This window comes from Rousettus aegyptiacus, unplaced genomic scaffold (genome assembly GCF_014176215.1).
Source record: "Rousettus aegyptiacus isolate mRouAeg1 unplaced genomic scaffold, mRouAeg1.p scaffold_m13_p_7, whole genome shotgun sequence".
Classification (NCBI taxonomy): Eukaryota; Metazoa; Chordata; class Mammalia; order Chiroptera; family Pteropodidae; genus Rousettus; species Rousettus aegyptiacus.
The window spans coordinates 38,380,148-38,441,095 of NW_023416310.1; the positions used below are offsets into that span (position 1 = coordinate 38,380,148).

Below are 60,948 nucleotides of genomic sequence, written 5' to 3' on the forward strand. Positions count from 1 at the left end.
AACAAGGGTAAGTGATGTGAGAGTTGGTGTGACACAGCAGAGACTAGAGTCAGCTCCTTACTACAAAATAAAGAGGGTCGCAGAACACAAACAGAAGTCCGTTCTGTAGTATCCCCATGGGTCACTACTCCGTGTCCACGCCCTAAAACATGGAAAGTAATTGCAGTCCTGGGGAACCAAGGACTTCATATGAAAACATCTCAGCCAACCATCCTCAGATTGTGTAGAACGCAATGTTAAGAAACCATCTTAGAGGAAAGTCATAAATTGGAAAGTCTATTTAGCTTTGAACTTTGATATAATAATAGAGAACATTTATTGAGCACTCACCAAATCCCAAGCACTACTTACACTTCGCATAAATTCTAAGAGGTTTTTGATTATCCTCACTTTCAGTAAAGAAGCCAAAGCTCCGAGAGACTAAGCAGGTAGCCTATGGTCACACAGCTAAGTCAGGAAGGGGCGGTGGGGAGGCAGAATTGGACCCAGGTCTGTTTGCATTCAGATCCAGTGTTCTTTCTTACCTATTTTGTCCTATTCCTTTCACTTCCCCATCTCTGCCACATGATGTGCTGAGAGTATTCTAAGTTAGAAACAGGGACAGATTTAAAGAAAATGGATGTCAGAAGAGGGCTGGTGAGTATCCAATGATTCACTAAATGAGGCTGCTCACCCCAGTCCTCATTACTCAAAGCTGTCACGGTGGATTCCTGGGCCTAGGGGGCAAGAATGCAATCCACTAACCATCACCACTCCCTGTCCTTGGGAAGGGAGAAGAAATATTTCTAAATGAACCATTGTCATTTGATGACAAAGACCTGTATTTCTTGGCACGTTATTATATACCTCCAAGATGCTTTTCCTCTTCTGTCTCCCTCTTAATGTCCACCTTTCATTCACTCCCCCATCCCACCCCTTCCTACACTCAGATATGCGCACACAGAGATACACATGTATACACATGCACACACATACATATATACATATATGCACATGCTAATGCGCACACACAAGCACACTTTTCAGGCCCATTTCAAGGCCATTTACTGAGGTCCTAGTATGGACATCTCTATAACACAGAGATGAATGAAACAGGGCCCCTTCCCATGGTTTCTTGAGGAAGCATATGGTCTCCTGGGGAGAAGAGACTGGTACACATAATCATGTACAATGTTCCAAGGCCATCATTTCTCCTTTGGCGTAATCCCAGACAACTCAATACCTTTTCGGTGTCCTCTTTGTAAAGGTGTCAGCCTCCTCGTATCACCCTCCTATGGTCTCAGAGCCACCTCTTATCTTTGCTACCCTTACTCCAGACCTTGCCTTTCCTTCCCTGTCATCTCACCAAAGAAACCTAGCCCATAACTCATGACTCATTTTCCCAAGGCCAACTATTATGACATACTTGTTCTGGATTTACACATAAATGAGAAAAACTTGTGTCTTTTCCTCTCCAACAGAGGTTGTAAGCATTTATCTTATGCTGTTCACATATCATGTCATTTGTACAGGAGGTTTCTTGATGGCAGAGTGGCAAATTCTTGTAGTACAGAGTAGGAAATATAAGTGAATGAAGTAAGGCATATGGGAACTGGTAAACTGCAGATGCGGGGCCCATCCAAAGGGAGCAGTACCACTCAGCAACAGTCCACTGTTACCAAGCAGGGATGCCAGTGTTGCTGGGGGGGAACCCAAGTGTTCAAGAAAAACACAAAATCCTGATTTTTGTACAAAATGTTCTAATCTTTTAAGATTGGCTCATTAAAAAGTAAATAAATGAGTGAATCCTGTGCAGGTTAAGCAAGACACACTTGCCGTTCAAATATAGCCCACAGCTGCCAGTTTGCAACCTCAGCCCCACGGTAACACAGCAGCATAGACAGACCCAGATAAGTGAAGGCCAACATATGAGGGGATTTCAGCACAAAGGCCACAACTCAGGGTGGAGGGATGCTCCCCTAGATGTTCACGGCCAGCACTCTGGACACTGAAATAAGCACATTGTGTCAGATGAGGCTGACGTGCCTCTTGCGGTGAACCAAAGACTCTCAGTGTTGCCGCTAATAACTTTTCCTGTAACCCACCCAAATTTCTCTAACTCGTGATTGAAAAAAAAAAAAAAAAAGCTCCTGGCTGTGCATATGCAATATCCAATCAGAAGTAGAAATTACTTGACCTACATCTTCTGACTCTGGTTTTGAGCACTACATTCTTGAAACAGTTGCTGTGGAGTTGAGGATTCTAACCTTCCTTACTTATTATTTACTTCTGTCCTGCCTTTGAGAGCTTCCTGTAATCACAAATCCAGTTGTTTTAACAGATAGAATGAAGTTTCATGCAGGTCCTGACATTTAAAAAGCTTCATAGGAAAGTAAGAGGCCATACTTTTCTTAGGGTAGGGAATCCCATAAATTTCCCGCTTTAAATTCTATTCTTTCCTGGTGAGTGGAAAACTTATTCTGCAAACTGGGGTAAAGAGATGGAACAGCAGTTTTAGACCCCAAAAGGAAAATCTCGACGAGTTTTCTGCATGTGAAAAGCCACTTGAAATTGAGTATGTGTCAACACAGATTTAATTAACTTCCAGCCAGGACATATTGGAAATAATCCCAGAAAGTTGGGACAAAGAAGAAGGTGTTAATTTCTCAGCAGGAGAGAAAGTGTCTTTTAACTGCATTGGATTACATCTCAGAAGTGGATGAATTTTTATATGATCCATTTCAGGTGGGCTGAACACAGGTGGCAATAAAAATCAACATATCTATGTCTTCAGTCTCCACTAGTAAGGCTGAAGACATAGGACAGGGTCCACTAATCGACATCACAAATGTCATTCAATTTTTTGATATACAGGTAGTCCCAAATTTCCTGATTCTGGAAGGGGTAACAGTAAGGTGTCCTCAAGAGCTTAAAATCATGTTTCTCAGCAAGAGTTAAACCAGTTTAAAATTTTTTCAAGTCCCACATATTGGATGTGATTACTATCAGTGGGAGAAAGCCAAGAGACTGAGAAATGTGAGGCTCTCAAACCCCAATTGATAGTAGCATCCCCTAAACCAGACCTTTTCTCGCATCCTCTGAAATCCACAGAGATCCACAGGAAAGCATTAATAATGCACGTAAGTCATGCCTTTGGTATAACTATGAAACTGAGAACATTAGAAATTTCAAATTACTAGATAGATAGATAGATAGATAGATAGATGGATAGATAGATGATAGGTAGGTAGGTCGGTCGATCAATTGATCAGCACCAGTTGAGATGATGAAGCAAAGCATAATTCTGGTGCTATGGACTAAATGTTTGTGCCTGCCACACACACACACCCATTCATACACTGAAGCCCTAACTCCCCAGTGTGATGATATTAGGAGGTGGGGCCTTTGGGAGGTAATTAGTTTTAGATGAGGTCCTGAGGATGTCTTTATAAGAAGAGAAAGAGACCCCAGAGCTCGCTCGCTCTCTCTCTCTCTCTCTCTCTCTCTCTCTCTCTCTCTCTCTCTCTGCATAATGCAAGAGTACAGCAAGAGGACGATCTCTAAGCAAGGAAGAGGGTTCTTACTAGGAACCAAAGTGGTGCCTTGATCCTAGATTCTCCAGCCTCCAGAACTAAGAGAAATACATTTCTGTTGTTTAAGCTCCCCCAGTCTGTGGTATTTTTTATAGCAACCTGAGCTGACTAAGACACTTGGGGATGCAGACTTGGGTGTGATTGTAATTAAAAAAAAAAAAAAAAAGACACGAAATCAATGATACTGCACCCTGTTAGACAAAAGCCTAGAACATAGAGAGGGAAGTCTGTGGAGTGAGAAACTGACCCTGTTTATTCATTGGTGTTCAAGTGGTAGAGGCACTAAGTCTAGGGAATGTGAACTTTCTCTTCCCTGAAGAAGTGGACTCTGTTGTGGGGCAGAGATGACTCATGAAGCCAGATGGTAGACAAGATTGAATACTTCTCAAAGATGTTCACTTCTCTATATCCTGATTCCAGGCTTACCAAACAACCTTCTCAATACAATTCTTGCCTCCTGGGCATACAGATAGCAGAAAGAGGGTAGACAGGAAACATGTTTTTAGTGATCAGAAAGCAGTTCCCCACTCCAAACTAAAAAACTGAAGTCTGGCTGCTATATATCAGTCTCCTGTGAGCTTGTTTGAAGTGAGTCTGCTTCCCCAAATCTAATCAGATCCTAATAATACCGTGTCAAAGAGCTAGACCCGAGGCATTTACCAACAAATTATCCTTTGTTGGATAGCAACTCTGACTACCTCGATGCCCCCTAAAATTCGTTCTGTATGCCCAACCCTGTTCAGGTGCTCAGAGGTTATAAATCAAGGTCCTTGCCTTCTAGAATCTGCCAATTTTAAAATCTGACATAAAAAAATTAGAGAACAATATACGATAGCAGGTGATTGAGAATCTGTGGGGCTTATCGGATGACATTAAAGCAAAAAGAGGAGCACAATCTTTGGGGATAAGGGCTGTGATACTAGTAATCACAATATGTTCAATTTTATGGCACTTCATCACCAATCAAGCAATTACACATATTTTATCTGATTTAATCCTCTGGCTAACTGGTTGAAACAAGTACTATCATCTTCTCATTACAAATAAAAAATCCAAAATTCAGAGTGCCTAAGTTACTTGTTCAAAATCTTATGTCTTGTTAGAAGTCGAGCCAGGCCTCAGGTCCAGGTCTTCTAATTCCAAGGCCTGTCCCCCTTCTACAACACCCAGCTGAGAATGGGAAAGGAAATTGGGTGAATCCTGAAGACCTTCAGTGGGAGGAAAAAATATAAAAGCTGGCTCCTGACCTTCAGGGAAAGCTTTCTGAAGGATATAAGATTTAGGGGGAGATGCTCCAGGGTGGCTGGGAGTAAGGCCAGGGAACAGGATGTCTTTAGGCTCAAGGTTACATCTCCCTCCCTGAGATGTCCTGATGTGTCTCTGAGTAAAAACAAAACCAGTAATCTGTGTCGTTGCTGAGTCCAGTTTTTGTGGAGTCTGAAGTTTGTAAAATTAAAGACAAAGAATTCAAATTATAAATGCAAAATCTTCTCAGGCTCCCTGGAATAGTTCTCTACAAATCTTTAGCATCACACAAACCCATCTCTGCTCGGTCGCTCTGGTATTCATAAGCCCCCAACTCTATTCAGGACCTATTTGCTAATCTGTCTCCAAAGTTATGAAAGGCTCCTGCTCTTCCTCAGGGCCTGATTTACAGAAAGGATCTGTATTAGTTAGGATTAGGTTCAGCTGACAGTGATGACAACAATAACAGCAACACCAAAACGGTGGCAAAAAAAAAAAAAAAAAAAAAAGGTTATTTCTCCCAACATAAATCTATACAGTTTGGAGTTTACATGACAACTTAATGATCATCAGAGACCCAAGTTCCTAGTATCTTATTGCTCCATCATTCTTAACACTTAGCTTCTACCTCATCGTCCAATATGGCTGCTTGAGTCCAGGAAACATCTGTATTCCAGCCAACATAAAGGAGCTGGCTGTGGCAGAAACAAGAGCTGAATCCAAGGAGTTGGTTTTGAATTCTCAAGCTCCCCCACCAGTGAAAAAATGACAAATATATCTTCTCAGTTATATTCTTCTTGGGTTTGGTGTGTGTGTGGTGGGGGGGGAGTCTCTCTAGGAGAGGCCATTCCTGATGATGTAAAGACATGTCCTGAGTGCTTCTGTGATTATACTTATCAGCAAAACGAGGAGAGAAGTTATTTTTGGTGTGTCTGGAAACAAATTGGAAAGTCCAGAAGAACTAAAATTAATCTTTTGAAAGTATCCACTGGCATGTGTATTTACAGACTCTTTGAGCGTGATAAAGGCAAAGTATGTATGTATGTTTTGCTGAAATTATATTTAATTCATGTAAATAATTCACCCTCGAGTGCCCCACCATCTCATTCTTACTTAAGAGCTAAAGCAGCAAAGATTCATTTAAAGTTATGAGTATGCCTCCCCAATTCTTTTCTTGTTGTTTCCTGTTCCCACATACAGGTCTCCTTGCCATCAGCAGTAGTGCAGGGTTTTGCCTCCTTAGGCTTGTTAATAGTCATGTCAGGTTTGAGGATCTTTCCCATATTCCTCTGTATGCAGATCTCTGATACCAGAGCCAAACCCATCTCTCCTCACATTCATGCATCCAAGAAGTGATGTCCCAGAAGCGATGGATCTAGAGGGAATCTTACATACCATCTAGGACCATCACTCCAACTTACTAATAAGGAGATTGTAGTCCAGAGAAGAGACAGGACTTAAACAAAATTGAAATGTCTTAAGTTTCAAAATTAAAACTTATTTTCAAATTAAATTAAAATTAAAATTTAATTTAGATATCAAGATTTTTGTGTATACATGAATGCATTCATTTTTCAACTGGCGTATTTGATGAATCTTTTTGCATATCTATGAGGTACCAAGCACTACATAAGTTTGATAGACAGACCCCTGCCCTCACAGAGCTTTTATTCTCTTAGGGGACATAGATAGTAAATGAACCACTTCCACATAGACTTACAGCCCAGAGCTCTTTTCTCTAAACCTCACAGTTGATATTTAGACAAAGAATCTGACTGTCCTTATCTATAGAATATGGTACATCTACTGTTGACATACACATCACAGTCATTCTGACAAGAATGATAAGAATAGCACCAAACCACTCGTTTTAATCCATCTGATCTGGGATGATAAAAACAAAAACAAAAATTCATACACCAAACACCATCCTTTCCTGGAAAGACTGTGTGCTTAAGGAAAGAGCACAGACTTGGGAATCAGAAAGACCTGGATTTGAAACTCTGGTCTACTGTAAACACTTATTGGCTGTGTAATGCTCTGTAAGTGAATTCACCTCTCTGGGCCTCAGTCATCTATAAAAGATCTCCTTGTGTATAAAAAGAAGGTAATAATACTGTTTCATAAGGTTAAACAGGATTAAATGAGGTAATGAATGCAATGCATTTCACAGTGCTCAAACACATCAGCACCTTTTCTTTACCATTTGCTCTTCTATAGATAGTGCTTGCAGTTCTGAGATTAGTACCTTTGAAGAAATCATGGCAATTGGGAAACTTAGTAAAATGTGGCATCAAGGGGAGGGTGACCTAATCACAAACAAAACCTTCAACTTCTTTTCCTTTTACTTTCTCAAATATTTTTCTTCTTGAAAGCTACTTTCTTCACAGACTTCTAAATAAATGTTTGAGTCTGCCCCTAGTGGTCATTGCACACAGTGCTAGTTTCCCTAATAAATCAGCTCCCAAACTTTCACCCATCTGTGTTCTATTAACCTTCAGTAGTATCTCTTGGCATAGTCACAACAGATTTTAATCTGAACAGAAAAATTAAACAGGAACAACTGTGACTAAAGTTAATAAGATTGATTCTTTAGCATAAAGGTTAATCTTAGCTGCACATTCAAATCACACACAAACACACACACGTACAATCAATGCCCAAGTCTCACCCCAAACCAGTTGAATGTGAACCTCTAGGGAGAGGGTTTGAGCATGGAGAATTTTTAAAGCTTCCCAGGTGATTCTGATGAACAAGCCAAGAAACGGAATTAGATTCCTCGAGACTCTATTAAAACTTGATGAATGACAGTAAAGACTACCCCCTTGAAGGCAGCCCTCCCAGATGCTGTCCATGTTCAAAATGCTTTCAGTTTCCTCTTGGGGAGTTGCTTTTAGATCACATGGCATATATTTTGGAACAATCTCAATACTGGCAAATTTTTATCCTTTGACATTGGATTTGAATTTGAATAAAAATCCTTAAGTGATTGTAAAATCAAGTCAGCTGAATATGCTGGGCCATTTTGCAGGATAAGCTGGATTTTGACCATTATTTGGTCAAAAACAACATATGGCCAAGGGGATGGATTTCTCTCATGTGCCTCATAATTGACACAAAAAACAATTCCAAAAGAGGGCCACGTTTTTATCAGTAACAGCTGTATAGGGCCAATGTGCCGCTCCCCAAAGTACCATCTTTAAAAGACAATGTTCATCCGGATGTGTGAGATCTGGTGGGACAATTAAAAATCTGCCTCATTACTTAAGGGTCAAACCCGCATTTAGAATTGAAAGGGGGAAAACTGTTGGGCAGGGGCAGAACCAACAGCCCCTGGGTTTTATGGACCACTGTTCACCATCCAGCACTGTCAGAATCCAATTTGCCATGTCTAAGCCGGTCCACGTTCCAGATTGGCAGAGTGGTGGCCAGCCAAGGGAGAGGCCGAGGGTCTCCATTCAGGAGCACCAGAACTTTGCTTCTGAGGAAACTCTGAGGCTAAGTGAAGTAACTAAATATTGAATTAATATTTTTGCTTGCCCTCTAAATCCTCATAATGAAATTATCTAACATTATATCAGATAAATCCTAGCTGGTGAGAACATAAGACACTGAGAAGCCCTAATAATCAATCGTATATCAACTGGACTTTATTTCCAACTCCAATATTTTGCAGTTATTTTCTTTCCCGGGTGAGATTTTATTCTTCTCTCAGACCTCCTCAATCTAATGTGAACATTAGCCATTGTGCCCTCCTGTCTGGAGTATCCTGTCCCTACTATGGTGTTTCCCAAAGCGTATTCCAAGGAATACTGGTTTGGTTTTGTGGTGTCCATTCATTTATTCAATAATAATTTGTTGAGCACCTTGTGTGTGTTCCATGTAGGGACAGATCCTGGCTTTGTGGGGCCTGAAGCGTATAATAATCATGAAGGTTCTCTTTAAAGGAGAGAACACAAATTGTGAAAGCAAAATTAGGTATAGGGCCTTGGAAGGGGGTCCTGACGCTTACGATATATTACTTCGTGGTGCCTTTGTGAACAGTTCCAGGCACAGGTCTGGGCTGTGGAGCTGTAATCATGAATAAAACAAAGACCTGCCTTTGTGAACCTGATATTCTAATGGGACAGAAATAGGAGCTTGAGATTAATGGAATTCGGGGAGGAGGAAAATCCATGGTTATATGTTCGGGAACTAAGGAGCTAAGCAAAATAAACAAGTTTCCTCATTTGAGCTCTTTTTAGAGCCATTAAAATGCTGTTGTGCCCCGCGACTCTCCAAGAGGGGAACTGTATTTGCATCACTCCCCAGCTTTATTTATCAGAGAATCCTTCTTTGGTGAGGCATCCCTGGGGACTAAATTCTGTGAAACCCACTTTGAAGAAATCCTGCTCTGTAACATATTGGAAGCTCAGCGTGTGACATCATCTGTCTGTCACCTGCCATGGAACTGGGTCCCCTTCATGTTTGGTTCCTGCACTAATGAAATAATTTAAATTATTTCTCATTATTGTAGTTTTCTAACTCCTCTTCTACTGCTTTAGGCATTTGGAACACTTATCTCATTTCCTCTGCTTCCAACTTTCAGACTATAAATCTCAAAATACATGTCTCAAAACCTTTCCAATCAGTCCTTGAATGTTACATAGCATGGGTTCTGCATAAAGTAACCAGAATTCACCTTATGAGAGATTCTCAAATTTAGAAATGCAAAATACCAGGACACCTCATGGCTTAAAAATCATCTGTTATTCTCAAGAATCACAGAAGAGTTAGCATTTGGGGTCATAAATCTGTCTTCGCACCTTCCTTCAACCCCTCCACCAGGGTGAGAAGGCTCTTGTGGGGGGCCTTGCTTTCCAGTGGTAAGAATTATATTTGTCTCGGGTGCTAGTTGCAGAGACATCTGTGATGGCAGCCCATCCAGCTCCATTCTCAGGGAGCTAACTTTAGAAGCAGATTCTGCATCTGCTGGCGGAGTTTGACACAGCATATGTTTTCCAGAGCAGCCCTTCCCAATAGCTGACTCTCTTCTCATGTGAGGACATTTAATATATCCTGAGAACTATTCGTCTCCCCCCTCTTCCCAAACGTTTAAGCTATTTTTAATTTCATCCAGTTTAACAAGCAGTCACGTCTGGGGCCCATCTTTTGATTTCAAAATAAATAAAAAAGAATTGCTATGACTCACAATGGATTTCACCTCCGGGCAGCCCAGCAAATTTATTCACACCTTTCTCAAAATAAAGTCCTCTAATATGCTTCCTGACACTCTTATTAACCCTTTAACCTCTTGGGTGGATTAAATACAAGTGAACCACCTCTGTAGTGGTTTTAACATATGTCCACAATTTCTTTGACACTTCTCTCTTCAAAAGGCAGAGCTTAACACTCCTCTCCTTGAGAGTGAGCTGAACTTAGTGATTCGATTCTAAGAAAGAGAATATAGCAAAGGGGTGGTCTGTGACTTCCAAGGCTGGGTTATAAAAGGCAGAGTGGCCTCTTCTTTGTTTTTTCCTGGATCACTCACTCTAGGGAAAACTAGCTGCCATGTCATAAAGACATTCAAGCAGATCTATGGAGAGATCCACACATTGGGGAACTGAGGCCTCGTAACAAGAGCCAGCCAGGAACCGAGGATTTCCCCCACAGCCTTATGAAGAAGGCACCTTGGGAGTATATCCTCCAGCCCCAGTCAAGCCTTACAAAAACTAGAGCCTCAGCCAATATCTTGAGAGCCTCTGAGACAGAATCACCCAGCTAAGCTGCTCCCAAATTTATGACCTACTATGGGATATAAAAGATATTTATTAATGTTTTAAGCCATTAAGGGGTGGGGTAATTTGTTACACAGCAATGGATAACTAATACAACCATCTTATAGGTTCTTGTATAATATCCCAACTGTACTCCCTGATGTATTTATCTCTTCTGTCTGAAACAGTTGGACTGGATTGGCCAGGAGTGTAATTACCTGAGTAATGAGAAGGATGTCCATGAACTTTCCTTTGTGAGTAAATCTAAGTCCTATTACTATAGTGGAACTAGCTTCTGTTAGCCCCAAGGCCTGCTGTCAGGGTTCCCAATCCCCTGTCTGCTTTCCACATGCCATACAGCTGTCAGCACTCATCTCCGAGGCCCATTTCATGCTTCCCTAGACCACTGCCCGAGCTGCCATCATTGTCCACTTCTTGGCTTCTGAGTCATTCTCTCTGACAAACTGTTACTGTCACTGCATGTTGGACTAACAGGTTTCCTCCCCTCTGTTAATATCTCTTAGAGGTGTCCCAAAGCACTGCTAGGCTTCTCAAACTTTATACATACAGCCTTCCTTCTTCAGGGAGGATGTCACTTCTAGGGTGCTACATGCAGGTAGCAACCAACACGCCAGAGAAGGATCACTGTTCCCTTTTGACCCCCAGAACCCTGCTGTTGAATTTGGCTGATCACATCTAATACTTTCGTTTTTTACAGTAGATTCTCCCCAAGATTCAGCAGACCCCTCCCTGAATCTTTTTCTAAGACTTTATTTTTGGTTTTTAGAGCAGTTTTAGGTTTATAGCAAAACTAACAGAAAGGTAGATTTCCCACATACCACTTGCCCCCACACATGCATAGCCTTCCCCGTAATTAACCAACACTTCAGAGGAGTATATTTGTTACAGTTGATGAACCTACATTGACACATCAAAATCACCCAAAGTCCATAGTTTATATTAGGGTTCGCTATTAGTGTTGTAAATACTATGGGTTTGGACAAATGTATAATGACATGTATCCATCATTATAGTATCACACAGAGTATTTTGACTGCCCTAAAAATCCTCTGTGACTCTTTTATTCACCCTTACCCCCAACTCCTGGCAATCACTGATTTTTTTACTGTCTACATAGCTTTGCCTTTTCCAGAATATCATATAGTTGGAATCCTATAGTATATAGCCTTTTCAGATTGGCTTTTTTCGCCTAGTAACATGCATTTAAGGTTCCTTTATATCTTTTCATGGCTTGATAGCTCATTTCATCTTAGTGCTGAATAATATTCCATTATCTGATACACCAGAGTTTACTCATCCATTGACCTACTGAAGGACAGTCCAGGTTTTGGCAATTATGAATAAAGCCGCTATAATCATCTATGTGCAGGTTTTTACATAGACATAAGTTTTCAGCTCCTTTAGGTAAATAACAAGGAGAGCAATTGCTAGGCTGTATGGTAAGAAACCACTAAACTGGTTTCCAAAGCGCTGTAACATTTTGCGTTCCCACCCACAGTAAATGAGAGTTTCTGTTGCCCCACGTCCCACCCAGCAATTGGTGTTGTCAGTGTTCCAGATTTGGGACATTCTAACAGGTGTGTAGTGATGTCTTGTTGTTTTAATTCTCATTTCCCTGATGACATGTGATGTGGAGCATTTTTTCATATCCTTACTTGTCATCTGTATATTTTGTCTGTCAGGGTCTTTGGCCCATTTTTTAAATTGAATTGTGTGTTTTCTTATTTTTAAGTTTTAAGAGTAGTTTGTATACTTTGGATACCAGTCATTTATACCATCCCTGAATTTTTAGTAACCACTACCATCAACAAACACAAATAAGTCCATCAAACATTCCTACACAAATATGAATCCTAATCATTTATCTTATTTATTTCCCTAAAAAGTTACTTGCCACAATAACAGTGAAATAACTCTTTCTATGCATGGGGATGCTCTCAATTTTTAATCTTAACAGCCTCATTGGAAAAAAAATTTTCTAAGACAAATCCATATGTGTACTTTGGGGGGTGGTGAAGGGAGTGTTGCTTCCTCTCAATGTTCTCTTTCTGGAAAAAAAAAATTGGCTATATTTATAAATCACCAAAGTTTTTCAAAATTCCTTCACATATATTGTGGAACACACTGGCTCTATAGGATGTTAGGGGTGGGGTGGGCTTTTGTGATCATCTTTGGGAAATGCCAGAGTTAAGGTGCTCCTCTGCTATTAGAGTCTCTCAAGCCTTTTACATACTAATGTTCAACATGAGACACTAAAATAAGGGTTTGGATTAGGTGTGCAATGTTTTCTAAACTCACTTAACCACAAAGCATCGTATGGAACTAATGTTATATGGAACACACTCTATAAAATGCTGCGGAAGACCTAGCCCCAGGGAAAGTGGAATGTGGAAAAATTAAACTGTTCTTTAATGAGCTACCCGTCCTAGATCATCCAGGTCACCCAAGCTTTGATCTGTTCTCAAGAAGTCTTAAGAGTGTTTGGAGGAAAGTGTTCCTTACAGACATAGATCTGAGATCCAAAGAATCTCAAATCCAAAATAAGCTTATTAGCCTATTTTCTCTCCAAGGATAGAAAGACTACAGGGTGCTCAATAGATATTTATTCATAAGTCAAATCAAAATTTGCCCTCAGTCATTAAATTAGGACCAAGACCTCCCATCTCAAGCCCCAGATTGAAAGCTGGAGATGTTTAGGCAGAGAATCATCGTAGCCAAGGACCATATCCCACCCTTCCCTTTTAAAACACCTCCATAAATAAGGTTGGAAATGGGGGAGGGAGAGAGAGAGAAAAAAAACTTTATTCTTTCGGCATTGACCCATTTTGTTCAGGTCTAACGACTCAAAAGCAGCAGAGTCATTGAAACATGGATTGTAAAACTATAACACTCCTCAATTACTTCTTGTTGGCCAGACAAGCAAACCTATTATTTGACAATGCATCATGCTCCAAGATAGTAAACTTTATCATACAGAGGTCATGAGAAAAAGACCACAGGTACAGTTTGCTAACCTCTACTAGATAATTTTTCACAGTTATCATCCAAGCACTGTAAAAGCACAAAAGATATGTTATCTTCGGGCTCAGTTTATTATAACGTGTGGGTGAAACTCCCTATAAAACCACTTACTAGGTAACTGTTGCACGTTCTCCTGCACAGAAAGTCAAATCAGTAAAACATCTTTTTGACAGTGTCTTTTTAAGTGTCAGAAATAAAAGGACGTGCTCTTAAAGGAGAGGTAGCACACTATTTATCATCCCCCCCTTACTTTCCCACACGTACACACACAGATCCCCATCGCCTCTCTGCATGCCAGAAACACTCAAAAGAATTCTTCTCAGTAGTCTTGTTTCTTTTACAGCTGAGTATTTCATGGCAGAATTGTTCCTGGATAAAGCTGCAAGTAACATTAACTCAAAATACTATAGGTGCCAACATTTCAAGTACTAGTCATGGTATTTTCCCCCCTAAATTTAGGGGAAAAGACTCAGGAAATACAAAATAAAAGAATGATGAATTCCTTCAGCAGATGCTCTCAAGAGTTTCAGATTTAATGTTAAAGCCTAAGAGAGGTCATCTAACTACATAGCTTAAAACTTGGATTTTTTAAAGAGCTTACCTCTGTCCAACAGTAACATCTTTGTGGCCCTTGGGGATACTTTAGGGGTGAGAAAGGGGCAAGGCTTGGATGATTAACCCCTAGGATGTATAATGACACCCCAGAAAACTCAGGGTTCACAATTTTATCCCCAAAAGGAAAGACAAGTTAAAGAGTATGAAATGGGGAGTTCTTCCCAGAATGTAATTCTTTTTAGACTTCACTTCTTCCAATAGTCCAAGTCTAAGAGTGTCATTATCCATTTAAGTGAAGGAAGATTTGTAGACTAATACCCACAAAACAATTTTTCAAAAGAAACCCACAGATATTTGGGGGGTTAGTTACATCTCTCCACAAAAATCTACTGAATAAATATTAAGGGGCTTATATGTTCCCAATACAAAATAGGAGCTGTGAGAGAATCAAAAGAGATAAAATATGTGCAGTCCCTGTGCTTGAAAATTTATTAGAGTTTTGTTGAAAAAGATTTTTACACGAAGAACAAATAATAACTAGCAGAATGCTAAATTGATTGTCTTCTGGTTAAAATGTTTCTTCATTATCAAAATATTCTTGGGGGCCAATGAAAGAGTGTGAATAGAGTTTCTTTACCCAGAGCCAAAAATCAACTCAAGGAACCTGATATACAGCCACAAACCTTTAATGGCTAAGCAAATCCTCATCTCCAAATCCTTTACCTATATCTAGCCACGATGAAAGGTTTTTGAGATCTTTCTAGTGAGTTCCTCATATATTCAACATTCAGTCATTCACCAAACATTTATGGAGCACTCCCTATGGACTGGATACATGGAATACAGGAGTTAAAGATCCAGTCCATGCCCTTCCATGGCTACAGGATAGACATGGGATATATTCTGAGCCTAGGGTAATAATCATACATTAGGATATCTAAGCCAGAGCGAGTGGATTACAGAAAATTTCTCAAAAGAAAATGATATCTGAGTTGAGCCATGAATTTTAGTAGGAGTTAGCCAGTTGAAAAAGGGAAAAGGAAAAACATGTAGCATACACAGGGGCCAAGAGGCTTGGGAAAGCTTGGTGTGGTCACAGAGCTGCAAGTCATTTGGTTTGATTGGAGAAGATGTAAGAAGAGTTCAGAGGAAAGCAATGATCATTTTTGGCTAAGGGATTTGGGGAGGCTTTTTGAAGGAAGTGAGATTTGGAGCTGAGCCTTAGAAAATGGGTAGAATTTCAGTTAGTTGAAATGAGAAGATTGGGAGGAGGACAGTGTTCTAGTATTCCCAAGTTTCCTACCCATTGTCTGGCATGAATAGGTGCTCAAGAAATATTATTAAATGTTGAAAAAGTAAACCAAGTTACAAGACAGGAAAGTGAATTCAAGATGTATTCAGAACAATGAATAGTCTGGTTTGTTGGAAGGACAGAATCCTTGTGGAGAAGGCGTAGGAGATAAGGCAGGAAAGGTAAATGGAAGCCATATTAAAGAAGTCTTATCTCTCAGTTAAGGAATGTGGGGGAAGGCTCTAAGCAATAGGGAACCATCAGTGAATTTTGGGCAAGATAATGGCAAGATCAAAATGCACTACAGAGATCATTTCGTAGGATGGAGGAAGGAAGGACCGACGTCCAGAGGCCAGTAAATATGTGAAGGATGTGATCCAGAGTAATATAATCAGGTGCCCAGCTAAGTGGGGACAGGAGGACAAGAAGAGACTGGTGACTAACTGGTTAGAGGTAAAAAGAGGGCACTGAGGAGGAGTTACAGCACTCCAAAGGTTGTAGACTCCATGTTCCAGGTACCTACCATTGTCTCAAAAACCACAGCAAACCTTAGTGGTTTAAAACAACAAGCATTTATTTTGCTTATAAAGATGAAATTTGGGCAGGGTTCAGTGCAGAAGTCTCTTCTGTGCTCCACACAACATCAGTTGGGGCAACTTAATGAGGGCTAGAGGACCCCCTCCCCAGATGGCTCGCTCACACGGCTGGCATCTTAGTTGTGGTGGTCACTGGGAGCTCAGCTGTGGCTGACGGGTGGTCCCTTCCATGTGTCTGGGCACCTTCACAACACGGCGGCTCATTCCAAGGGCGAGAGCTGCAAGACAGAGGCAGCAGAAGCCATATGTCTTTAATGATCTAGCCTCAGAAGTCTCACAGCATCATTTCTGCTGTTCTCTGTTCATTGAAGCGTCCACAAAGCTCCACCTATTTTAAGGGGTAGGGGCATAGATTTCACCTTTCAATGAGAGAGTGGTAAGGTTCTAGAAGCGCATATGGGATAGGAAATATTGTTGTACCCTGTATTGGGATAAATGGTATCCCTCCAAAATTTATGTTTACCCAGTATCTGAGAGTGTGACTTTATTTGGAAATAGGGTCGTTGCAGATGTAATTAAGATGAGGTCATACTGGATTAGGGTGGGCCCTAAATCCAATGATTGATGTCCTTATAAAAAGAGATGACACACAGACACAGAGGAGACAGACACACAGAGAAGAAGGGCATGTGAAGACGAGGCAGAGATTGGAGTTGTGCTGCCACGAGCCAAGGAATGCCGGGAGCCACCAGAAGCTGGAAGAGCCGAGAAAGAATCTCCCTCGAGAGCCTTTGAAGGGAGCCCCAGACCCCTTGATTTTGGACTTCTGGCCTCCAGAACTGTGAGAGAATACATTTCTGTAGTTTGAAGCCACCAAGTTTGTGGTACTTTGTTATGGCAGCCCTAGGAAAGTAATACATGGCCGTTTTTGGAGAATACTACTGCCAACCACATTTGGTGGCTCGAAGATTGGAGGTACAGTCTTGAAACATACATCGGGAGGAAGAACTATCCTTGGTGGAGTTTGTCAGGTGCAGCAAATGCCAGGATGGTGTTAGTTTGAAATGTGGGGCTGTTGCTTAGAATGGGTGTCCCCAACTCCTGGCCTCAAATCGGTACCAGTCCGTGGCCTGTTAGGAACCAGGCCACACTGAAGGTGAGCAGCAGGCGAGTGAGCGAAGCTTCATCTGTGTTTGCAGCTGCTCCCCAGCACTAAAATCACCGCCTCAGCTCCACTTGAGATCATCAGGCATTAGATTCTCCTAGGAGCTCTGGTTCCTGGTACTAAAAAGGTTGGGGATCGCTGGCCTAGAGGACTAGATTGGAACTAGAGATCCAGTTTTAAAATCCTGGCCATTGGCGAGAATCTCGGCACAGAGTCAGACATCCTCTAAATTGCCACTTTCTCTTGGGGCCGAATCAGGTGACCACACATGTTTCTACATTTTAATTATTTATAGTGCACAGTCTAGAGTGGTGTTCAACCAGCCTAATGACTCAGGGTGATTGAATCAAAGGGGAAGGAGATTCACGCTCTACATGGAGAGTTTCTAATAGACTTCTCTAGAGTTTACAGCTGAAGGGAAGAACTCTGCTTTCTAATAGACTAGCAAACCTCTCTAAATCTTCTTCTGAGACCCCAGAGGTACCCGCCGGTTGCTCTTTCATTTGAGAGCCAAAATGAGTACAATAAGTTTTGTGGCTGGCACAGATGAAATTAGGAATTTGTTAGTGAAATGTTCTTTACGCTGATTTTCCTGACAACCCTCTTATGGTCGTAGATAGCAGTCCCCGATCAACCAGATGCCAATTAAAAGAGAGCAGCCGTTCCACTCATTCAAATATTTCTACTTTGCTCAAAATGGATTCCAAACAGTCCCGGGGTTCTCAGGGATGCTTTAAATTCTTTTTCGTAGCTAGACAGCATTTAGGTTTTCTGTTTAAGACTCTCGCCTTTCATTGCAAAGCTCAAAAAAAAAAAAATTATATCTCAGTTTGGTTGGCCTCCCCTGCCCATTGGTAGGGCATTTATTAATTTAGATTTCCTGGGAACTCAGGTCCCTCCTGGCTGGGGCTGGTAACGAAATCCCATTAAAGATAATGAATTTTTTCCTAAACTTTTTGGGCTGATCGTTTTCCTGAAAGGTGTAGAGGGACAGAATTTTTTTCGTGTGAGGCACAAAGCTGAGACCATTGTGGATGAATCCTTGGAGGACGCTTTGGGAATGAGGAGAAGAAGATGGATAGAGGAACCAGAATGGGCTCCCTGGGGAAGAAACAGTGGGGAGGCAGGGAGCCAAGGAAGAGTAAGAAAAATGGTGAGTGGGAGAGAAAGACACAAAGATCTCTTGCTGCTGCAAGACCATTGAAGATTCTACAAGTCCTCCACAGGTTCTGAGATTAGGCAAGCCAGAAAGGTGCATGTAATCAGGGCACTTGGGTGACAGGGTGTCTCTGAATTCCAGAAAGGGAAGACACAAGCAGATCATGCATAGGTCAGCCTCAGGAAGACTGGCTGCAGAACCCAAAGAAGTTCTGTCCTCATCTTCCTCCTTCCAAGTGAAGCCAACATGCTTGTAAAAACTTGGGGTACAGGGGGAGAGGAGGTTTGACACCTTTCTACACTGGTTTCTAAATAAAGACTAATTTTTTTTTTTTTGGTGGGGGAAGTGGTTTGTTGGTTATACTTGCAATAGAAATTTAAGCCCAAAGATTTTCCAAGTTCTAGAGAATAATAAAATTAATAATACAGCTAACATTTAATATTTAATATCATCCACCAAGAATTATTAAGTAGTTTAGGAACATTGCTTATCTAAGTCTCACAAGTTTTCTATGAGGTCGATACTATTATTTGACAAGAAAACTAAGGCATACATAGGTTAAAAAATTTGCCCAAAGTCATTAAGAGCCAGGATTTAAACTAGGCAGTTCAACACCAAAGCCCACTTTTTAACACTTACTCTCTACCAGACTATTGTCTGGGCTTTTATAACAAACATTAGGGTGCCTAACATATTGAATAAACTTAGCTAAATATGAGATTCTTCACTGAGGACCTCTGCACATTGTAGAGCAGAGGTTACAGAATAATATTTAAAGCTGGAGGGACTTTAGCAATCATTAGTCTCTCTCGGGAAAACTGAGGCAATGAGGATGAATTGCTCAAGTTCATACTTTGTAGCAGAGCTGAGTTAGAATCAGAGCCTCCTAACCCCTTCCTGGCTTGCTGCAAGAATGCATCAACATCACTCATCTCCCAGAATTGAACAATGGTGCCATCAACCCAGAAGACAGTGTGCGGCATGCTGTCCTGGAGGAAGGAAGGAGCCGGTCACAGGGGCCCACAGAGGAGATATTGGAGAGAGACAGCGTCTGTGCTTTACCCTTGTCTCCTGTGAATGTGGACCCCAAACCCCAGGTCTGTCACTGGGAACACAGAGGGAGAGAAGGTGTTGATGAACCAACCTCTAGAGGCTGAAAAGTTTATCTGAACAAATAGTAAAGAAATCAGAGCTGCAGAGAGAGTTGAGCTGGAGAAGGGCTATTTGTGTTAACAAAACAATCAAACCTTTCCTTAGATCCCTTTATAGTAGATTAAGAAGGCTTTGGGGGATTCCAGTGTACCTGTCACCGAGCATTTGCATTTCACACTGCAAAAACCCTTTAGATTAACTACCTCCCTATCTGCAAGATATTCTTGTCTTAATAGTCGAGTTATGTGTAATACCAATCCCACCAAGATTAAAGAGGAAAGAATTTCTAGTACAAAATTTTGCTAATGACTAACTAAGACATAAAATCTTGCTGCAATAAATTAACACGTGTCTTCTAATATGGACCTACTGATTTACTCGAGGCAAAATTACTCTGGAACCACACACCTGGGCATCGTCGGGCGCCCCTTTAGAAATGGCGGGTTTTATATTTATGCTCAGCTGCAGTGAACCCTGAGGACATCCATCTGGCGCTGCAAGTACCAATAGCCCTGAAGTGGAGAGTGGCATTTCTGTAATGCTGCAATCAAACACCCTGCAGGCAGTGTGCAGTGAAGAGAGAAAAGGACACCTCCTTAAGCCCATCATTACTACCTGGGCACCCCACACTTCCCTTTACTACCCTCCATGCATTAGAAATTTTACCCAATTCGTGAAGACCACCTGCCTGAAAATAGCGCCAAACCCGTTTATACAACCCAAAATCCCTGGTTGTATAAAGCAGCACAGCACAGCAGGAGGCCAGAACAGCCTGGCCGTGCTTAGGGAAGCATGAGGACTCTGACCTTATGCTGACGTGGTTCAGATCCCAGGACTACCACCTATATTATTCATATAGCCTCAAACAATTGACCTCTCTATGCCTTAGCTTCCCCATCTGTAAGAAGAGATAATCATGCCTACTATATCCCTTAGAACCATTTCTGGCAGGGAGTAGGACATTAGAGGACCAATGTAGACTTGGGCCCCTTCTTCCTTCTAATTTTGAGCCCAGGCCTCCATGCAGAGAAGACAATTGACCCTCAATACCTACCTATAACGTAGCATTTTTCATGAGTAACTCTGAAGGCCATGAGCTATGCAAGCTGCCACTCTATAGAAGCATTTGTTTAAGTTTTGTGCACCGCAAGGAGGATGCTTCATATCACTGAGTGAGGCTAGCCACCTGCCCAGCCTTCGGGTATTCACAGCTCAGAGGCTGTACCTGCAGCAGCCTTCTCTCCTGCTGCACCATTTTGTAAGCTCCCTGATGCAGGTGATTCCTGCAGACTCTGGTGTTTCGGAGTTTTGTTGCTTTTTGGTTCCACTGAGACCTTTTTCTGATGTTTATGGCATTCAGTATTTGCAAATGAAAGTGTGTCCATTAACAAGTTTGTCCTTCGCAAACATGAGTTTAACCAGTTCAACCCATAGCGCATGACAGTGACTGCCAGGGACAGGAGTTTCAGAGGTTAGACCCTCAAATGTAATAAACTCACAGCCCAAGTCTCTGTATCTGGATTTATCTAATTGGTTCCTGTGATTATGAGGACTCCTGATCCACTCCCCATCCCTCACTCCTGCTCAAGTCTAGCTGAGCAGGGCATTTCTTTAGAACTGGAAGGGCCCTCACAACCCCCTATGTCCCCTCTCCCCTGATTTTGACCACTGAAGGAATGTTGAAGTTTGTGATGGTGAAGCACTTTGCAGCTTAAGATTTGAGAGCTAGAAAGTAGTAACATGGTGACTAGTACTCCTGAAGCTTCCACCATGGTACTTTTTCGGTCTCTCACAAGAACCTGAGGCAATGAGAAGAGAACAGGTCTGAGATAGAGCAGACTCTCATCAGTTGCTCTTATGCAACATCTTGAATGTCCATTAAAAGTGAGTGTGGAAATTAAAGATGGGCACCCCTATCCTGAATATCAAAGGTTAAATTGAAATTTCTCCATATCTCACCATCACCCTGCTCTGACATGGTTTCAGAAACCACACATCATTCTGACCATCCTCTCCTAGAAGTTTACTCCCTGAAAACTTCCTCTCAGCGGCCCTGGACATTGCCTTTAATCTGAATAGTTCCTTAGGACTAACTTAGTAGTCTCAGATAATGAGCTCACTGGGCCCAGGAGGAAGAACTGGAATGCTGTCCCAGCTTGAACCCTGCCACACTACCCTTCCTCTACTACCCCATCAACTTGGGACATTAACCAAGGGGATGGCCAAGTGACATGGTTCCTGGAGATTTTCATTCTGCTGTTCAAAATTTTATAATTGTTATCACTAGAACATTGCATCAGCCTGCATTGTGTTTACTGAATTCCTATTTAAGAATCCAAGTGACTTTAGCAACTAGAAAATGCTTTTTCTAGTTGTTTTGGTTTATTTCATTGTGGCAATAATAATTCTAAGATTTCTGCCCCCGGTGTACATGCCCTGTATAACACCCTCCCCTCCAGTGTAAGCAGCACCTATGAATATGATGGCGACTCATTCTTGTGAATATGTTACAGTATGTGGCACAAAGGGTCTTGAAGATGTAATTAAGGTCTGTACTCAGTTGACTTTGACTTTGATTTAATCAAAAGGGGGATTATCTTGTATAGACCTGACTTAATCAGCTGAGCCCTGAAAAGAGACAAGAAATAGCAACAGACACTCTCCTTTTGGCCTGGTAGAAAGCAAATAGTCATTTTATGAACTGCCCATGGAATGGGCCATGCGGCTCAGACCTGAGAGCGGCCTTAGGAAGTGGGAGAAACTCCTGCTAACAGCCAGCAAGAAAACAGGGTTCAGTCCTACAACCACAAGGAGATGAGTTCTGCCAAACTGAATGTGGAACCTGAGCATGGAAGAGAACCCTGACCTCCAGATCAGAATGCAGCTTTGCCAGCACCTTGATTTCAACTCATAAGGAATCCTGAGCAGAGAATCCAGTATTCTGTGCCCAGACTTCTAACCTACAGAAACTGATAATAAATGGGTGTCGTTTTAAGCCACAAAATTGGGGGTTATTTGTTACATAGCAATAAGAAAACTGATGCATTTACCCTGGGGCTTCCTCATATCACACTAATTTTAAGGAAGGACCTAATGAAAGCCTGTTTCTAGTTAGCTTGGTCATCTTTAGCCTTTTTTCCCACATGCTCCTCACGTATCTCTCCATTTTTGCCTTTGAGCTCTCTCTGTGCTTTCACTAATACGCTCTCAAGTCATGCCTCATTATCCTGCTTTGACATAACTGTTAAATACTCAGTCCATCCAGAAATGCTCAGCATCCCATGCCACTGTGACTTGCTAGGTTCTCTATTTGGTAGCCCAGCATTAGCATCTGCATCTCAGCACAGTTTTGTTTTTCTGTACTTGTCTTCATCTCCCCAACACTCCCCAAGAAGCACTATTGTGGAGTTCTCAAATTTGGAAATTGCAAAGTTCTCCTGGCTACATCCCTTGAGGATATCCTGGGGCTAATGTGCCTTGGAGTTCCACACAGAATATAATTGGCAGAAATAGTAACTGATATTCTCAATTGAAATGAAGTCTTGAGCACTGCAAGGAGGGTTCTGAATGAATGTCATTTGAATGAATGACACCAAACATAAATATAGTAAATGTCCTCTAATGAACAAGTGGAATCTGAATAATGAGGTTTTACTATTTTTGATTTTGGTTGCAGGAAGCTCTTCTGTGACTGGCACAAGAGTATGATTGGTAGTTCGTAAATGAGTGAGTATTTGAATGAATGAATGAATGAATGAACATTTTACTCAAGCAGTAGTGGAATTATTTCCTAAGAATAGTACCTAATTAAGATCAGCATTCACAGTTCTTTACCTCTTAACTAAATTGTGAGTCACCCATTTAAATGCAATTGTCAGTAATATTAGTTTATGCTTAGCTATTTCAATAAAAAGGCTCTATTTTTTTAATCCCATTTAATTGAGGAGGAAGATATGCTAACTCTCTCTGCATATACCCAGAGGGAGAATAGCTAGCCATCCCACAAGGTCATAACTAAGATGCTGGAGGTGACAGAGACATCTACCTTGGAGGGCAAAACACCTTAGAGAAAATAATTGGCCACCCACACATTGTCTCTGCAAAACCCAAATCCACAGAGTGATAACAAGCAACTTGAAATTTCTTTATAAATATTCTATAATTCTAAAAAATTGGAAACAATCTAAATACCCCTCAATACAGGATGAGTTAAATAACTTATGATACATCTGAATGGAGTAGTATGCAGTCATTAAAATTAATTGTAAAGATTTATATTTATTGACATAAAAGAATTTTATGAATATTGTTGAGTAAAAAAAGCAGATTAGAAAATAGTATTTACAACATAAGTATAAGAAAAAAATACAGACAGACTGAAAGTTTATGCAACAAAAAAATGCTAATCATGGCCATCTTTGGGATGTGGAGCTTATAGGTGGGGTTACCATATTTTCTGGTTTGCCTGGAACAGTTTAATTACAAGAGCTCTCCCATTCACTCTCAAAAGTGTTCTTACTTAAACGATAAATTATGTGGTCATCCTAGCTATTGGTAGTTTTACTTTATTCTTGTATTTTTGCTTTTTAGCAGGCTTTTCTTCTTATCATAAAGGAAAAAGCTATTTTCATTTTGGGGGAAAAAGCATTTTACAATTTTAATTTTTCAGTCATTTAAAGTGATCATGTGCGATATAAACCTACAAGCAACAAAAGAACAGGACAAACAAACAGAGACCAATGGACATGGACTATAGATTAGTGGTTACCAGAGGGAGCGGGAAGGGGGAGTTAGACAGGGTAAAGGGGGTCAAATATGAGGTGACAAAAAGAAATCTAACTATGGGAAGTAAACACACAGTGTAAATATATACATGCCTTACTGTTAAAGTGTACGGCTGAAACATATTGTTTTATGTCACCATAAAACAATAAAACAATAAAACAATACATACATACATACATACATACATATTAAACAAAAAATAAAACGGTCAGGCCCAGGTTAATCCAAAGTATATATTTTGGCTCAATTCAGTGATACCCCTGAAATACCAGGCACTGTACTAGACATAGGTATCCAAGAATAGATTTATTCCCCATTTTCTAAGCTGCAGAGCTCAGTGCCACTGACCACAATCTATGTACCAGGCTAAGTACTTTGCATGTATTATCTCCTTCAATTCTCACAACCCTGGGAAGTAAGCACTGTCATTATTCTCCTTTTATAAGAGAAGTATCAGAGAGATTAAGCTATGTGCTTAGGGTTGCACAACCAGAATTTAAAGCCAGGCAATCTGCTCCTAACTACCAGCAGGAGTATATGGTCTCGGGGCAGGCAGCACACAACAGGTAAATACAATGCTGCATGGAAAGTCCTATGATAAAAGTATGCAGAGTGTTGTGAGAACCCCAAGGCTGGGCAGATAACCCGGCCCAGGATGGGGGAAATTGGGGGTTCTTAAAGGATCAGCAGAAAGAAGAGGTAGAGAATGTGAGTGAGGGGACAGTCCAGGCAGAGCAATAGAATGAGGATTCGCTATTGTTGGAGTATTAGGGGAGTGACAATAATGCGACGTTGGCAACCTGTAATGTGCAAAGTGGAAGGGGAGAGACCCAACTGACCCATGGAATCTCTCACGTGCCCACTGAAGAGTTTCACCTGCGCCCAGGAGATAAAGGCTGCTTGTGAAAAATGGTGAACAGAACCCTTGTACAGATTGTGCTGGAGGCCATCTGTAATGTGAATTGGAGGGCTAAGATGGTGCTGGGGAGATCATTGAGCCCCCACCACATAATGGCAGGAGGATTTACTGTGATGCTACTGAAGTTTAAGCCTCAGGGCCCACCCCTAGCAGAGTCCCCTTCCAAGGCCTGTCTCTAATTTTGTCTTCATTATTTTGTAGTCTTTCTTTTATAAAGCCCCCTACCCAAACTGTTTATGCTTCTAGCCCCTAAATCTAGATCTGTCCTCAATGAACAGTAATTGTTTTCTTTTACCAGCTTCTAATTCCTGTCACTTTAGTAAAATTCATCTTCTTTAAATTCCTCTCTTTACTTCAATTTCTCTTTTTTGTTTTAAGAAATACCTTGTTTTTCTTAATATCCTAATCTATTCTTATCCTCTTGTTTTCATTTTGCCACGTAGTTATATTTATTACTGTCAAACTTCTGCTTCATTTTATACCATTCCTCTCTCTCTCTCTCTGCTGTACCTCAAAATATTTTAAAGTGTAAACAACAACAGAGTCTGGAGACATGAAAATAGAAGAATGCTATACAAACCTTGTCCATCATGTAGCTGGGCCTTGTGCTGGCAAAGAGCCCCGGAAGGCCCCCTCTGCCCCTTTTTGCCCAGCCTCTGACCACCTTGTCCTGTCTGAGCTTCTTTCCCTCTTACCTTCTGTATCCACATTTTCTGCTCATGTATTTTTATTCTAACTTTTTTTTCACTTAGCCCTTGACAGGCCTAAAGTCACCACTCCAGGTCCTGTCTTTCCTCCAAAATGAAGCTTTGTCTTCTTCTCAGTGTAGCATTCATCGTGTATTCTAGCAAGTTGGTGATTACTACAGGGTTCTCAAGGCATGGGGTCCTTTAGAATGGGTGCTAGAGAAGGAAGCAGAATGATATAGTCCATATTTAATATGTATATGCATGTGACTGCATATGCAAGACAATATGCAAATCTCACCTCATATCCTGCTGTTCAAGCTTGCCCTATGTGCCCGTCCTCAGTGTTAAATCACATGAATTTTATCATTACCTGTGTCATTTCTACCCTCCCAGCCCCATACCCTTTGAACCTCTGGCAGCACCTGACTTAAATATTCAGCACCAGTGACCATATGTCCAACAATGCAACCAATTAGGTGTCCCCATTAGCAGATTAATACAGTTACTTTAATACAGTTAATACAGTCACTTTACCCATATTTCAGAATATAAACTCTTTGAGGAAAGTGGCCAGTTTGCCTTCTTTGCTATCTACTAGAACTAAATATTTGTTGTATAAATGAAAACCCCCAAGGAGATAATATGACTTCAAAATGTGCCGTTCATCATCCTTGCTCACACAAGACAGCCCACTTCCTGGACAGTCCACTCATCTCCCTCTCCAACTCTGGCTTGGAGGATGTGCCTTTCTGTGCCTACTGCTCCACGCTCTCATCACAAAAGAAATCAGGGCAGAGAGCAAAAGAAATGTGGACAAAATTGCCTGAGTAACAAGTTCTAGGCCATTGAATCTCCTAGCAGGGTCAAACATTATTCTATTTCTGAGTGCATTTTTCACCCTCCCAAGTCAAAGCAGCCAAACAAATGACCAGGGTCCACACTCACAATGTCAGATCAGTCAATAGCAATCAGGGTTCTCACTTCAAAACTGGCTGGTTGGTCCACAGAACTGGCAGGATTCTTACTCAGGCTACTGAAGATCAATGTCAGCACATGTATCATGATGCCAGATTGGTTATAGTTAGAAAGATGTGTGAACAGAACAGTCATGGGTCTCATCCAGGGAAAGCCAGATGCTAGGCCTTCAAGAGACCTCATGGCTTGAATGGTCTCGATGAATATATCACTGTCCAGCATCAGACTTTCAACCTTTGTTGTTGGACTTACTCAACAAACCCAGAGATGATCAGACTTTTAATACTAAACTCCAGCTAACTAAACTCATGATAGCTAAAATGTAAATCAGAACACCATTTTATTCTTTTTACATGGATTATCTCCAGAAACCAGAAAGTTCCAGTCCCCGAACTCAGGTTTTACCCTTTCTCTGTATCATGCTGAATGAATAATCTGAAGGTCGCTTGGTGAGATAGAAGCAGAGCTGGGTCAAATCATAACTTTATGTTTAACTTCTTGAGGAATTACCAGTCTGTTTTCCAAAGCAGCTGCACCATTTTACATTCCCACCAGCAATGTGTGAGAGTTCTATTTCTCCACATCCTCATCAGCACTTGTTAGTATCTGACTTTCTGATTATAGCCATCCTGCTGAGTATGAAGTGGTATCGCATGATTTACACGTCCCTGAATTGACTATCTTCATGCATTTATTGGCCATGAGAATATCTTCTTTGAAGAAACGTCTATTCAGATCTTTTTTTTGATTGGGTTATTTGTCTTATTATTATTGAGTTTTAAGAGTTTTTTTATATATTCTAGACAGTGCACTTATCAGATATACATTCTCTTTTTTTTTGTAAATGGCACGTATGTAAATGGCCTTGAGTAAAATATTAAAGCATTCAACCTCCCTCCTCTTGCACTGTATTTCCTCGTTTCTAAAACTCAAGATTTTTTTTCTATTTTAATATATCTGGCACTGAAATAATTTTATTAACAATATTTATGTATATCTGTTTTGTGTGTGTGTGTGTGTGTGTTTTTCCATTTCAAACCCAAAAGTTGGAATTAAAGCACTGGTGTATCTTACAATCAACGATGACTTAATAGAGGGCATCTCAAGGTTACTACTAGGTAGTTATGGTTTTATAGACAGAAGACGGAAGAACCGATGGGAATGAAAAACCTCGAAGAGGCGATCGCCATCCTCAGATGTGGACCAGGCACTGCTGGAAGTGGAGTGTTGGACATACTTTTTGTAAGTATTCCTTAATCTAGAAAAAATCTGAATGCTTTTTGTCAGATATAAGGAAGCCTTTAATTAGGGACCTAACTACCAAGTGTTCAACAAAGAGATCAGTGTCTCTTGCAGTCCTAACTGACCAGAAGTCAAACCAAAAAGTGTGAACAAGAAGCTAGAGGCTTTAGGCTCTATTTCAACAACCTTGTCTACACTGGAAGAACAGAGGAGAACCCTTGTAAACTAAAATGACAGATCTCCCAAGCCACAGTAAAGAGCCTTTCTTGTTAAGGTTCTTCTGGGTATTAGGAATAGAAACTCCTACACCTGAGCTGGCTCAGATTCAAAACATTGGGATGGAGGTCACCATACAGAGATGCTGCTGAACCAACTGACCAGCACTCATGGGACCAGTTTCCATCTTATGCTCTTATCATAATAATAAAGAACATTTATTGAAAGCTGGCTTTGTATCAGGCACTATTCTAAACACTTCGTATGTAATTAGCTCCTTTAATCCTCACAACAACCTGTGAAATATAAACTTTTATCATGCCCCTTTTAGAGATGACAAAGCCAAGGCATTGAGAAGTTAAGTAACTTACCCAAGGTCACACAGCTGGGAAGTGGTAAAGCCAGGATTCGAACCAAACCAGTTTGATTCCAAAGCCCATACACTTAACCATTAGTCTTTGTTTTACTTTGTTCCAGAGTCTCAAAGTAAACTCCAAGCTCCAGACGACTGCATAAAAATGCATATGAAGAGGGATAAGGTAGGAAATATAAATAAATCTATATTTGTCCTTATCTTGGATTCTTAACGCTGAGCAGGATCTTCAAGATGATCTAGTCCAGTGGTTCTCAAAATGAAGTCCACAGACCCCAGAGCGTCCCCAAGACATTTTCAAGGGCATCTGAGGGGTCAAAGTTTATTTTGTATTAATAATAAGACACTATTTGTCTTTTCACTGTGATGACATTTGCACTAATGATACAAAAGCAGCGGTGGATGGAACCACTGGTGCCTTAGCGTGCATCAAAGCTGTGGCGCAAACCACAGTGGTGGTCGTCGCATAGTCTTCGCCACTCCATAGTAGCAGTTACAAAGAACAGAGCTAGTGTCCCTTGACAATGTCCTTGATGAAGCAGTAAAAATTATTAATTCTATTAAATTTTGACCCCTGAGTTACTATGCTTTGGGATGAAATGGGAAGTACGTAAGGCACATCTGCTGGCTTCCTAGTACAATGATCTTGAGCAAAAGCATGTGGGTGATTGTTGAGATGTAAACTGAATTGGCCAATTTTATCATGTAACATCGTTTTTATATGCGAGAACGACTGACAAATCATTCTTCAGACTTGAGTATGAGGCAGAAATCGTCTCAAAAATAACTAAGTGAGTCGCTTACTTCAAGGAAAACAATTGACATATTTGTTGCCAATGATAAAATTCGAGCTTTCCAATAAGATATTGAAGTTTGGAAAACTTGTACCACAGTGAGCTTGACAGCTTTCCAATACGTAAAGACTTCTGATAGATTTGTGGGGATATTAACAAATGTGATTTTTTTTAATCTCGCATATTTGTTATTGTATAAAGGGCCATGTGAACAATTGGAAAATCCACGTAACTCAGTAAACCAATATTTTCCAATTGATGAACACATGATGCTATAAAATCATGTGAAAGTAAACAATCCATTCAAAATATAAGATAGACTGATGGATTTTAATGGAACGGAGTATGAAAAGTTCATTGATATCATTTCACATTCTGCATTTATTAGAACTCTCCTTCCTTTTCCAATTACATATCTCTCTACAAAGTTAGATTTTCTTCATGTACTTCAGCAAAACAATATATGACAATAGATCGAATGCAGAGCAGATATAAGGATCTGGATGCCTTCAACGAAACCAGATATTAATGGCGTTTGCAAACATAAAACAATGTTACTCCTCTCAATACTTTTTTGGTTTCAAAAATATTCTTTTTAAAAAAGTTTATATTAACATGCAAAGCGTTTACTGTCATTTTTACTAAATAAATGTCTTTTAATGTCTAATATGATAAATAACAATAGAATAGCTCACATAAATAAAAGCCTTTTGGAATTCAATAATTTTCAAGAATCCTGAGAACCAAAAGTTTAGAACCTCTGATCTAATTTAACATTTACCAACCATATTCCAGAACTTCTAAGTTTTCTTTAGAAAAAAAGGGTTATATGACCAAAGTAAGTTTGAAAACTCCTGCATTTGAAAATACACATATACATGTAAAATACATTATATACATACGTACATGTACACCCAGTTTCTTTACTCCAGAACTCTTAAGAATCCTATTTATGCTAATGGACATCCTGATGCTTTAGTGGGAGATGATAGTATGCAGATTTCCCCCAAATGTTTTTGATCTCCAATTCTTCACTCATGTAATCTCTATTAATTTTTTGAAGAACCAGTTTTCTTTGGACTACATTTTTGAGAAATGTTGATTTAGTACTTTCTTCATTTTGCCCAGAAAAACTAAGTCTCAGAGAAGTAAAGTGACTTGCCATAAATTACACCATAATACTGAGATTAGGACTGAGGTGTTCACACTGCTAATCTATCCTTCTCTCTTCCTTATAACCCTGAATTCTCCCCAGGCCCCACCCTCACTAGAAGGGATTACAGCATGAACTTCAGTTTATTTGCACCAACCAGCGCTTTTAATCTGTTGCCTTTGAGAGATAATCCTACAAAATGTAACAGAATGTAGATTCCAAAACCTGCAGAGATTACTTTACATGGAAGGGGATTATCTCTATAATCCAATTAACTCAGTAAGCCATGGAGAAAACATAGGTTTTAGATTAGCATTGAGGGGAGGAGTTGGGAAAAGAAGTTAATTCATATTAACAGATTGGAAAACCTCTGAAGTGCATTTATACTTTCCTAAATCCTAATCAGTAATCTACAAGGTGAACCAGGAGCTTTTGGAAAGAATCTTACAGCCATGAATCAAATAGTTTTAATGTTTAGAATGTTTCCTTATGAATGTCCCAGTTTCCCTGGAGAGCTTTGTACATTTCTCCCTCCCAGACAATGTTTGTAATTCACTAGATTTCCCTCTTCTTCTTGGCTGCCAGGAAGCTTTGAGTCAGGTAACACACGCATCAAGATAACAAAATCAACATTATGATCCCACAGATGGTTCCCAAATTCCTGGAGAAGGGAGATTATTTATGTCACATGGAGTCAGCTGTATAATCTTTCACTTCTCAGTGGATCATGTTTACCATCTGTGGAGCCAAAATGAAATTACCAGCCACTACCAAATTCCCTTAACATCCTTCCCAGGTCTCAAGGCAACTTCCTGTCGAAATTCATGGCTGTAGCTGCTGAGAATCAAAGTGGTCATCGGATTGTCATTCTGCCTTCCTTTTCAGTGTCTCCTATGCTAATATGATCAATAATTATGCAGAGGGCAATAATATTAAACCACTTATATCCCCTGAAGGAAATGCTTATGTGCTCAAGGCAGCCTGCATTTTCTGAATATATTCCAAAATCTCTGAAGATTTTATTCATGTAACATAAGTTTGACCTTCAACTAAACTCAAATCTATAATTTAAAGTGGCCTCTTTGACTCAAAATCCTCTCCTTTTCAATGCCAAATGGATCATCAGCTGCTCTCCAAGTAATATTCACTCTAAACGAAGGTTCCTGCTACTGATCTACACACATTTTTGCATTTCTACTCACAGACTTAAGTTCTGCTCTCCAATATGTGACTGTAGCTTAATTGATGGAGGAATGCAAAAAGAGATTCGCAGGCATCTGACTACTGTGGACTCATTGACTTCCCCCAGAGAATTCTTTCACTTGTCTTTTAAATTTTCCTTTCTTGTCAAAATTGCAGGTGCAGATAAATGCTGGAATCTTATTTCAATCAGAAAGTGCCAAGAACAAGAAAAGATGGAGAATTTTGATTGTCGTTGAGGACAGAGCCTCAAACAGCTGGAGGCCTTCCATTCTCTTTTAGCTTCCATCCATCTAAGAAAAAAAAAATGCACTAAGGATTTCACTCAATTTGTGCAGAAAGATGAGGAAATTTGCACTGAAATGAAGAACCGCACTCCCAAAATAGCATTAACCTAGAACAGCACTGCTGGAGGGGAAAGAGACCTTGACTGTGGCGGGTCCGACCTTTGGGAAGGGTTAAGGACAAGACAAGAGCTGATGATGCACTTGCCTTTCCTTTCGGGAGCATTAGGGCCAGCTCGGGGATTTTCACCTCAGCCAGACTTTCTCCCTCCAGACCAAACAAATGTGTGTTTCAAACAACTTCTGAGTAAACCTGGATATAATTTTAAGAAGGAAAAAAACAAAACCAAACCAACTCTGACTTAGTTCTCATTCAGAGCCTCTCCTTCAAGATGGGTCAAATGATTTGTCTCAGGGTCCGCCCAGTGCTTGCTCATAAACCTGCTGCAATGTGTTCCATTCAGATTTGAAAGATTCTATTTCCAGGTGGTCTCCCACTAGTGTGGACCCGGGTCTTCGGCATCAGAGACTGTGTTTGAGAATTTATGTATCTCCAGCCTCCAGCCCAGCTCCTGGCAGATAGTAGATGCCCAAAATGAACTGAGATATAGCCCCTTGATAAATATTTGTTCATGTATGAAAACACCAGAATCTGCCCCAGGCCAGATTTTTATCCTTCCCTGTTTCTGGTCCTAATCTCTCACTTATACCCAACCTTATTATTTTCCCTTAGCTTTTCCAGACCCATGCTGTCCAGTATGATAGCCACTGTCATGTGTGGCCACTGAGTACTTGAAATCTAGCTGGTCAAAACTGATTTATGCTGCATGTATGAAATATACACTGGATTTCAAAGAGTTAGTACAGAAAAAGAATGTAAACTATCTCATTAATAATTTTTATATTGATTACATGTTAAAATAATCATATTTTGGATATATTAGGTTAAATGAAATATACTATTAAAATTAATGTAACCTATTTCCTTTTATTTTTAATGCAGCTCCTAGAGAAGTTAAAATAATCTGTGTGGCTCACATTTTCATTCCTACTGGACAGCACTGGCTCAGACCTTACCAGGCTCCCATTAGAACCAGCCAGCGTACTGGTAACCCGTTGACTTGACCAAAATAGTGTCAGTCCAGTCAGACCTGAGATCCACCAAGGGCTCCAAAAAGTCCTAGAAGAAAATAGCGGAAGGCCACTTCCACTGTCCCTCCCTCTAGTCAGGCAACACTTGCACAGGCAGCAAGTCCCCGCAGCAAGGCGTGCTTTGCTGCCCTCTGCTGGCAACATCCCATTTCCCGAAGAGTCAACCGGCACCCGGAGCTTGGTCTCTGGCCTCTCCTCCTGCACCCTGGCAGGCAATCAGTCTGGCGCTTCTCTGCTTCCCACTTCTTCAACCTTAGCATTATCAAGAGTAGGAATGAGGAGGAAACCGGAGACTGCACCTTTTCAAAAGGAAGATGAATTCTGGAGAAAGCAGTTTTTTTCTTTCTTTCTTTTTTTTTTTTTAACATTACTGTATATTTCCTACAAAAATATAACAGTATCTTGTAGTATTCCTCACACTTAACTTGGGACTAGTATCACCTGGGACATTTGCTAAATATACAGATTACCAGGTCTTTCTACTGGAAATTCTGGGCGAGTAGTCAGAGTTGGAAGCCCAAGAAACTGCTTTGAACCCACACCCCAGGTCATTCTTCTTTGAGAAAGTTTGAGAACTATGGCTATGGAGTAAAGCACCTCAAACTTGAAGGTGTTCACTGACTACCTAGGACCTTGTTAAATGCAGATTCTGATACAGGAGGTCTGGGCTGTAACATTTGTAACAGGATCCCCTGTGATGCTGGTGTTGCTGAGCCATGACCACACTTGGAGGCGGGTGGACGTAGATACTCAGAGTCTGTGCCCCCGGGTACACCCGAATAGCACACCTGTTCTATTTAGAATCACCACAAGCTCTGCTGCTGCCAACCACTCCCACTGAGGCATCTCCACAACGCAAACCCAAACTGTTATTTCTTTAGTCTGGAAAAGCAAGGATGCCCCCTTTTGACAGCACAAAATACTTTCTGTAAAACACCAAGAGAGGAACAGTAGGTATATTTTCTTCCCAAACAAAATTTTTTTTAATTAGTATTGGTTAGAAAGAACTCCTTTCCCTAATAGACTATGAATCGTCGTGTTTTGAAACCATGCAGGGATCCTGGCCGTGTAAGTTGATGATATGATGGAGGTGACCCACGACCACTCTCTGAAACTGTGCCCTCTGAAAGCTTGCCCCCAGTATGAACCATGCAGGGGGAGCTGGGTCTTGGGAAGGAGTGGCTGCCTTTGAGGACTGTCCACAGCCTCCAATTTTTAAACTCAGTGTCTGCCTTTATTTCTTAACCCTTTCCTCCTAGGCACCCAGCAAAATGTTTAGCGCTGTCAGTCTGACACTCATCCTGGTCAGGCTGTTACTGCCTCTATCTGTTTCTGATAATTCTCTGGAAGTTTAGGGGTAACGGAAGAGGATGGGGAGTGTCTCTATTGTGTTGGCTTTGGTTAAACTATGTGTTTAAACTTTCTTTTCCTAATGGTGAACTTTTGATTTACCCAAGGTTATACCATAATTCAAGACGTCATGATACTGCATCTTAAACTGTGCAATTTCCAGACACCAATGAAATTGTTTTTCAAGCAGAAGCCCTTTTGGAGGGGGACTTTAAATGACAAAACATGACATACACATTAGAAAATGAAAATTATCTGACATTCTGTTTCTGGCTTAATTTCCAATGCTCCAAATGACTCTAGCACCTATCCACATAGCTTATACGCTGGCAGATTGGTGGTGGTGGGGTTGTTTGTTTTGTTTTGTTTGTTTCAAAGCCAAGGAAATAATCCATCTTCATAGTTAATACCTTTCCGTCCTTGCCCCTGCATTTTCAAAAGACTCCTTCCATAGTTAGCCACATAGCTCCAATTAGAGTCAAATTTCCTTAGATGAGGAAGTCACTGAATGCCTAATTACACATCCAAAGCTGGAAAAAAAATATTAAGATTGCATTTACATTGCCAGCTTTCTTTTCCCATTACACAACAGAAGATTTATCCTTTCATCTAGTGCGTGAGCATTGCTCTTGCAAGCTTGTGGTTCCATGTAACATATATTAGTATATCATTCACTATTAGCACCAACCTTGACAATCTAGAAGTTATGCCTCTCTCAATGTTATATACAGTCTTTCTTCTGAGCTAGAAACAAACCAAACCAAAAATAATCACCAAATCCCGCATCCTGGCTGTCACTTACCCAGACAGAGTGACATTGCAACACCCCAGGGCCCCACAGATCTCCTGTGAGCTGTGTGGATTCCTGCCATGGGCTGCACCCACTCAACTATCAAATGCAATTCACTGGCAGAAAGCCCATTTAAACCTTTATCCAGTGTCATGTTTGGAGTTTTTTTCTGGACAGGTTGCTTCTGCCTGTGGAAATAAATGAGTGCTCAGTGATCAGTCATTGTCCAGGGATCAATCTTAGGTCATACTGAAAGTGACCCAACAACACATGCAATACACATTATGCACGTTCATCTGTGTTAATTTCCAAATGCCTAGACGTTGAGACAGTCATGCAGTTTAATCAGATGCAAAGTCCAATACCCACACTCTCAACCTCCAAGGTCAGAAAGTAACTAAAGAAAAACTACAACTTTAATTGGGTGAGTGGGTGTCACCTAGTTTTTCCAGATGTCAGTAGAGAGACAGGATTTGATAGATAACTTAGCCCTCAACTCTTGGCAACTGCTATTTCAATGCCCGGATCACCTACCGATTCACATTGCTAGCAGGTTCCCAATAAATGCAGCTGACAGACTGTTGAGCTCAGGCAGCTACATTGGGGAACAATGTGCAGAGTGGCCTGGCAGAAGTCATGTCATACATAGCCTCAGCAACTCACCTGGGAGGTGATCCAGCTTCCTAGGCCCCTTGCCCTGTGCCCTTTGAGATTGTGCCAGGATAAACCACATTCTAACAATTCAGTGCCATGGACACTGGCATGTGCAGACTGAGGCCGGACACTGAGGCCTGGGGGTTTTCTGCTTCTCACAGCTGCTGTCACGAATGGTCCCAAGTCTAACTTCGCAGGCTCCTAATATGAGTCTCATGTTTGTAAAAGTGGGAGAAAGAGGCGGAGCATCCAGAAGAGTCTTTCTGGGGTTCAAAGAATAGTAAGAAACCTTCTAGTGGTGAGGGGCACTGGTCAACACTGCCCCTTTGAGCCTTGGCATCAGCTCGCGCCCCAGTTACAAGGGAGATGCCCTGGGAACTTCTGGAGTTCTTCTCCAGCTCAGGGCTTGTGCCTCCCTGGAGTGACCATCATGACCCCTGGCCAGAGAGCCTTCTCCCACACTGCTGCCCGCAGGAACATCCAATTGAATAGCACTGAATTTTTTACACAGATCCCCTATTATATAAATTCCCCCACCGCCCTAGCCTCTATCACAGTGGTTCTCAAACTATTTGGTCTCAGATTCCCTTTACACTCTTAAAAATTATTGAGGAGCCTAAAGGGCTTTTCCTTCTTATATGGATTGTATCTACCAATATTTTCCATATTACACACTAGAAAATGCCACTGTACACTCGTAAGAGAATGAGACTGACAGAGGCCAATAACATCTTAATATTTTTGTGGACACAGTTTCGGCCTCCCAGGTCTCCTGTAAATGTCTTAGAAACTCCCAGAGATCCACAAATCACACTTAGACAATCACTGACCTATCAAATGACTCTGTATTTGTTATCTTGTCTGATATCAGATTTACTCATCTATGGTATTTGCTTACTTGGTCTCCTCCATCTGCATGTGAGCAACCACTGGGTCTTTTTCACTCCACAACCATAGTTTCTAGAACAATGCCTGGGATATAATGTGTGCACAATAAATGTCTGTTATAGCAATGAATAAATTACTAAGGTAATGTAGCAAGATAGACCCTCCCAAGGCAAATGCTAGGATTTCTGAGATAATGCAATAAAGTGTGTTGCATAGCACCTAGCATATGGTCTGTACTCAATTCTCTCACTCTCCACCATGGCTGAGAGGGTATTCGGTGGCAGATTGAATCCACCAGGGTCCTGACAGCATTCACAGACCTGGTTATGGTCAGGGATCTAGGCTTGCTAACAGCCCTCCTTAAGGCAAGATCCTAGATAAATCCCAGCTACTCCTCAGGCACATATAATGACCCCTAAACAGAGCAGGACAGAAAGTTCTCCCTCCTGCAGCTGGTCTCACTGATTGAACTCAGCCAGAGTCTAAGTCCTTCAGTGCAACCACTAAATCTCAACTCCACTGTGGAACCAAAAAGAAAATTACTACAGCCAGAAGATGATGTCACTAAACTCTACCCTTAAACAAAATTTTTAAGCCAGTTTTATGGGATATTTCCTTATTGGTATATTCTTCCCATCTTACGACAGTCTTCCCTCCAGAAAGTCCCTCTGCATTCCCTAGGTCTACAATACAGGCATGTCACCCTGCCTATCTTAGTTCCTTCTGGTCAATCAACATCATACGATGTTTAATTTTTTTTTAAATACAGGAAGGATGTATACTCTCACCACAGTGCTTCATTAATCAGCAAATATGAATTTTGCTCTGTAAACCCAGGATGTAAGAAATGCCACATTGATTTTCTAACCACTCTCCCTCTGTCTGGTGGGCTATTTGGCGCCAGGTGTTATAGCCACTCCCTCCACCAAGGCAAGCCCACCAGTGATCACTGAGAAGAGCTCTCTCCAGAGGCACAGGGTCCTTAGGAAACAGGTGGCTTTCTAAGGGAATGGAGAGCGATGGAGAAAGAAGGTTTATCTTAGGTGGGATAGCCAAAGAAGGCCAGCATGGCCAGAGCAGAGTGAGAGTCAAATCAAGAGGAAGGAGGAGACTAGTTCATGTAGTATTCATAGGCTTTGTTAAGGAAGGGACTTCATTCAAAGTGTAATGGATGCCGTTGGATAATTGTGAGTAGGGGGTGACTTCACTGACTTGTTCTTTATACAGAGCACTCTCACTACTCTGAGGAAAACAGACTGTATGTTGGAAGGTTAGCAAGAAAGATGGCAGGAAGACCACAGATAGGAGGATATAACAGGAGTCCAAATAAGAGATGAGGGTAACTTGGATCAGCAAGTGGAAGTGATAACAGGTAGTCTGACCAGGATATATTCTGAAGATGGAATTACTATAACTTGTGATTAGATCGGCATGGGTGGAAGGGAAATAAAATAATCGATGATCATTCCTGGGTGTTCACCATGAGCATAACCTAGGCAAATATACTGAGATGGGAATGTCATGGGTAGGAGCAGATTTGAGGGATAAAATCCAGTTCTATATTGAAGAGGTCCAATTTGAGATGCTTATTGGACTTCTAATTGGAAATGACAGACAGATGAACATATGCAAGTGTGGAGCTCCGGGGTGTTACAGACATTGGAGCTGAAGATATATATGGAAGATACTGGCCTGTAGACCTTTTCAGTAGGCTGAAAACTCAACCAGCGTCATTCTATCTTCTTTTTTTTTAAAAAAAAAAAAAAGCTAAGAATTGATAGGAAAAGTGAAGCGAGAGCTGGGATAACAGAGATAGTTAAACCATCTCTTAATATGATACCCTTTGTCCCATCTTTGGGCTTAATTAGCAGTTCGAGGACCACAGGAAAAGTCCCAGTCAATATGGTACTTCAAAGATATATATTTCCTGGAGTGTTGTTCAGTGGAGAAGAGAAATGAAGGCATTGCTGGAGGAGGATGTGGAATCAAGGAGGTATTGTCTTAACTAGGAACTATGACCTCATGCTTGTATTGACAGGAATGACCTAGTAGAGAGGGGGACCGTACTGATACAGAGAAAGGGAATCATTGCAGGAGAAGACATTGAGCAGGCAAGAAGCAAGGGACCAGTGCGTAAGCGGTGCCCGTGGTAGGAGCCGAGTGGGATATTGACTGTAACTACCAGGAAGCAGAGTATGTGTGGCCACCGATGCAGGTAGGTTTGAAGACTTTTGAGGTCATTTTCTAGAGCCAGGACAACAGCTAAAAGTGAGAAAGAGAAAGGAGAGAGGTGATATTGACTGTTTGATGGTAAAGGAAAAGGTAAAAAATAGTCATTTCAGAAGAAGAGACTAACTTGACTATGGCGATGTGTATGACAGTTGGGCAAGGCTACAGCTCTTGAGATTCAACATACAAAATTTAAGAGAGAGAGAGAGAGAGAGAGAGGAGAGCGAGAATTTAAATAATTAAAAAAATAATGGACAAAACAACAAAAAAAGAGGAAATTAAAAAAAATAAAGAGAGAGATTCAACAGAGTGGGCTCAGTTGTAGGCTTTTCTCCAGCCACATTCAGCTGCTTAGGGTCAAGCGTAGAGCGGGAGGAATGTTGGGTTTAATTAGAGCAGAGGTTTTGCAGGGAAATGCGGAGAAAGAGAAGGGCAGGTAAATTGACTTTATGTAAGGGTGTGATTTTTAAGAATGAACCATGGAATTCAAACTGAGCAAAGTGGGAAGTAAGGACACAAGGAGGGCTACAGGGAAGTGGGAAAGCAAGGTGGAGTGAGTGGATCAGAAGACTCGCTGGGGTTGAAGAATGCCGGGCCTCATGAAGACTTAATATGCGGTGGCTTTCCACGTAGATTTCCTCCGCACTCATTCCCACCGTTCTTGCAGTAACTCCCTAGCATTGCTCCACTTCCTACTGTTTCGTTAGGTCAAATTGAAGTTAAGTTAGCAGACCCCACCTCCTTGGAGGTTTCCCTGCCTCCATCCCTCTGATAGGTGAGATTCATAGGGTTCCAGACCTTCCTCATTTTCACTGGAAAGTAAGAAGCAGATTTCCTTTTGCTCCTGATCATTTTTCTTCCCATCATTTTGTCACCTTCCTCCCTTACATCTAACTCTCTCTACATGTGCCACCTGAGGCTCAGCAGAAACTTTTTCTCTCCAACCAACCCACTGACTCCTTTCCCTACGGTGTCTCCCATACTACAGTGTGTCTTAGTTTTTCTGTTGACTACTTTTCTGTGCAGCAAATTAGAATAATGAGTAGGTACAGTTGAAGTTTACTGGAGAAGGATGTGGCTGCCATCCTCTTCACAGGAGATAATTGGCAATAGTATAGAACTATTCCAGTCTGCAACAGCACATGCAGTCAGAGAGAGAGCCTTGTGCTGTGTGCATCTCTTATGATAGTATAATTATTTAGGAGCCTGTCTTGCTTGGGAGGGTGGCTAATGCAGGACAACAGCTGGCTCTGGCCATGTACTTAAAAGCCCCATATTCATAAAGAAGAATGGATTACTAATCTGTCAACCAGGTGGAAAGGACTTGTTTCTGCACAAACTCAAGATCTCCTCTGGCTCCAAATTTTTCAAATTGGCTTTAAAGTAATTGTTATATTTTCTATAATAGCAACATTTTTATTATAGCAAAGACTGTTCATTGTATCTCAAAACCAATTCTCTTCTTTTTAAATAACAGTACCTCTAATTTTAAGGTGGACACATGGTCATCAGAATAAAAACTGTATTTCCCAGACTCTCTTGCAGGAAGGTATGGCTGGCTATATGTCTAAATTCTGGGCACAATGGGAAGTGACTTCTGGTCACAATCTTAAAGGTAAAGGATGTGCCATCCCTACACCCTTTTCCCTGTTTCCATCCTGCTGCTTGGAATGGCAAAGAAACAGGAGAGAGGGAGCCAAGGTCGCTGGAACATTCTATGAAGCAAGGCCACTACACCTGCCCTGGACCATCTTCGCAAGAGAGAAATAAACATCTCTCTTGTTCAACTCACTATTATTTTGGTCTCTATTACATGTATCTGAAATTGTATCCTAACAACCTCATCCTTTTCTTTCTTTAGTCATGTATGTGACAGACGCTTACAAAAATGCCTGATTCATGTTTTGATCTTTCCACCCTTTATTTCATTCCCGAGTCCATCACTGACAAGATTATCACTTGGTGATTTTCTCCTTAATAATGGAAGTTTTAAAATTATAGCTAAAATGAGGTCGAGGCTTCTTTGTGAATGTCTAGTGTCACAAATGCAATGGCTAGATCCTATTCCCAAAATTCTAGTGATAAATAAATGTCTTTAGATTAAGTCAAAAAGCAAATATTGGCGTAATCAAACAATAATCTTTAAACGAAACTAGTTGTGTTTAGTTATGGACATTCTAATAGAAATGATTTCCTTTTCAGGATGCCATCTTGTCCCGTCCCCATTTTGTATTGTTATTGCTAAACCACCCAATTTTAATTATCATTTAATTATCTTTATCTACAGTTGAGTGCCCCCCTTCTGTTGGAAAGTGTATTTTATAAAACCAAACCATGGGTAATTACCTATCAAAAGCAGATTTATCTAAATTCCCACTGAAACTAGATGAGGTAGTTCCTTTAAGTCATAAAATCACTCAAAATGAGACCCGAGAAAAAAGGACAGCATCGAATTTGAATTTACAGAACCAACAACATTATAGTTACCATAGGAAATCAATTCTTATCCATACTGCCAGCTGTGAGAGTATGAGTCTCAATTCTAGAAGATGAATCTAGAAGATGAATCTAGAATTGAGACTCATACTCTCACAGCTGGCAGTATGGATAAGAATTGATTTCCTATGGTAACTATATTGTGGCACTATGAGAGATTCACTCACCCCCTTATCTTACCTTCCTCTATTACAGAGGCTGGGGGGTAATTAAAACCTCTGTTCTCAGCCCATTTCACCCCTTTCAGTAAGAAAACACCATGATACAGTTATGGTCAATGAGACATAGGTAGAAACCTCCTATTTAAAAACATAAACTACCAGTATTTCCACACATAAGTCTATACTCAAAAGAACTAAAAGCAGTGATTCGAACAGATACTTGTATACCTATGTTCATCGCAGCATTACTCACAACAGCCAAAAGGTAGAAATAATCCAAGTATCCATCAATGAATGAGTAGACCAACAAAGTGTGGTGTCTATACACACAATGAAATATTACTCAGCCATAGAAAGAATGAATTCTGACACATGCTCCAACAGAGATAGACCTTGGAAACATTATGCTAAGTGAGATAAGCCAGGCACAAAGGACAAATATTGTATGATTCCACTTATATGAGGTACCTAGAATAGGCAAATGCATAGAGACAGAAAGTAGAATAGAGATTACCAGGAGCTGGGGGCCAGAGGGAGTGGGGAGTTGTTGTTTAATCGGTACAGAGTTTATGTTGGGGGATGATAAACAAGTTCTGGAGAGGGATAGTGGTGGTGGTTACACAACATTGTGAATGTACTTTGTGCCATTGAATTGTGCACTTAAAATTGGTTAAAGTGTTTAACGTTATGATATATATTTTTTACCACAATAAAAAATGAAATAAAAATATTTATTCTTATTTTTTATTTAACAAACTGCAATTCTGGATCTCGCAATTCTATATTTTGCTTAAAGATTCAATATGCTATTGATTATGAATAGAATTCTAACTCGTCAGTTAAGGTGCCTTTAAGATAGTTCATTTTTACCCCAAGACTAACAAGAGATAGCAGTAATAATAAGCAAAGACAGAAGATTGTGCCTTGCTAAATATGTTTCACTTCTTCACCTGAAGACTTGAATGACAGATGTGATTTAAAAGGAAAAAGAAAGAAAGACATACAACCTGCCACTTGATGATGCAGAAAGGAGTCACTTCAACAGGTAGAACATGCCCAAGGTAAGTAAGCAGGAAGGAGAAATATTCTTTACAGAAATTTAAGGTGCTACTCTATTTTAGGGTGTCTTGCCATAGATTTGATCCACCCAGCTAGGAAGCGTGTCAATGAGGGATGGCGTTAGCCAGAATTTTGACCAACTGTTATGGCCTGAACCTCTAAACTCAGAGGCTCTCTCCTCATCTCTTCTGGATTGTGGGTTTCTGACACATGGTCCTTACTTGCTAATAATAATAAGCTAACATTTGTCAAGCACTTACCTCTCCAGGCACTGCCAGAAAGTGTTATACACGTATTACCTCATAAAATCTCACAGGATCTTTGTAAGATATCTACATAACACACATACTATTATTATTATTTCCACTTTATAGATGAGAAAATTGGGGCAAAAAAAGTTTGGATAATCTATCCAAGGTCACACAGATAACAAGTGGCAGAGGCAAGTTTAGAACCCAGACACTCTGGCCCCAGATCCCTCATGCTTAACCACTGGTTTATGCTGCTTCTTAGATCCCATAGATAACTGTTTCCTTTGGAAAATATCTCAGTCCCCAACCATGCTTTAATTTCAAAGTTTTTAACTAGTACCCTCTCCGCCATCATCATAGGTTGTTTACAAAGGAATAAAAATAATGTGTGCCGCTGTGTATGTGATTATACAAGTCAAAGACTTTCTATTTCATAGTTATATTAGGGTGACATTAACTGTTATGGATACAACCCCAAAGTGCATAACACAATGAAAGTCCAATTCTTGCCAAAGTAAAGTGCAACATAGGTGTTCCTAGTCAGATGATGATTATCACAACAGACTTCTATCTTATGGCTCCACCATCTTGGAAACTCGCAGCTTCTGATATCACCATGCTCTTCCAGATCGAGCAGGAAAGAAAAAGAGCAGTGAGGCTCATCTGTTAGAGGTTATTATGGGCTAGGCCCCAAAGTACCACACAGTACAGGCACCATTGACTACTATTCAGTCACATGGTCACACCTGACTGCAAAAAAAGCTGCGTGTCGACCAGCTGTGTGTCCAGGAAAATAAGTGAACACATGGCAGCCTGTGCTCTAATAGCCCTCCCACTCAATAATGCACTTTCCCTGTCAGTGTTTTCACAGCTCTCTTGAGCAAGAGATTTGAATCATTGCAAGTGTCATGAGCAAATAGGATGGACCACCATCAGGTGAAGATTTTCCCCAATTCTCCTGTCAACTACAACCATTATTATCTACCCTTATGCCTTTTTCAACCTTAAAGATTTAAAAACCACAAGTAACATAGGATAGTTTGAAGCTCTCACTTACTGCTCCCATAGAGAAGTATTAGCTAAGGTTTGATATTATAACCAAACATACATTCCCCAGCTATCACTACTTTTGTAAAACTTATATTTTAACACCAAAAAATATATATTTTAACACTTTTGTGGGCAAACATTATCTTCTGAGAGATTATATCACAATCCCAACCAACAAGAAATGGGGTTATGATTTTAGCCTCTTCTCTGTTTAATTTATATTTTAATAGTCTCATATGACTTTTAGGTTAACTAAATGCATGTTTTCATGTCATATCAGATAAACTGGAAATAATAATGGGATCAAAAATGTATTTATTCTCTCCAGTGAAATAAGATAATAGTTAAGCTGTAAGATAAATTAAGATGTGGCTTTCAAAACACATGAGCAGCATATGATGACTTTTAAAGAAAAATTCTATTCTTTAAAAATATAACATGACATATCCAAAAATTGAGTTGGTACTTGCTATAACACCTCTTACAATGATGCCAAAAATATGTATGTATTTAAGTAAGGACCAACAGACAATATTCGAAAATGAAGAGTAACTGCTACATTCAGGCAATATGATTATGGGTAAGTTATTTCTCTTTTCAATATTTTCTCTAATACTTTTACATTATATTATCAATTACTTTTCATAATTTATTGCAAAGAAAAATAAACTAAAAAGGAAGAATCTTTTCCTGTCTTTAATACAACTATAATAAGTCTTTCATTCTTCAATGAGGAGTTACCCATTTCTATTCAATCTGGTAGAGTGAGTAGTACTAAAGTGAAACAAAAAAACTTTAAAAATTTTTAGTCTCTGATAAGGACTGAGGGAAATTAATTTTTTAAAGATTGAATAAAGAACACTTTCCTAGAGGATGCATACATACTGGTCAGTCTTTTCCGAACACTGGGGATGCCCAAAGCCTGCTACCCTGACCAGCACTTTCATTATTAAGAAGCTGAGAGGTGAAAGTACTCTTTGACTTAGAGAATATTTTATTGGCAGAAGCTCCAAAGAGATCCTTTCTTTAAATATTCACTGTGTTCAGCATCCCCTATCACCTCAGGGAATTACTGAGAACTCCAAGAAAGTCTGCTTTGCATCCTTAGGCAAAAGTTAGCCATTTCAGGGGGCTGGTGTATGTGATGTGTTTTCTTATGGACAATATAATTCTGTCCCTGAAAATCGCTTTTTTTCTGAAAGGTCTTTCAAACTACCTGAACATCCTTGGGATTGCTATGATCATTAATGAGTATCAAAAAGTGAGTATACAAGTCCATGATTTTTTAAGTTTATTAATACATCTGCCTTTATGGCCATATTAAGTGCTGGAGAGTCCTTACTTCACCTACTTATATGTAATTTAATATCCAAGAAGACTTAGGAGCATTTGAAGCTTCCCCAACAGGCCAAGTCAGGCATTCAGGGCTCTCTCCCTTATTTTATTCTGATAATTCGAGCTGAGGCAAATGCAAAGACTTATCATAGTTCTCCATATCCTGCGTTCATAATCAAGTATCTATTACAATCACTCCTTTATACATATGGTGGTTACCCACTAGCAGAAGATAATATTTAGGATGAAGACTTATGTCTTGGTTATAGAAAACACAATGCAAAAAAAGAAAAAAAAATAGGAATTCATGCTTAATGATCGGTCAGGAAAATGTCCCTACTTCTTGCTGGCAGTTCTCCATGGGTCACCTGTGTTTCTGCTCAACTTCTGACAGCTTATCTTAGATAGTGTCTCTCTCAAGGATAGATGGCATATTTGTTTGCCATCCAGGATGATAAAGATAATGTTTCTCTTCAGGGAAAAGTTTGGACAGGTTTGCAAGCAACCCCCTTGTATGATTGGTGGTTTCCTAAGGTCACGATTTCTCAGCTATGATGTAAACCCACTGTGTGTATGGCACCTATTATGGAAACTTAGGGACAAAGAGAATGTGTGAGAACATAAAGATTATGCTACCTACTGTGCCATGAGTAATGAAATCCTTGGTTTTTGACCCAAGAGTCTCATGTCTTTTTTCAACATCCTTTTAAATCAGCAGCCTAATTTGTTAGCTTCAAGTAGGGTAAAATTTCAAATCCTTCATTATTCTTGACTCTTCTAATGAGACGTAGCCACTGTTAGGATGAAGACTCTCCTTAACCACAGTAGAAGGGAATTTCGATGTCACAGGCAAAACAAATAGCTATGTACGTTGGCTAAGTATTAATGTGTGCTTTCCACTCATAAGTACTTATCTCTGATTACTTATTATAATAAAACATTCCTTATACTTCCAAAGGACATAGTTCACATAAACTCCACACAGATTCATTAATAGTGTTCCCTGAATGTCTTTAACAAATGTAATGTCACTATAAACACCAGCAATGTGTACTGGATACACAGTTACTTTTGAAAAGAGGTTTCCCCTGAGGGAGCTGGTCTTGTTCTCATCAAATCAATCAAAGTCCTCAAGGAAAAGGTGGTACCTCAAAGAATGCACCCATTATTCCAGGGATGCAAAGATGGTTCAACATCTGCAAAATAAGTCAATTTGATATACCACATTAACAAAATGAAGAATAAAAATTGTATGATCATCTCGACAGATGCAGAAAAAGCATTTGACAAAATTCAAAATCCATTCATGATAAAAACTCAACAAAGTGGGTATAGATGGAGTGTATCTCAACACAATAAAGGCCATACATGACAAGCCCACAGCTAACATCATACTCAATGGTAGAAAGCTGAAAGTGTTTCCTCTAAGATCAGAAACAAGACAAGAATGCTCGCTCTTGCCACTTTTATTCAATATATTATTGGAAGTCCTAGCCAGGGCAATTATATAAGAAAAAGAAATAAAAGTCATTCGAATTGGAAAGGAAGAAGTAAAATTGTTACTATTTGCAGATGACATATTAAATACAAAAAAAAAAAAAACCCCTAAAGAATCCATCAAAAACTGTTAGAACTAATAAACAAAGTCAATAAAGTCACAGGGTATGAAATTAATATATAAAAATCTATTGTGCTTCTATACATAAATAATGGATTATCAGAAAGAGAAATAAAGAAAACAATTCATTTATAATTGCACCAAAAAAGAATAAATACCTAGAAATAAATTTAACCAAGGAGGTGAAACGCCTACATATTGAAAACTACAAGACATTAATGAAATAAACTGAAGACACAAATAAATGCAAAGATATTTCATGCTCATGAAATATCTTTGGAAAGTATGTCTAAAGAATTGATTGGAATAGATACTGGATTATGAACATAGGATATGGAGAACTATGAAGAATCAATGTTGTTAAAATATTCATACTACCCAAAGCCATTTACATATCCAATGCAATCCCTATTAAAATTTCAATGGCATTATTCAATGAAATAGAACACGTAATCCTAAAATTTATATAGATGCACAAAAAACAACTTTGAGCAGGCAATGCAATCTTGAGAAAGAAGAACAAGGCTGGAAGCATCAGGCTCTCTGATTTCAAACTATAATACAAAGCTTAATATAATTAAAACAGTATGGTATTGGCAATAAAGCAAACATATTGATCAGTAGAACAGAATAGAGAGCCCAGAAATAAACCTGCGTATATAATCAATTAATTTACAACAAAGGAGCCAAGATATACAATGGAGAAAAACAGTCTCTTCAATATATGGTGCTGGGAAAACCGGACACGTAAAAGATTGAAACTCAACCACTATGTTACAGCATACACAAAAATTAACTCAAAATCGATGAAAGACTCGAATGTAACACCTGAAACCATAAGATTCCTAGGAAAAAAACATGGGCAGTAAGCTCTTTGATACAGGTCTTGGTGAAAAATATTTTTAATCTAACACCAAAACCATAAGCAACAAAAGAAAAGGTAAGTACGTGGGACTACATCATACTAAAAAGCCTTTGAATGACAAAGAAAACCATCAACGAAATGAAAAGGCAACCTTCTGAATGAGAAAAGATTTGCAAATTGTGCATCTTTTAAAGAACTCATATACTCAATAACAACAACAACAAAAAATCCGATTTAAAAGTAGGGAGAAGATCTGAATAGACATTTTTTCCAAAGAAAGCATTCACTTGGTCAGCAGGTGCATGAAAAGATGCTTAACAACATTCATCAACAGGGAAATGAAAATTGAAACCACAGTGAGATATCACCTCACACCTGTTAGAATGGCTATTTTCAAAAAACCAAGAAATAACAAGTGTTGGTGAGGGTGTGGAGAAAAGGGAACCCTTTGTGCACTGTTGGTGAGAATGTAAATTGGTGCAGCCCCTAAAGAAAACAGTATGACAGCTCCTCAAAAAATTAAAAATAGAATTACCATATGAAGCAGCAATTCCACTTCTGGATCTATATCCAAAGAAAATGAAAACCCTAACTTGAAAAGAGATATGTACCCCTAAGTTTATTGCAGCATTATTTACAATAGCCAAGATATGGAAACAACCTAAGTGTCCACTGATGGATTAATGGGTAAAGAAATTATATATATGTATATATGTGTGTGTGTGTGTGTGTACATACATACACACTCATATACACACAATGGAATATTACTTAACCATAAAAAATAATGAAATTTTGCCATTTATGACAACACAGATGGACCTTGAGGACATTATGCTAAGTGAAATAAGTCAAACAGAAAGATCTCTCTTATATGTGAAATCTAAAAACAAACAAACAAACAAACAAACAATAACAACAACAACAAACCATCAAGTCCATAGATACAGAGAACAGATTGGTGGCAGCCAGATTGGTGTGTGTGTGTGTGTGGTGGGGAAGGTGGGGAATGAGTGAAGGGAGTCAAAAGGTAAAAAAGAAAAAAAATTTTTAAACAACAAAAACTTTTTAAAACCCAAGCAACGAAAACAGATATCACCAAGTCCATACATAAAAAGTTCCTAATTTTATTTTTTTAAAAAGAAAGAAAACTCCACTAAATCAAATAACCCTCAAGTAAAAAAAAAAAAAACAATTAAATACCTAAAAACCATATGCAGTATCTGAGTTACAAAATGAACCATTAATACCATGCTAGCCATACCTAAGGACATCCTGTAATGCTTTAAAAAATCAATTACTTTCCATGTAAAGTGTTAATCTTTTTCTAAGAATAAGAGAACTAAAAAAAAAAAAATGGTAGAATCTAGTCATCTCCAAAAGTAACTGATTTTTGATACTGACTCACAAACTTGTGTTAGATAACTTTGACCTACACAGAATACCTAGAATGCAGTACTTTTAATATTTTGCTATTAATGACTATCCAGGGAAAGTTTAGGAGAGAAATTTATTTCCAGTATATAGACCTTGTTTTTCAGGGTAATACAACCCAAGATTACTCTAAAAGATGTATAATTACATTAAATCAGATACTTATAGGAAGACATTGTTCTCACTTAATCCTAAGTATATTATGTTTCTGCTGTAAACTAGGAAAAAATCAGGTATAAACTTCTAGTTTATACTTTACTCTGTTGTCTTCTGCTGAAATGATGAAGCCTTATAGTACAGTTGTACATCATATCTTATCAGCATTATCATTTGTTACCAGAGAGAGGTTCTTTAATATTCAATGTGTTTTGGAAAAGGAAGGGCCAAGTATTTTAAAGATAACTTTCAAAATGGACATCGAATTAAACCCAAATCAAAATTTCTAAACTTCTTTCCTTTCCATTTCCAGGAACATCCTCAATGGATCAAACCCACTAGTAGTAATAAAAGTGCAAAGTATAATCACATCATCATGCTAAAATATATTTTTTACCTATAATATTTGCAAAGTCAAACAGATTGGAAGACACTGCATTATCATAGTATATTGAAACAGACACCATCACATTTTGCTTAATAGGAGAGCAAAATGATACAACCTCTACACAGAACAATTAGGCAATGTATCTGAATTTTAAACGCGGAAACTCTTTAGCCCAGAAATTGAGCTTCTAGGAACTTATTATACCTGCACATATGCAAAATGACATGCTTTCAAGGTTATTCATTAAAGAATTGTTTGAAATAGCAAAAGATTGGAGCAACCCAAAAAAATGGTCAACAATGCAATAGTGTACTACCATTAAAAGAGAATGACACAAATCTGTACAATGATATGGTAGGACCTCTAAGCAAGATGTAAAAGAATATACAAGGTACAGTAACATTTGTGTAAAAATTTAAAAATAGTACCTATATATAGTACCTTTGTACAGTAGACCCTCCCCTTATCCACAGGTGATACACTCCAAGACCCTCAGTGGATGCCTGAAACATCAGATAGTATCGAACCCTACTTATATGTGTTTTCTGTGTATATGTCTGTAAAATATGTTTTCATGTCTTCCGCCCACAAATTTAATGACTTTTCCATCTTAGCTAAGAACTTATCATGCACTATGGCAATAACTTTTGCAACTTGAGATGCAACAGCAAAACCAGCATGAATTTCTTTTTTCTTCTTTATAGTTTCACAGATAGATTTGTACTCACCATAGATTTTAATTTCAGCATATGATTTTTTTTCTTATTAAAAATGTTCACCTTTTCACTTAAAGTAAGCACTTTAGGGCTTCTCTTTTGCATATCTGAATTGCAGCACCTCTATTCTAGCATTTTGAGGCCATTATTAAGTAAAATAAGGGTTACCTGAACACAAACCGAGATACGGCGACAGTGGATCTGATAACCGAGGCAGCTGCTAAATGACTAACAGTCGGCGGAGCGGAGGAGTGCATAAACAGTGTGGAGACGCTGAACAATGAGATGAGTCAGATCCGTGCAAGTCGGCATGAGATTTCCTCACCCTACTCAGAATGGCACACAATTTAAAACTTATGAATTATTTGTTTCTGAAATTTTCATTTAATGTTTTAGGACTACGTTGACCGCGGGTAACTGAAACCTCAGAAAGAAAAACTACGGATATGGGGGACTACTATAGTGTGTTGACTTAACCAGCCTGAACTACATTTCCCAGAATTCTTTTCACTGTATGTTTCTAGTTAGGGTGAGTCTCAAGTGGCATTTTTGCATGAGATTTGGAAGGCAGAAGTAAAACAGCCCCAATTTTTATTTCTATGCTTACAAGTTGGAAGCAGGCACTTTTGAAATTCATTCACATTGTTACTTATCTGTGGGGTAATATAGGGCAGCAGCTGGGCCTACAACTGCATCACTTTCCCCTGGGTTCCCCTGAAGCTTCTCCAACTCTGGGCCCAGGTGAATGTTTGTTTAGCTCTGTGAGGGGTACTGGTTTCTGCAGAACACCACACCAAGTCAGAGGCAGAGAGAATTGACAGAGGTTTCAATTCATCCTCATAGATTCCAGCCCATGCTCATGTGACCCAGCTTGTTCCCTCCTATTTTATACCTATTCTCCCTCAACTATCTGGCCTGCAGAATTTAAACTCTAGCATCAGACATAAAGACAACAGCCTTATGAGGACTGTTTAAATAATTTCTGAAATTGCATAAGGTTAAAACCCTATAACAAATCTGTATGTGTATATTTTATATATATATATACACACACATATATATATATACGCACTCAAATGTATATATACACATACTCACATGAAATATCTAAAACAAATAAGAAATTTGATATAGTACTTGAATCTAGAGAATAGAATTAGGGTGACTAGAAAAGGGGAAGGAAGGTATACATACCATTTGTGCTTTTAACTATTGTACCATGTGACTCTTACCTGTTTAGAAAAAAAAAAACATTTGAAATATTTAAAAATTTCTTAAATTGTCTTTCTTGTATTTGTATGTGGAGATAAAGAAATATCTATCCTTTGTTCCTATTTCTTTAAATAGGATCAGATTTGCTTTCTATATTTATAAAGTTTTATGTGTCACAAGGGACTTAAAGTTAGAGGAAAAAGGCAATTTATGTGGTTTCTCTCTCTAGAACCAGAGGATCCCATTAATGGGGATTTGTTTACTTTTTTCTTTTCTTGTTATGATTTTCTTAAGCTCATTACCTTCCTTTAATTCAAACTGGTCTACGTCTTTCTGTTATAGGTGTAATAGTCATACAAGCAAAAATATGCTTGTAAGAAGCATAATCAAATCCGATAGCTTCTTGTCTTTTAATATAGGAATTTAATTTGTTTATATTTGTTGCTATCAGTGATATATTCAGACTTATTTCTACCATCCTATTTTTTAAATTGCGACTTGCAATTCTTCTAACTAGCATTTTTCTCTCCTGTCTTCTGTGAGGTAGATATCATAGAGATTGTATATCTATTTGTTTAGGTCGTCTTAATTATTTAGCTATATTTTTTAACCATAGAGTTTTAATACACTCTAAAATTATTTCCTATTTGCAACCTCTTAAAAACTTCAGTGATACATAAAACAAAATTGGCAAAATATTGATTACTGCTAAAGCTGGGTTATGGTAAACTGTTTTAAAATACCTGCTCATTCAACACATGCACACACACACAAACATAAATGTATACACACAAACAAATACTCTCATTGAGGAATGTTTCAGTTTTTATCTTTTTAATTTAAGCATGTAAAAATTTGTTTTATGGCAGATTTTTCAATCATATTTCCAGATATATTTATCTGTGCCTGTGCTCCCTGTTTTTCGATCAGTTGCTTATTTTTGTACCACATGCTTCTCCTCTGGGTTTACTTCTCTTATCTGTTTTCATACTGCAATTCTAAAGCAGTACCTGGCACAGAGCATAACTTTAATGAACACTTGGTGAATGAATGATTGAATAACATTCACATACACTCAAATTTTTATCTTTCTAGGAGTATACCCCATCTTGTTTAAGTACGGCCTTTTGCTTTTTGTTTGTTTGTTTAACACCTACAGCACCCGGTCTTCCAAGGTGGTCTCCCATCCAAGTACTAGCCAGGCCCAACCCTGCTTAGCTTCTAAGATCAGATGAGATCAGGCACATTTAGGATGGCATGGCCATAGACTACTTCTTGATGGAAAAAATCCTTACTAGTTTCTTCAGTGAGAGTCTGGCAAATTATACTCTCCTTTTTTTTTGAGTGATAATTTAACTGAGTATAAAATTGTAGGTTGTTGGTTATTATTCTCTGGTATTTTTGTAATGTTACTCTTTTGTCTAGCAATATCCATTACTGTTGATGAAAAGCCATCTGTCCATTAAATTGCTATTCCTTTGTAGATAATGTCTTTTTTCTCTGGCTGCTCTAAGATTTTCTCATTATCTATGATGTAGTGTCACCACAATGTGCCTACTGTGCTGTGTGGGTTTATCTCCATATATACTGCTTGGTATTTGGAATATGCTTTTTTAAAAGAATTTGTATCTTTCTTTAATTCTAGAATTTTAAAAATTATTATCTCATCAAATATTGCTTATTCATAATGTCTTCTTTTCTACTGGACCTCTAATTAGATATGCCTAAAGCCTCCAAAATGTATCCTTCACATCTTTAACTGATTGTTTATGTTTTTTTTGACATTGGGTACTGGGTGAATTCCTCACCATTCTTTTCTAATTACTAATTCTCTGATTCTTTCTGATCTAGAATTTGTCCAGCTATTGACCTCTCATTCGAGAACTATGTTTTTATTTCTGCTTGTCTTTTCAGTGGATATTGTCCCTTAATTTATCCTTTTGAGGAAGTGCTATTTAAGTTGAGAAAGTAAAAACCATGTAAAGTGGCAGGTATAGAGCATTCTAAGCATAAGTAATAGCTTTAATTTTTTTTTAATTTTTAATTTTTCCATCCAAAACTGCTCCTTAACCAGCATTTATTTTCAACTTGTAATGTTATACAAGCACAGTTGATTATAACCCAACATTCTGACTGAATCTAGAGGCTTTCGGTGCTGTATCCTTGCATTTGTTGCCTAAGTTTAGGGTATGAACAATATGATGCACAGAGCTTCTGAGGGGTTGACTGAGTCCTGGCATCATTGAGTAAATGCACATCCTCTGACATGCAGAAACTTTATTTCCATCAGGTCAATTCAGCCATATTATATCCCAGAGATAAATGTGCCCATGAGCTGATGAGCAGCAGACTGCACGGTGTTAGTTAGAATAAGTAACAAAATGAAATTTTTAATTTTAGTGTTAATCGTGTGCTTTATGGAAAACAAAATAATTCTATATATATAAATAGAACTATTACATTTCATCACTTACCACCATCTTGGTTATATACAAAAATGTAAACTTGGGCATTAAAATCATGTAGCAATACTCGCAAAGGTTGTCCAAGTACTCCAAGCTATGTTCATACTAATATGTTTTAGAATATGATTTAATTTGCAACAAAAAATTTAATCCTGGTTAAATTTGAAGATCACCAGTTAACTATTACTCTCACTTCCTATAGGTGGGGAAAGTATTTTGGATGGCAGGTAGTAGACAACTCTTATGTTCTTTTCTTCATGCCACATCATCTTTGATAATACAGTTAATCCATTTATTACAACTGCCTGTTTTGAACTAAGGTCTACTATTGTATTTTCAGAATGGAAAACTAACATATTCACATATCTTGCATTATCTAATGAAGTGAGCTTTAACATCATTGTGTTAGATTGTTACTTTCCTAGTGCTCAGGATGCTGATGCACAAGAAGGTAAGGCACTCTCCTTGGTACAACCACACATTGTGCCCACACATAGCACAGCACAGTGGGCTCACTGGCTGTATGCAAGCCATCTGCCAACCATGGAGTTGCACTGAACATTGTCCTTATATAAACTTAACAGTGTTGCCTTTGTTTAGCATTCATCTTTCTTATTTCTCACAGTGCTTCTTCTAAAGTAAATATTTAGATCAAAAAGACTGACTACATTGAGCTTTAAATTTGTTACTCGAGTCTAAAATTTTTTGATAAAGTATAAGTGATGTTAAGTTTTTCACATTTTCACATTGCAGGAATTATCATATTTTAGGGCCTGGCTAATTCTGGTAAGCCTTCTTTTTGGATGAGGCAGTTCAAATATGGAAGTCATCTTCGTGAAAAGAGAAATCTCTCTCCAATTTCTCCTCAGGAGGAAGCCAATGCCTTGAATGGGATGCTCATTTCCTTCAAGAGAACAATGTTCTATGTAAGTGAAAATGTCTTTCAACAAAGAACCTGCTGTTTCCAATTCAATATCCCATTTCAGTTCCCTACCAAATGCCCAGACAGAAAGAATGTTTAGTGCCAAGGAAATCTATGGTCTGATGAGCCAACAAATCAAATCAGTTATCATGCAATCAAATTCTCATTTAAAAATATTTCTTCCATTTGTTTAGAAGCAAAGATTGGGTATAAATAATTTTATTAAAATTAATTTTTAAACTAAATGTAGTCCCTTAAGATAGAATGACAGTTGTCATTAGTGAACTCCCTATGGCATTGAGGTTGCCCATGGCCTGCACGGCTGTCATGATGTGGCCCCTGCCACCTCCTCCAACCACAACTTATGTCCAATGCCACTTGCTGAATTTGTTCTAGTTGTGCCAGTCTTCTGTTAGCAACTAGAGTAGGCCAAACTCTTTCCCAACACTAGGCTCTCGCAATTGTTGTTTTCCCTGCCCAGAATATTCTTCTGCCTCTTCTCATCTTAACTATCACCTCTTCAAAGATGTCTTCCCTGGCCAACCTATCCGAAGTAGTTCATCTTCCTTAGACTCCATCACAGCACTGTTTATTGCTGAACAGACGAATCAAAAGCTGCAACTTTCTTATTTACTGATTATGTATGTTCTGTTTCCCCATACTATAATGTAAGCCCCAGGAAGGCAAGAATCTAATTTGTCTTATGCTCCAACCCCAGACCTTATGTGCCTGCCACAGAAGCCTACTAGCCAATGGCATCTTGCTAATGCAGCCACCTCATATTCAGAAATAGTATCAGTGATTCAAACAATAAATGCCCATATGCCTATCTGTATTTTATGCAGAATTGACTATAAAATGGAATTTAGATATTCTGAAAGTTATAAACCCTAGCTTTGGGGTTTTAATTTACTTTTGTTAATTCTGCATAATTGCCACTAGAGGGAGACATAACCAAATATTATATTCTCAAATTCTAAGATTTTTTTTTCCCATTAGAATTTTAGAAGTCCTGCAGCTCAACACTCCCCTCATTTTCTCTGAAAAATGTCATCCAACTTCTTTTCAAACAAACCAAAAAAATTATGATGGAGAATTCACTACTCCATGGGACTGACTATTCTACAGCTGGGCTCCATTCTTATTGAGAAAGTTCTCTTTCTTGTTGACCTATCTGTAACTGCCTCTCCTTGCCCTCTTCCTTGCCTAAATCATTAAGAAAAGGATACTACTTTGGGCCCTAGTCTGAGCCTCATTATCTAGAATGTTATTTGGAAACTTGCAGCCAGTCAATCCCAGCATGCCTCAAACCTTTCTTGTGGTTAACCACCACTTCAAATAGAAAGTCACTGTGTTTTCTCTACTTTGACCCACTGTCTTACTGCTCTCTCCCTCAAGCTTTACCCTGCTAGCACAGTTTGATGCCATTGCCTCGATTCATGCAAAGACACCAGTTTTTACCCACCACTAGTACAAATAGCAACACAGTGAAAAGGCAAATAATATCCCAGTATTATTATTAAAATAATTTTGACTTTATAGATCTACTAAAAGGGTCTTGGGCATCCCCAGATATCTGCAGACTACACTTTTAGAACTGCTGAACTAAGCTATAAAGCAGGTCTCGACAAATTGAAAAGAATCAGTACCAATAATACACCCTACAATCTGCCCAAATTCAGTTAAATTAAGATTCAATTACAAAAAATATAAATGTCACTTTACATTTGAAAATTTTAGAACATTTTAAACAATCCATTGGGCAAAGAAGAAATTATAACATGAACAACATACTTAGAAGTGGAATTATAATAAAAAAGCAATATGATAAAACTTCTGAGATGCAGCAAAAGTGATACTTAAGGGAAACTTGTAGTATTAAGTGCTTATATCAGAAAAGAAGAAAGACTGAAAATTAAGGAATTAAGTACTCAAGTTAACAAATTGAAAATTGCAACAGGATGGTCTTAAAGAACATAGAAAGATGATAATAAGAATGAGAAGAAATTATACAGAAAAAAAATGATAGAAAATTTCACTGAACCCTAAAGTGGATTCTTTGAAAAGATAAAAACCTCCACCAAAATAAATAGCAGAATGGGGAGTTGAGGGGACAGGGCAAGGAATCAGTAAACTGACAGAATAGAAATTATCAAATCTAAACAACAGAGAAAAAAATGATTTGATAAAAATAAACAGAGCCTCAAAGGCCTGTAGGACTATAGTAAAGGATGTGGCATTAGTGTCATTGGAGTCCCAAAAAGAGAAGGGAAAGTGAGTAGGGCTGAAAAAGTACTAGAAAAAAATAATGACTGAAAGCTTCCCAAATTGGATAAGAGAAACAAACCCACAGATTCAAAAAGCTGAGCAACCCCCAAATAAAATAAACTCAAGACAATCTATGCTAAGACACATCATAACTTCTGAAAACTAAAGAAAAAAATATATTGAAAGCAGCCAGAGAAAAAATGCCACTTGCCTATAGACAAAAAAAAAAAAAAAAAAAAAAAGAACAATTAGAATGACAGTGGATTTATCATTAGAAACCAATGGAGGGCAGAGGGAAATGACACAATATTTTTCAAGTGCTAAAAGAAGAGAACTGTCAACCCAAAATCCTACACCCTGTGAAAATATCCTTCAGGAATGGAGGGGAAACCAAAACATCCCCAGACAAAGGAAAACTAATGGATTTGTTGGCAGTAGACTTACCCTAAAAGAATGGGTAAAGGAAGTTCTCCAAGTAGAAAAGAAACAGTTAAAGAAGCAAACCTGAAATGTCCAGAAGGAGGAAAGAACACAGTACACAAATATATGGATAAATACAGTAGCATTTCCTTCTCCTTTTAAGTTTTTTAAATTATGTTTGATGGTTGAAGCAAAATTCTAATGCTGATGTGGTTCTAAATATATAGAGAGGAAATATTTAAGACAATTATAAATGGGGAAGGGTAAGGAAACAAAGATTTCAATACTTCACTGAAACTGGTAAGATAATATCAGTATACTGTGATGTGTGTATATTATGCCCAGACCAACCATTTCTAAAACTATACAAAGAGATACACTCAAAAAATGCTACATATAAATCAAAATGGAATCCTAAAAATATGTTCATGTAACCCACAGAAAGGCAGGAAAAAGTAAACAGAGAAACAAAAAACTCAAAGAACAAACAAAACAAAAACTAAAATGGTAGACTTAAACCCTACCATATCAACAACTGATAGAACAACTAGACAGAAAATAAGCAAGGATATAGAAAACTCAACATCAGTCAATAGGATCTAACTGGTGTGTATAGAACACTCTACCTAACAATAATAGAATACAATTCTATTCAGGTACCCACAGGATGTACACCAAAATCGTCCATATCCTGAGCCACAAAACAAACTTTAATATAAAATGATTTAATCATACTGAGAGTGTTCTCTGACCACAATGTAATCAAACTAAAAATCAATAACAGAAAAATAACCGGAAAATCTCTAAACACATGGAAACCAAACAACACACTTCTAAAACTAATCCAGTAGTCAAAGAGGAAGTCTCAAGAGAAATCAAAAATCCATCAAATTGAATGAAAATGAAAATACAACATATCAAAGTTTGTGGGACACAGTTAAAGCAGTGCAGAGAGGGAAATTTGTAGCACTAAATACATATATTACAAAAGACAAAAAATCTCACATCAATAATCTAAGCTCCCACCTCAAGAATCTAGAAAAAGAAGAGCACAATAAACACAAAGCAAGTGGAAGAAAGGAAAATAATAAGGATAAGAGGAGAAATCAGTGAAATCAAAAATAGAAAAACAATGGAGAAAAGCAATGAAACAAAGAGTTAATCTTTGAAAACATCGATAAAAATCATATTCTAGCAAGAATGACAAAAATAAGAGAGAAGACACATATTATCAATATCAAGAATGAAACAGGACTTAAATATAAGATCTGAAACTGTAAAATTACTTGAAGAAAACAGGGGAAAATTTTCTTGATGTTGATCTTGACAATAATTTCTTGGATATGACACCAAAAGCACAGACAACAAAAGTAAAAGTAGACAAATGGAACTACCTCAAAATTAAAAGCTTCTACACACAAAGAAAACAATCAACAAAATGAAAAGACAGCCTATGGCTTGATAGAAAATATTCTCAAGCCATATATCTGATAAGCGATTAATATCAAAAATATATGAGTTCCTGTAACCCAATAGCCAAACAAATGACCCAATTAAAAAACAGGCAAAGGTCTTGAATAGACATTTTCCCAAAGAAATACAAATGGCCAATAGGTACATGAAAAGGTGTTCAACATCACTAATTATCAGGGAAATGCAAATAAAATCCACATTGAAATATCAGCCTATATCCATTAGGATGGCTATTATCCAAAAAAAGAAAAGAAAAGAAAAGAAAAGAAAAGAAAAGAAAAGAAAAGAAAAGAGAAAAGAAAAGAAAAATAATGAGTGTTGGCAAGGATATGGAGAAATTTCAGCCCTTGGACATTGCTGGTGGAAATATACAATGGAATAACTGCTATGGAAAGCAGTGTGGAGGTTCCTCAAAAAATTAAAAATAGAATTACCATATGATCCAGCAATCCTACTTCTGGGTATATATCCAAAAGAATCAAAATCAGAATCTCAAAGAGCTATCTGCACTCTCATGTTTATTACAGTATTATTAACAGTAGCCAAAATATGGAAACAACCTAAATATCCATTGATAGATGAACAGATAAAGAATATGTGATACATACATACAATGGAATATTATTCAGCCTTTAAAAAAGAAAGAAGTACTGCTACATGCAACAATATGGATGAACCTGGAAGTCTCTGCGCTAAGTGAAATAAGCCAATCGCAGAGGGACAAATACTGCATTAATTAGATACTTCTGAGGTATCTAAAATAGTGAAAGTTGTAGAAGCAGAGAGTCGCCAGGGGCTAGGAGGAGAGGGAAATGAGAAATTGTTCAGTAGGTAAAAAGTTTTAGTTATGCAAGATGAGTAAGTTCTAGAGACCTGCTGTTAACATAGCACCTATAGTTAACAATACTGTATTGTGCACTTAAAAATTTTGTTCAGAAGGTAGAGTTCATATTAAGTTTTCTTATCAAAAAGAGATGAGGGCATGGGGAAACTTTTGGAGATGATAGATATGTTTATTACCTTAATTGTGATGATTTCATGGGTGTATGCATAAATCCAAATTTATCAAATTGTGTACATTAAATATATGCAGTTTTTGTACATAAATTATACCTCAGTAAAGCTATTAATAAAAAATAAAGAATACAATAGAATATCACTACAGATCCTACAAACATCAAAAGGATCACTTTAAAAACTCTACACACCTAAATGTGTATAAAAAGAATGAATTCTTTGAAAAATACAAACTACTACAACTTACCTAATATGAAATAGATCGTTTGAATAGCCCTATAACTATGAAAAAATTGAATTCATAATTTCATAACTCCCAAAAAAGAAATCTCCAGGCCCTGATGGTGTCACTGGAGAATTCTTCTAAACAATTAAAAGAGCATTAACACCAACTCTACATAATCTTTTCCAGAAAAAGGAAGAGAACAAGAAAACATTTTCTTACTTGTTTGGAGGAGTTAATGTTACCCTAATAC

At 38.8% G+C, this 60,948-nt stretch overlaps 1 pseudogene; it reads right to left on the reverse strand.

Moving 5' to 3' along the window:
• Nucleotides 1–53,057: 53,057 nt before the first annotated feature.
• LOC118605777 lies at nucleotides 53,058–53,176 on the reverse strand (annotated as a pseudogene).
• Between the last annotated feature and the right edge of the window lie 7,772 nt (nucleotides 53,177–60,948).